The sequence below is a fragment of the Mobula birostris genome, chromosome 1, assembly GCF_030028105.1.
Source record: "Mobula birostris isolate sMobBir1 chromosome 1, sMobBir1.hap1, whole genome shotgun sequence".
Classification (NCBI taxonomy): Eukaryota; Metazoa; Chordata; class Chondrichthyes; order Myliobatiformes; family Myliobatidae; genus Mobula; species Mobula birostris.
The window spans coordinates 118,939,897-119,011,985 of NC_092370.1; positions in this window are offsets into that span (position 1 = coordinate 118,939,897).

Genomic DNA, 72,089 nt, shown 5'->3' on the forward strand with positions numbered 1-72,089 from the left:
GTTAAAGAACTTCGCACACGGTGAGGTTTATCTGCTCCTAGTGCATGGAAATGCCAGTGGCATTCTGAGATTATGCAGATCCCCTGTGCCATCTGAATGCTTCTTCTTCATTTTAAGAAAGATTTAAGAACATCCTTGGATCTTTTCCCCTCCCTGTCTGGTCACGTGATGGAGATTAGTCTCATGTTGGTTTAGGGATTTTGCCCAGAGAGCAAGTTAAGTTAAATTAAATTAAGTGTGAGGGATATTGATCTAAGAGAGGGATCTGATTTTAATTGGCTTATCCTACCAGTGAAATTGGAGAAATTTGCACAGATAGTGTTGGTGGCATCTCCCCATTCAGAAATAGCTTCTTCCGCTCCTCATTCAGATTTCAGAATGGTCCATGAAGCTATTAACCTTACCTCGTTATTCCTTTTTTGCAATATTTGTTCATAGTAACTTTATTACAAAACAACGAACTTCACATCACATACACTCTGTTGCCACTGCTTTAGGTATGCCAGTACATCTGCTTGTTAATGCAGATATCTAATCAGCCAGTCATGTGGCAGTAACTCAATGCATAAAAGCATGCAGACATGGCCAAGAGGTTCAGTTCTTGTTCAGACTAACATTAGAATGGAGAAGAAATGTGATCTAAGTGACTTTGATATGGAATGATTGGTGTTGAGTATCTCAGAAAATGCTGATCTCCTGGGATAAAGTGGTCACTAACTATAAATTGGTGATAAAAAATCTGATTCTGATTCCAATCCTTTGGAGAACTTACTTTAGGTTGTACGTGCGTCCAAAGTTGTTACCCTACAACCAACAGGCTACTGAACTGGCATGGATAACTTCACTCGCCATAACTCTGAACTAGTTTTACAACCTACAGACTCACTTTCAAGAATTTGCAAAATTTGTCTTCTTTAATTGTTTGTCACTCTTTGTTATGTATAGCTTTTCATAAATTTTATTGTGTTTCTTTATTTTCCTGTAAGTTCCTGTAAGAAAATGAATCTCAAGGTATAGTATAGTATATGGTGACATAAACGTCCTTTGATAATAAATTTTTCTTTGACTTTGACTTTAACTATTTCAGTTATTCTGATTTCATTCACCAAATGCAGCCTAAAGCCTGATTTATACTTGTGCGTCAACCCGACGCCGTAAGTATTGCATTGCCGCAAACCCTACGTAGAGCCGAAGCAGATCCCTACGCCAGAGCCTGACACGCACCTCTCCCAAAATGTAACTGCGCGTCGCAGCAACGCAGACCGTAAGAACTGTGATTGGTCCGCTTGGCAGCATCGCATTTCCTCCTATACTGCAATAGCTTCCCATTAGGTGACTGAAGGGCAGGGAAGGAACTCTGGCTGCAATGCTTTACAGACCTCCGAAATTATGGAGGACACATTTGGCTTTTACAAAAAAAGACGTTTGCTTTAAACTTGTTCACCCCAAGAAAGACTACCATGACTATGAAGCCTTGCTCGGGCAGGTGTGTGCGCATGCGCGACGTGCCCAAATTGTAGAGCGATGCAGACACACCAACTCACAAGTATAAATACCCACAACACGCATAGGCCACTTGCGTAGGTTATGGCGTCGAGTTGACACAGTATAAATCAGGCTTTATGCTAGCTCTTTGGTTTGAGGCTTTAGGGATGAAGTTACTCTATTGACTCAAATATTTGAAAAAAACAGTTGTTTACAGCGGTGAATCAGGGTGTTGGTGGCATCAACAATACATTGCATGAACTTCTTACGAAGGCACGCAGCATGCTTCCATTTATCAGACAGTGCACTGAGCACAAGAGTAAGGAAATTATGTTGCCTGGTTGGGCTGCATGGAATGCTGCATTCACTTCTGGTCAGTCCATTAGAGAAAAGGTGTGGAGGCTTTAGAAAGTTGTAGAAGACGCTGTGTGGAGAGGTTGGGCATACAAGGTTTGTTTTTCTGGAGCAACAAAAGCAGAGCAGTGACCTTATATCCATGTTTATAAAATTATGAGAGGCATAGACTGGAGAGGCAACTGGTATTTTACTTTGCACTGTCATCATGTCTAATACTAGGAGCATGCAATTAAGGTGAGGGAGAAACTTCAAAGGAGTTGTGCAGGGTAAGTCATTTTACACAGTGGGTGGCGGGTGCTTGGAATGAACCGCATGTGATAGGGAAACAGATATGAAAGGAGAGTTTAATAGGTTCTTAGCTAGGTGTGTGAATATGCAGAGAATGGGAGGGATATGCACCACGTGTAGGCAGAGGGATTAGTGTAATTAGATTTAATTTGTTTGGGACATCATTGTGGACCAAACTGCCTCTTCATGCGCTGTATTGTTCTATGCACTATGTTCTTGCCCCCTCCCCCCTACATAATCTCAGATTATTGACTGGCCCAAAAGGCAGCATAGTTACCCCCCACCCCCCTTCCCCGGTGCCACACAATGCATCCACCAGGCTTTGTGCTCAAATTCCAGGTGTGGTATTTGACTCTGGGATCTCCTGATTCTTTGAGAAAATGCCTCTTACATTGCCCTGCACTGGGGGAATCTTCCACATCTCGTCCTTTAAAGGGAGGCACTACAATTCATCAAAGGAGATATGAAATAAATGTTGTGCAAATCCTACCCCAAAATTCTGCCTGGCTCCTAACCTGACAACTCTCCATGCTGGTCTGACTATAATTTGAAACAGTGGCTTTTCAAGTGACTAAACTTGAACATTCCTCGTTAATCACCGTGATCAGTGTAATTACCTCCATTGTTCTGCATCTGTGGACCTGAAACTTTGAGAGGGCCCCTTGGCTAACAACCTGTTAGTTACAACTCCTTGGACTTAATTAGATATCCTGTAATTTAGACACTGCACATTTATGTCCTCAAGTGGTAATTACTGGAAACAAACTCAGTGAGATTGCTTGATGCAATGGTTCCTCCTGGCACCAATTGTTTACAGTGACACCTTATTGAGACCATAAGACCATAAGAGATATTGATGACAGTGACCTGACTCTGCCACCATTTCTACTCTTCCCTCTCCTGGATCTATCATCTGCCAACTTTTACTCCAACCCTTCCTCCTTAACCCGACTATCTCATCTCTACTCCTTCAGCCGGAGGGGCCTTGACCTGAAACATCAGCTGTCCATTTCCCTGCATAGATGTTGACCCGCTGAGTTCTTGCAGGATCATGTGCGTTGCTCCAGATTCCAGCATCTGCAGTCTCTTGTATTTCCATGAGTGGCAGTCCTGCTTTGGGCGAGGATTCACACAAAATGCTGGAGGAACTCCATGGGTCAGAGGTATGGGCAATCAAAAATTTTGGGTTGAGACCTTTCTTCAGGACTGGAAAGAATGAGGGGAGATAGCCAGTCTGAAAGTTGGGGAGGGGGTGTGGAACGAGAGCTGGTGGATCCAAGTGAGAGGGGAGAGATAGGTAAGTGGGGATGGGGGAGTGGGAATGATCTAAGAAAATGAGAGGTGATAGGTGGAGGTGACAAAGGGCTGAAGATGATAGAATCTGATCAGAGATGACACTGGACCGGTGGAGGTGAGCAGGGGAACTGGAGAGAGGAATGTGTTGGAGATAGGAGGAGAAAGAGAAGGCGTATAGGGCTGATGGGATCTGGGAGAGCAAAGGTGGGGAACAGAGGGGAGTGGTTATCAGAAGCTAACAACATTGATGTTCATACCATCAGGTTGGAGACTACCAGGGTGGAATATGAGGTGCTGCTTCTCTAATCTGTGCCAGGCCTCAACTTGACAGTGGAAGACACCATGGACAGACATGTCTATGTGGGAATGGGATGTGGAAGTAAAATGGCTGGCCACTGGGAGATCCAGCTGTTATAAAAGACAGGGCGAGGGTGCTTGACAAAGCAGTCCTCCAATCTGTGTCAAGTTGCCCTGATATAAAAGAGGGCACACTGGGAGTACTGGATACAAGAAAAAACACTGATGGATCCACAGGTGCAGTGTCACCTCACCTGGAAGGACTGAATGGAGATGAGGGAGAAGGTGTAGGAGCTGATATAACACTTGGCATCTTTGCAGGGTTAAGAACCTAAAGGCAGATAGTTGTGGAGAGGCCAGTGTACAAGGGAATTACAGAGACATCACTGCAGAAAGCAGAGAGGAGAGGGTTGGCAGGGAGGGGGGTGGTGAGATGTGGGATCGTGTTGGAGATGGGCAAAACTAGCAGAGAATGATATATTGGATGCAGAACACTGTGGAACGGCAGGTAAGGATAAGGGGAATCCTATCGCTTTATGACGGGGGGTATGAAATGGGGTGAGGGTGCACGCGGGGGAAATAGAAGAGATGCAAGTTAAGGTTGCATTGGTAGCAGTAGTGGGTGGGTAGCCCCAAATAGAGAGGACATCTTAAATGTCTTGAAATGTAAAGGGAAGGCAAAGAAGGGAATAACATTCTTGCAAGTGAAAGGGTGGGAAGAGATGTAGTCAAGGTAACTGTGGGAGTTAGTGGGTTTGAGAAGATGTCGGTGAATAATCTACCTCCTGAGATGGAGACAGGGACAAAGAAAGTGGATCTCTTTCTCTCACCATTTGGTCCATCAATTCTACTCCACCATTCAATCATGGCTGATTTTTTCTCACAACCACATTCTCCCACCTGCCCTTGTAACCCTTAACCCCATTTCTATCAGTCTCTGCCTTAAATATATCAATGACTTGGCAACAACCTCTACAGATTCATCAGTCTTTGGCTGAAGAAATTCCTCCTCATTTCAGTTCTAAACAGGCAGCTGTTTTTACTGAGGCAGTGCCCTCTCATTCTAGACTGTCCTACCAATGGAAACATCCTTTCCATAGACATTATCTCAGCCATTCAGTGTTCATTAGGTTTCACTGAGATTCCCTCACATCCTTCTGAACTCCAGTGGGTGCAGATCCAAAGCCATCAAACTCTTCTCATACATTAAGCATTTCATTCCCGTGAACCTCCTCTGGAACCTCTCCTGAGCCAGCACATCCTTCCTTAGAGGAAATATTGTCATAGATGGCCAAGGAGGTGGATTCTATTGGCATACTGAAGAAGAGAGTGAATGAGAGGTAGAGAGGTTTAGAAGGGGAATTCCTGGGCTTCAGACACAGGCAGAGGTGAAGTGATGGAAACAGGCCAGAACTGCAGAGTGTAATATTCTCCAAACTTCGGAGGTTTTAATGATCAAAAATGATCTCTTATGGTTATGTAGCAGAACTGAACTAATCATCAGCTTTTGCAATGTATAAACGTATTGATTTTCGTGTACAAATTAATTCCTATTTTTATCTGAATTCTTTTGGCATGAAAATTGCATGATGTGTCAGCTCATCATCAGAAATTTCACATCAGATGCTTGGAAGAATCAGCAACAATTTTTATTGTTAGATTAAATTTGCTAAAAACATTTATCCATGGTGATCCTACAAGGTCACTGCCAAGATAGTGTATATTGTATTATTGTTAATCTACGTTGTTTTATTTTCTTTATAGCACTGTGTGTATTTCCTCTTGAAGGATGTGTATAGTTCCGAGCATGGTCAGTGCATGGAGTCTGACTGGTTAGTCAGAGCCAAACTGTCAGGATAATTTTGAAGAGATGTTTTACGCTGTCTTAGAACAGGTTCATCATGGACTGTATTCCTGACATTGATACTTATGAAATGAAATTGTGTGGCGCTTGGGCAGGCTTTGGTTAACCTGTTTATTTGTGGTGCATGTCTTAACACTGTTCCATTCACCCCTTCACCTATTACTGTCCTCGACTCACCTATCACCTGCCAGCTCCTGTCATACCCCTGTCTCCTCATGTCCTCACACTGATTCAAGATTCAAATCGATTTATTTATTGCATTAACACCGAAGCATACAGTGAAATGAATGGCTGCATTAACAATCAACACACCCGAGGGTGTGCTGGGATAAGCCCACAAGTGTCACCACACATAGTATGCCCACAATGCTTGGCAGAACACTGTAAGTGACAAAACCACAGTAAAACAAGCACTGTTTCTCCCGCACAGTCCTCTAACCCCAGGGCAGACCATCTTCAGCCTCCAGCCTCGAGTGAACTTGAACTCGCAGACATTGTGCCTTTGACTCTCCAAGTGAGCTCACAGAGATTTGCAGACTCAGCGCTCTAGTCATCGGACCTCAATTTCTGGACTTCCAATCGACCCTTAAGTTCTCAAAGTTCAAAGTAAATTTATTATCAATGTGCATGTATTGTATATCACCATATACAACACCGAGAATCCTTGAAAGTGAGTCCAAAGTTTGTGGGAACATTTCAATAATGGGGCAAGTGAAGCAGAGTGAAGTTATCCCCTTTGTTTCAAGAGCCTGATGGTTGAGGGGTAAAAACTATTCCTGAACCTGCTGGTCTGAGTCGTGAGGCTCCTGTACTTTCTTCCTGATGGCAACCGAGAGAAAAGGGCATGACCTGGGTAGCGAGGATCACTGATGATGGATTCTGCTTTCCTATGACAACATTTTGTGTAGATGTGCTCAGTGGTGGAGAGGGCTTTGCTCTTGTTGGACTGGGCCATATCCATTACGTTTTGTTGGGTTTTCTGTTCAAGGGTATTAATATTTCCATACCAGGCTGTGTACAGCCAGTCAATATACTCTCCACCACACATCTATAAAAGTTTGTCTAAGTTTTAGATATCATGCCAAATCTCCACAAGTTCTTAAGGAAGTAGAGGCACTGCCATGCTTTCTTCAGAATTGCATTTACGTGCTGGACCCAGGGCAGGTCCTCCAAAATAATAACAATGAGGAATTTAGAGTTGCTGACCCTCTCCACCTTCGATCCTCCGATAAGGACTGGATCTTTGGTTTCCTCCTCCTGAGATCAATCATCAGCTCTTCGGATCTGGCTGACATTGAGCAAGAGGTTGTTGTTATGGCACCACTCAGCCAATTCTGAATCTCCCTCCTATATGCTGATTCGTCACCACCTTTGATTCGGCCTACGACAGTGGTGTCACAGCAAACTTGAAAATGGCATTGGAGCTGTGCTTAGCCTCACAGTATTGACCCCAGGACTTACTGGTCACAGGACACTAGGCCTCGGACTCTGGACTTGCAGAGGATGGGACCCTGAACTTTAGGTCTTGAACTCCGGTCTTGTTGATTCGTGTACGTAGTGGGTCACTGGCCCTCGTTCCTCCTGCCTACTCGGTGCTCCGATACCAGAACCTGCTGACAACTCATTGGCCCTGGGTGGCAGGGGCTGGGTCCTGGTTTCATTCCCTCTTATCTTTCAGTCCATGTTACAGGCCTTGACCCGAGAAGCTGACTGTCCATTTCCCTCCGCAAATGCTGCTTGACATGCTGAGTTCCTCCAGCGTTTCTGAGTTGAATTTATTGTCAAATGCACAAGTACATGCATGCAGACATGTGGTGAAAACCTTAATCATAGTAGCATCACAGGCACAATATACACCAGGAAAAAACTTAAACAGAAAATAATCTGTACCCAATCTTTGCAAGAACAAAAAAATTACAAAGTCCACTTTAGTGCAAGGCGATCAAGATGTCATAGTGCTGAACTGTAGTGATTAGGGTTTTGCTGCTCAGTTCAAGAACCAAATGGTTTAATGTAAGTTGCTGTTTTTGTGTAACACACACACAAAGTGCTGGAGGGATTCAGCAGCCCAGGCAGCGTCTATGGAAAAAATACAGTCGATGTTTTGGGCCAAAACCCTTCAGCAGGACACTGCTGTTGAGTTGTTTTTGAACCTGGTGGTGTGGGACTTCAGGGTTCTGTACCTCCCACCCAATGGAAATTGTGAAAAATGGCATGGTCTGGATGGTGGGGATCGTTGATGCTAGAGGGTGTTTTCGTGAGGCAGGACTTCCTGAAGATGCTACGAATGAGCCTGTGACGTAACACACAGAGTCCACTACTCTCTTGTGACTTCTTACATTCCTGTACCTTTAAGTTGTCATACTGCACAATGCAACCATTCGGGTTTCAACAGTACATCTATAGAAGTTTGCTATAGTATTCAGTGACAAGGTAAACCTCCTTAACCTCCTAAGAAAGGAAAAATGTTGTTATTCTTTCCTTATCATCCTATCTATGTGATGAGCCCAGGAATGATGGCTCCAGATTTCAGCACCTGCAGTCTTTTGCATCGACACAGGAGGCCATTCAGCCTGGAAATTCTGTACTGGTTTACAGCAGGGCAATTCAATTTCCCCTACCTTTATTTTCCTTCTTTTCTCTCACGTGTGCACATCAACTTCCCTTTGAACATTTTGCCACTTACACTTGGTGTAAGTTACAGTGGCCAATGAAGCTACAACATGATGGAAGAAGTCGTGGTCCAGTTCCTGTGACTCTGTAATCAGTGAACAAACAGATATCCTCTATCTGCTGTTTGTGTTGGGGAGGGAGGTGCGTGGGTGAGAGGCTGGCGCCATGATGGACATTCCTCTAGCAGTTTGTTTGTTGCTGCAGATTCCAGATTCTGCAGTCTCCTGCGTCTACACCCTGATAAGCTACTCCTCAGTTTCAAAATCCACATCCTTGTTTTCATTTCCATCACTGATGTCAGCACCTCCCTGTGTCTGTAACCTCCTCCAGCCTTGGGGAGGCCCACATATCTCCAGTTGTTGCCTCAAATTCTGATTGGCTCACCATACCTTTAGCTCCTCGGACCCAAACTATGAAAGCCCCTTCCTCAACTCTCTCTCCTCTCTTAAACAACACCTTTAACTAAACTTTAAGTCACCCCTTCAGCAAATCTTTAAATGGTTCAATGGTAAATTTTATACAGAATTTTAATGCTTTGAACAATTTTATAAGGTTTCACATAAATGCAGGTTACTGTTGTTGCTGGTGAAGACTGATTGAGGATCTTGGCCTGAAACGTCGACCGTTTACTCTCCTCTTCTATAGGTTTTGCCTGGCCTGCAGAGCTCCCCGAGCATTTTGTGTGCGTGTGTGTTTTTAACTGTTGTTGCTGTTCGTTAACACAGGGCCATCTCCAGATTCTGAACTGAATTATGCGCAGACATAATTGTAATTTAGGGAGAATTAACTCCATGCAGAGTTAATCAAACCTGAGATCTTTGTAGCAGAGATGACACATTATTTACTGGGTGTTACTCTGGCCAAACAACCCATCAAAGAGCCTTCAAACCTTGTAACAAACTGCACACTCTAAGGGGCAGGGTGCACAAAGAGGAGTTAATGGTAACTGTTTCAGCCAGTGGTCGCAGCTTTATAAAAAGAAACCTCTTGGGGTCATTGATCAAAAGATGTCATTTGCTGTCTTGATCTTCCAGGTCACAAATGAACAAAGCAAACATCACCCTGGACAGCAGAGGTCCTGGTCCATAGCACAGACATGAAGCAAAGACAGGGGGGAGGATTGAATATCCCTAGGCAAGATGCCCTGAGTTCAACTAAAATGCAAGGCTGAAAAATATTTTTGATCAGCTTCTAAAAATAAAAGGATTCCCAGCTCTGTTAGTAGAAGGTTAAAGGGTGCAGTTGGTTACAAGGCGTTTTAAGGCCAATGAGCAATTCCTTTATTTTTGGAGTTTCTTTGAGCACTGTTCAGCCTGTACAACAGCCCAGTCCACAGCCAAGCTTACACTGAGACTGCCTAACTATTGACGGGCCAGCCGCAGCCTGGAAATGACTCCAATGAAACCTCATGCATTTTAATGTCGTTTGCACTCTGGGCTGGAGGAAGCCCTGTCTGATCAGAAGGCTCTTTTGATGGGGGTTGGGTCAGGTTGGTGTGAGCTTTGCTTCAGACCATCGAGATTCATTGCTTGGTGACTGAAAACAAAATTGCCGACTATTTTCTGGCTACATTGTTTAGACTCTGAGCCTGCTGGATGATTCATAAACAAAGGAAAGGAGAAACACTTCAAATTGGGATTTTGCGTCCATTCCATGTAAACAGGGTTCTTGGCAGGTTTACATTTTCTTTTATTTTCCATGTTTCATAATGTAATTTAGGAGAAATCAATTATGATTACACCCATTCCTGTTTCTTAAAGGACCATCACTGTCTAATAAGCCTTTAAAGTATAACTATATACTTCTTCATTTAAAGCAGCAAGATCTATTCACCCAAGCAAGCAAGGGTGTACAAAACTAACAGTTTATGATACTGGCAGCCATGAATACCAATTACACAAGGGACCAGAAGTGTGTAGTTCTAAAATGCAACATTGACTTGGGAAACACTCAGCAGGTCATGCAGCTTCTGCAGAAAGCAAAACAGAATTAATGTTTCATCTCAGGACTAGGGGAGGGGAGGGGATGTTATGTTTTTTAACTCCAGAGACTAATTAAAAGAAAAACATGGGAGGCAGGATGTGTGTACATTTAAGTTTCTTTATTCTTTAGTGAGATGCTGACATATGACGTGGTAATGTAATGATGCATGCCATTCACGTACTTCTTACATACAACCCCTAATGAATTCTGTAAACAACAAAGAATGCTTAATCGAACAATATATTTACAATATTATTCAAATATTACTGAAATATTAAATACACTACTCTCCTCCCTGTTCAATTATAAACTCCAACTAAATATAGAATACATCTCAACTCAAATGTGTAACGTATTGCCCTCTAGTTATTTTATACTGTATATACACACACAGTATGCTATATAATACAACTATTGTATAGACATCCACAGCATAGTAAATTTTAAATTGTCTCATTCAGGCCTAAATATATAATCACTGTGGAGGATTTCTTACTCTTGTGGGATGACGTGTTTCCTGACAGAAAAGGGATCACTCTGCCTGGACAGTGGGACTTGTGGCTGTGAAACACTCTCAGGTTCTGCTGGTTGTAGGAGTCGAAGCTAGGACTACAAGAAGTGGTTCTGACAGCTCTGGACACTGTTCTTCTCCAACAATTCACTCTGCTCTCCTCAACTGATCAACGTGTCATCTCCAGATGACACCAGATGCAACCTCCACTCTGTAGGAGGGTGGTCCAGCTCCGTCCTAAATCCTTCCAAGTACCCACTTTTGATCATCACTGTAGTCGCTCGCCAGGACCGCTAGTCCAGGAGTAAATCATGGAATCTCCTTTATTTAAGGAGCCCTTAATTTGTCTCAGCTATTTGTTCTGCATACACCTTCTGAGATTAGGTTTGAGGAGATCCAAGCATGAGCACAAGGGACAACCCAGGAACGGCATAGCTGGTGAAGGGTTGCTTGTGGAGTGTGCTGCGTTGTGAGATGTAAGGAGGGAATCGGCAAGTTTCTGACTCACTGTAGTGCGTACTGCTGACATTGCTTGCAGTGTATTCTTTCAGCTCTGGACAAACCTTTCAGCCAAGCCATTTGTAGCTGGGTTGGACAGTGCAGCTGTAATATGTCTTATTCCATTCAATTTCAGGAATGACTGAAACTGTTCCACCACAAACAGTGGTCCATTGTCACTGACTAAGTGTTTCGGAACACCAGTCCCTGAGAAGAGGCTTCTCAACATGTCAGCAGTATGTGAAGCCGTAGTGGGGGCTTTTGGGAACACTTCTGGCCACTTTGTAGCTGCGTCCGCTACAACCAAGAAATTTGTGTCTATGAATCGTCTGGCAAAATCCACATGAATCTTCTGCCAGGGCAACGCAGGCCATTCCCAGGGATGGAGAGGCACTGCTCTTGGCATCCTTTGGACGTGTTGGCATCCCGAACAGTGCATGGCAAGCTGCACAACCTACCTATCCTAGGCCACCGGACAAAGCTTCGAGCCAACACTTTCATGTTCACCATGACTAGATGACCGGCATGTAGCTACTATATAACTTCAGCTCTCAGCTTGGATCCTACAACAACTCTTAATCCCCACATAAGGCAACCCCCATCAAGGGCAAGTTCATCCCAGCACTGGTTAAAAATAGGGGAACTGGACTTTCTGCAGCACATCCCAGCCACTTTGGGTGGCCATGTAGACCTGAGACAGTGTGGGGTCTTTTCTGCTTTCCTTTTCGATCATCTCTGCCATAATAGGGAGACTCTTGATTTGCATTTGATCTTGATATGCCAAGAGGACTGTCATCTTTTGTCAATTTTCCAGGTATTCCCTTTTTCAAGGGTAAGCAGGATAATCCATCAGCATTTCCATGATTAGTTATCCTCTTAAATTTGATCTTGTAATTGTGTCCTCCTAGAAACAGAGCCCATCTCTGCATTTGTGCTGCTGCTGGTAGTGGAACACCCTTCTGTGGGTTGAAAATGGACACCAGTGGTTGATGATCAGTAATGAGAGTAAACTCTCTCCCATAGAAGTACTGGCTAAAATGTTTTACACTCCACACCAGACCCTCTCCATCAATCGGTGCATAATTGTTCACAGAAATGGTAAGGGAACATGATGCAAAGGATATGGACATTTATTTCCATCACTCAAAACGTGACATTTCGGCACCTATACCATAAGGTAAGGCATCACAGTCAAGCTTCACTTGATGGTATGGATCATTATGTTTGAGTACAGTTTCTGACATCACCATTTCCTGTTTTTTATGGAAAGCCACTGCTTTGTCCATTTCTATTTCTTCCCAATCTTAGTAATGAATTCAAGGGGTGAAGCACAATAGCTAAGTTTGACAGGAACCTGTTATAGTAATTGACAAATCCTAAAGAGGATCACAATTGTAACACCTCCTTTGGCACTGCTTGAACTTTCTCAGCACACTTGTATAAACCTTGTGCGTCAGTGGTGTGACCACAGTAAGAGATACTTGGTTCAAAGAATTCACAGTCTTTGCATCATACCCTGAGCCCATAACCTTCTAATCTTTTTAACACTGTTTTGCAATTTTGAGATGTTCCTTGTCATCCTCACTGGAAACTATAATGTCATCCAGGTAACACTGAGTGCCTGGGCAGCCTTGCAGCACCTGGTCCATAGCTTTCTGCCAGAGTGCAGGTGCAGATGCTACTCCAAAAATAAGCTTAGAATAGCAATTTGTGTGTGTGTGTGCTTATGGTGAGAAACATTTTGGACTCTTCTTGCATCTTCATCTGTAGATAGACCTCAGCTATGTTCACTTTGCTGAAGTCTTTCCCTCCAGGAAGGTTTGCAAAGATATCCTCTATCTTGGGCAGAGGGTAAGTATTCGGTTGATGGTGACCTTAAGATCACCACAGATCCTGATAGCCCATTCCTCTTTGCTTTGGGAGCTCCACTCAACATTGGAAAGAATTCCTACAGTCTCCATGCAATCTAGCTCACTGGCTACTTTATCATGGATGATATAAGGAAACAGACGGGCTTGTAAAACTTGGGTGTGGTATTTTCATTTAATACTAATTTACTCTTGATATGGAGTTTGCCAGTGACTACTTTGAACACTGCTGTGGCATCATCCAGCACCTTTCTTAATTCACTTTCAGTTGACTCTACTACAAGGGATGTGACATGCAAACGGTGGATGGATTTCCAATCAAGTTGTCGTTGTCTCAGCCATTCAGGGCCCCACAATACTGGCCCTCCTGTTTTTACCACATACAAGCCCAATGTGACTTTTTGATTGTTGTATTTCACTGGTACGCATGTCATTCCCACAGGAGTTATCTTTTCTCCAGTCTAAGTTCCTAGTTGGATATCTGCAGGCTTCAGTTCAGTATCTTTGAAATGCTGTTCAAACTCATCTAGTGTAATGGCTAAAACAACTGAGCCAGTGTCCAATTCCATTTTCATTATTTTGCCATTTACTTCCGGTGTAAACCACATTTCTTGTCTCTTGTTTGTTTTCATATTTTAAATCTTAAGGCTACTGAGTCCTGTGTCAATCTCATCATTATCAGATTTTTCACCAACAGTGTACAGATTAGTACTCTTTTTGAAACTGCAACCTGACTTTTTATCTTTATCTTTTCCCTGTACAGTCTATTTATTTTTGTCCGCCTGGCATGCTCCCTGTATGTGTCCTCTGTTGTTGCATTTTCTGCAAGAATTGTCTTTAAACCTGCATTGGTCTGATGTATGTGAACCCCTGCCACAATGCTAACACAATTTGTTCAGCCAGGCAGGCTTCTATTTATTGCAGCTCTTTCATATTCACTTTCACTCGTGACTGCAACTCAATTGCATCTCTGTCTGCGATTTCAACTGCTCTTTTAAATGTGAGTTGTGCTTCAATTAGGAGCCATTTTTGAATGCTTTCTTGTAAGATTCCAGAAACTAAATGATCTTGCGGTGCACCATTAAGCTGATCACTGACTGACAATGCCCAGACAATTTCTTCAATTCAGCCATGTAGGCTAAAATGGACTCCACATATGAAACCTAAAATGTTCTGCAATCAGCAATGGTCTTGGTTCTAAATTTTCCTGTATTACATTCCCGATACCAGTAAAACTCCTTTTGGTTGCTTTGGTTGGAGTAGTTCAACTTCTCAGCAAGCTGCATGCATTTCTACCTATTGCACTCTGTGACACTGGAACTTGCTTTTCATTGGCTATTTCATTTGCTTCAAAATACTGAACAATTTGATCAGTATACCTCATCCAGTTATCTGTTGTGTAATCAAATACCTCTATCTTTTTGTTATTAGCCAGCCATCTCTATTTTTTTGTTAATTTATTATTATTATCACCTAGCATTCAATTTTTATGAACCTGTGAATTTCATTCACTTTCTGCCATTTTTTAAACTTGGAACATCTCTCGCCCCTTCCAAAGAAAAAAAATGTGCAGTGCTTTTTTTTAATTGAACATCTCTCTTCCCTTTCTGAAGAAAGAAACGCACTGTGCTTCAACGGGGTAATGGTCTTGGATTCATTTTAAAACTTCCTTGTTGCCGCTGTGATGTTTTGTAACTCCAGAAACTAATGAAAGGTAAAACACGGGAGCCAGGATGCATGGTACTTAGTTTCTTTTTCTTTAGAGAGGTGCTCACATATGACCTGTTGGCGTAATGATGTATGCCTTTCACATACTTTTTAATATAACCTTTTAGGAATTATGCAAACTCTCCTGGTCATCACTCCACTTCTAGTGCAGATAGATTTTGTTATATACTTTTACACAATGACATTAAGAAATCAGATTTTTAATTTATTAATCCGGGCTTGTGGAGGATTCTGACTGGATACACAAAGCCAATCCTCTCTCTTCAAAATATGAACTTCCCCTTGAACTGGAACCCTCCCAAGTGGCTCTCTTCGCTATTGGCATTGGGAGGCGATAGGGCTTTGGGGACACTGCCTTCATTTCCACTTTGATAAATTACTGTATGGGATTGAGGTAATTTACTTTTCCAATGAAAAGCATCCATGTGAAACAGAGTTGCCAAGAGTGTGTTTAAGAGCGCTGATGAACCAGGAGATGCAGGGCAGCTGGGAGCCCAGCAGTTCATCAGGAGCAAGCCAACTCTTATGAGCTGCAGTAAAAATGTAAGGAAGCTACAGCCACGTTTCTTACCAAAGGTGATCCATTGCAGAAAATCCAGAAGCCACTGTGAAGGGGATCAGGCATAGAACTTTGGAAGAGTTTATGTGCTGAACATGATAGAAAGGCTGCAATTACTATCAACGTGATCCACCATCACTCCATCTAGAATCTGTCTCCTGTTGCATCTTGTTCCAGATGGACCACGGGACCATTGCAGTAGTGGTGCCAAGAAGTCCTATATAGCTGCACAGATCTTTACAAAGAACATTTGGGTCCTGCCACTGTTTGCAAGTGCACCAGATGGAAAAAAAAAATTGCATTTCCATTGCACCTTTCAAACCCTCGGCACTTCACAGATAATGGAAGTGTTTTGGAAGGGTAGTCATAATTGTAATTTGGGAAGTTTTGCAGTCAGTTTGCAGCAGGCTCTCGCAGATGTAATGTCACAGAGACCTGATCACCTGCTCTGGTTGACGTGAGCACCAAGGCTCTTACCTGGAATGGCACTGTGCAGTTATTAACATCTTTATTTCTTGGAACGTACTCGCTATCACAGCCATATATCCTTTCTTGGAACGTGCCTCCAGTTGGCTTTAGGATTCGTTTCCAAGCCTCTCAATTTGGACCTTCTGAGGATCCCAGGTACTCACATTTTATTGACTCTGCCTCTCGCCGCTTCTCCCGTCAAGCTCTGAAGGCGACTCTCTCCGCCATGAGGAGGTACTTGGTGTCCCTATCCCAGACCCTTCCACACCTTCGGGACACTTCCTACGCTGTCTGTAATGGTCCTACCCGTTATTTCATCCTCCATCGGATTCACGCCTGCAAACGCCGTTTTTTTGACTTTGTCATGTTAGGCAAAGATCGCAAGATCCTACATCTACGGACTCCAGAGCCTGCTGGCCATGAAACTAGCAGGCATGAATTTCAGATTGCAGCTTCTGCCATTGATCTCACCGGCTCCAACACCTCAGGGCATATTCAAAACCCGGACTCCAGCAACGACCATGGACAATTCAAAGTGATTGCGCTACCACCAACTGCGACTCCAGCCTTGAACTCCAGGCCGGGTCTTTATATGCTGCTATTGTGACTCCCGTCTCCCCTTCCCTCACCACCACTGTGCAACCCCATCCCCCTCAGATTCCACCGTCAGCTCCTGGGTACTCAGAGGCTCCATCTTCCTCTCACCCCAACCATCCCCTCTCCACTGACACCCCCAGCCTCCCCCCTCCCCCCTCTGATCCCAGCTCTCAAGATTCCAGCCTTGAACTCCAGGCCGGGTCTTTATGTGCTGCTATTGTGACTCCTGTCTCCCCTTCCCCCACCAATACTCTGCGACCCCGTCTCCCTCAGATCCCACCGTCCGCTCCTGGGCCCTCAGAGGCTCCACCTTCCTCTCATCTCAACCCTCCCCTCTCCATTGACACCCCCAGCCTCCCCCCTCCCCCCTCTGATCCCAGCTCTCATCCATGCCGGGTCTTTACCATCCACTGCGACCTTCAACTGTCGAAGGCAGAACGCTCTGTCCTCAGTAAGGGCGTCACCTTTATCCCCCTTCGCCCACACCTCAGCGGGTTCCGTGTTCGCCATGATGCGGAACTTTTCTTCCGCCGTCTCCTTCTCCGAGCCTACTTCTTCGGCAAGGACTCTTCCACCCCCACCTATGGCTCCTTCTCCCGTCTTCAACCCTCCTCTTCTTCATGGACACCCCGCTCTGGTCTTCTGCCTGCTCTGGATCTCTTTATCGCTAACTGCAGATGGGACATCAACTGTCTCAACTTCACTGCACCTTGTCCCCATTCCAACCTCACTCCTTCGGAATGCTCTGCTCTCCACTCCCTCCGCACTAATCCTAACCTTATTATTAAACCTGCCGATAAGGGGGGTGCTGTTGTAGTCTGGCGTACTGACCTCTACCTTGCCGAGGCACAGCGACAACTCGCGGCTACCTCCGCTTATTTACCCCTCGATCGTGACCCCACTAAGGAGCACCAGGCCATTGTCTCCCACACCATCACCGACATTATCCGCTCGGGGATCTCCCATCCACTGCTACCAACCTTACAGTTCCCACACCTCGCACTTCCCGTTTCTACCTCTTACCCAAGATCCACAAACCTGCCTGTCCTGGCCAACCTATTGTCTCAGCTTGCTCCTGCCCCACCGAACTCGTTTCTGCATACCTCGAAACGATTTTATCCCCTCTTGTTCAATCCCTTCCGACCTATGTTCGTGACACTTCTCACGCTCTTAAACTTTTCAATGATTTTAAGTTCCCTGGCCCTCACCGCTTTATTTTCACCATGGATGTCCAGTCCCTATATACTTCCATCCCCCATCAGGAAGGTCTCAAAGCTCTACGCTTCTTTTTGGATTCCAGACCTAATCAGTTTCCCTCTACCACCACTCTGCTCTGCCTAGCGGAATTAGTCCTTACTCTTAATAATTTCTCCTTTGGCTCCTCCCACTTCCTCCAAACTAAAGGTGTAGCTATGGGCACCCGTATGCGTCCTAGCTATGCCTGCCTTTTTGTTGGCTTTGTGGAACAATCTATGTTCCATGCCTATTCTGGTATCTGTCCCCCACTTTTCCTTCGCTACATCGACGACTGCATTGGCGCTGCTTCCTGCACGCATGCAGAACTCGTTGACTTTATTAACTTTGCCTCCAACTTTCACCCTGCCCTCAAGTTTAGCTGGTCCATTTCCGACACCTCCCTCCCCTTTCTAGATCTTTCTGTCTCAGTCTCTGCTTATCCACTGATGTTTACTATAAGCCTACTGACTCTCACAGCTATCTGGACTATTCCTCTTTTCACCGTCTCTTGCAAAAACGTCATCCTCTTCTCGCAATTCCTCCGTCTCTGCCGCATCTGCTCTCAGGATGAGGCTTTTCATTCTAGGACAAGGGAGATGTCTTCATTTTTTAAAGAAAGGGGCTTCCCTTCCTCCACTATCAACTCTGCTCTTAAACGCATCTCCCTCATTTCACGTACATCTGCTCTCACTCCATCCTCCCGCCACCCCACTAGGAATAGGGTTCCCCTGGTCCTCACCTACCACCCCACCAGCCTCCGGGTCCAACATATTATTCTCCGTAACTTCCGCCACCTCCAACGGGATCCCACCTCTAAGCACATCTTTCCCTCCCCCCCCCTCTGCATTCCGCAGGGATCGCTCCCTACACAACTCCCTTGTCCATTCGTTCCCCCCATCCCTCCCTACTGATCTCCCTCCTGGCACTTATCCGAGTAAGCGGAACAAGTGCTACACATACCCTTACACTTCCTCCCTTACCACCATTCAGGGCCCCAAACAGTCCTTCCAGGTGAGGCAACACTTCACCTGTGAGTCGGCTGGGGTGATATACTGCGTCCGGTGCTCCCGATGTGGCCTTTTATATGTTGGCGAGACCCGACGCAGACTAGGAGACTGTTTTGCTGAACACCTACACTCTGTCCGCCAGAGAAAGCAGGGTCTCCCAGTGGCCATACATTTTAATTCCACATCCCATTCCTATTCTGACATGTCTATCCACGGCCTCCTCTACTGTAAAGATGAAGCCACACTCGGTTGGAGGAACAACACCTTATATTCCGTCTGGGTAGCCTCCAACCTGATGGCATGAACACCGACTTCTCTAACTTCTGCTAATGCCCCACCTCCCCCTCGTACTCCATCTGTTACTTATTTTTATACACACATTCTTTCTCTCACTCTCCTTTTTCTCCCTCTGTCCCTCTGAATATACCCCTTGCCCATCCTTTGGGTCCCCCCCCACCGTCTTTCTTCTCGGACCTCCTGTCCCATGATCCTCTCGTATCACTTTTGCCAATCACCTGTCCAGCTCTTGGCTCCATCCCTCCCCCTCCTGTCTTCTCCTATCATTTTGGATCTCCCCCTCCCCCTCCAACTTTCAAATCCCTTACTCACTCTTAGTTCAGTTAGTCCTGACAAAGGGTCTCGGCCTGAAACGTTGACTGCACCTCTTCCTACAGATGCTGCCTGGCCTGCTGCGTTCACCAGCAACTTTTATGTGTGTTGCTTGAATTTCCAGCATCTGCAGAATTCCTGTTGTTTGAGTTATTAACATCTACCCAGTGTGGGTGCGGGGCAGAGCCTCTGCTTAATGTCTCATTCAAAGGGCCGGGCACCTGACAGAACAATACACCCTCAGTGTCGCACTGGGACGTCATCCCAGATTACACGCAGAATATCTGAAGTGGGCTTTCAAATACTTACGCAGCCATGCTTCTTACATCAGACTCAATGCATGGATCACCAAGTCATTCCCCACTGCCATACGTATGTATATTTATAACATGTTTTTTTAAATTTCAAAATATACTTTATTCAAAAATAAAATTATACACAATAACTCAATCAATAACTTTCCATCCTTTACATACGTTTCCATTATGGTCTGTACATATCCATTCTCATGGCCACCCACGTGGTACTCCATTTGTTCACCTTACCACATTATTCTTGAGGGGTATCTTCCCCCGCCACCCGACCCCTCCCACTCCCGCGGGAGAAGAACCCTAAACCGTGGTCCTTCCCCACCGGGCCCTTGCGGTGGCTGCACCAAGTTTCAGTGTGTCCCTCAGCACATACTCCTGCAGCCGAGAGTGTGCCAGTCGGCAGCATTCTCCCACGGACATCTCCATGTGCTGGTAGACCGTCAAGTTTCGGGCTGACCAAAGAGCATCTTTCACCGAGTTGATGATCTGCCAGCAGCACCAGATGTTGGTCTCCGTGTGCATCCCCGGGAACAGCCCATAGATCAGAGAGTCCTCTGTTACGCAGCTGCTGGGGATGAAACGTGACATTAGCCTGTCCATCCTCATGTTGTCACGGCAAAATTTTTCTTTTCTGGGGTGCCCTCAGGGTTGGCCTGACGCTAAGGGGGTAAAGGGATGACAGTAACATGACTCCTTTTAACATATGGTGGCCAGTGGATTCCAGCCACTACACAGCAGGGCAGAGTGAATTCTTGATCTCATGGCATTTGCTGCTCATGGTAAACCAGCGCACTGGTGTCTGAATGCAAACAACTTCCCCAATGCACACTGCATTGATTTTCCTTAAACCGAACCAATCACAGACCAGTGCACAAAATTCTCCAGTGGTGGCAATAACATTATAACATCTCATAAATTGCTTCACAGGAATGTTCTCAGTCAATTTTTTTACTGGGCATCCTTTGATGCATTTCTGAGAGTGTTTTAAATGAGAAGCGAATGGAGAGGTGCAGGGAGACAATTTCTGAGCTTTGTAGTAGAAAAGCCATGAATGGGAAAGGGATTCATGTAGATTATTTGATAACAGGGTGATGGGCAAATGGAACTCGGTGAGAACTGCTATACAGGGAATTGTTGAGCATCGCGGGTCCCTGGTAGGTGTCCAAGGAGAGGTCGCAACTCTGGTGAAGGGCTTGTCATGCCCACGCTGGGATCTTCAGATACTCAGCTCTCACCTGTGGCTCCAAGTAGCTTTTTGCATGTGACAAAGGTACACTGCTTTGACAAGTGGGCTAAACCAGGTGAGGGCAGCCGACAGCCTCATAGCCTGGTGAGATAGGGACATGTCTGTCCAAGCCTATGAAGTTCTCTCCGGTGGACTGGGCAGATGAAATCTACTGTGAGCTCCAACAGCGAGGAAGGCAGTTCTACAATGCTTCGTGGAGAACAAAGGGAACGACAAGGCACAGAAGACATCATGGTCATCCACTGTGACCAGAGAAGATGCTAATTTGCAACGCTTGTTTGTACCACTCGACCTGGACTTCTGGGGTCGGGAGAGTGGAACTGTCCCAGTGCAATGGCTTTTCTACTTTAAAAACTCCCCCGCACAGGTTTCCCATCATCGTCAGGCATAATGGACAACCACCCCAGGTCCCTGGTGGTTCTTGATAATAATTAGCAAACCCTTGAGAGGAGGAAGCAGAAGAGAATAGCCACCTGAAGTGGAATCAATCGCAAAGTTATTGGGAAAGTGGCCATAAGTTAATTAGATAGCTCATTGAATAAAGTGGGGCAAAAGTCAGAGCTCCTTAGTTCTCCACAGGGAGGGCAGTGGGATCTCCCTCCCACAAGGACGTCAAGGCTGAAGGCTCTGCAGCTGAAGGTTGTGCATCCTTGTGGGGCAGCACAGAACCGAGGACAACAGCCGGATTAATATTAGTCTAGCCAAGATCTTGAAGTTTAATGGTTTCTTCTTGCGCAGTTTAATTCCCTGTCCAATTCTAAACATTCCTGTTTGCAATATCCCATTTGTAAGGGGATTCCCTGGTGCTGTTTCATGGAATGTCAGTGAAGTGTAGCAAACAGAAGCAGATCCAAGAGGCATGTTAGCATTCACTTTGAGAAGGACCAGAACATAAAAACAAACATGAATTGCTGAGGTTTGATCAGGTGTTGGTCAGGCCACATCTGGAATATTTTGAGCAATTTTGGTACCTAAGGAAAGATCCTGCTGGATCTAAGGAAGTTCTACAGGAGTTTCACAAGAATGTGCCCAGGAATGAAAGACTTAACATATAAGGAGCATTTTATGGCTCTGGCCCTGTATTTTATGGAGCTCAGAAGGACGTCTGGGATGTCATCGAAACCTACCAAATACTGAAAAGCCTGGGTAGAGTGGCTGTTCAGAGGATGTTTCCATTAGCAGAGACACTTTCCGTTCTGATGGCACAGCTTCCGAAAAAAAGAGGCGTTCCTTTAGAACTGAAGTAAAGAGGAATTTCTTCAGCCAGAGGGTGGTAAATTCATGGAATTCATTGCCACAGAGGACTGTGGAGGCCAAATCATTTGGCATATTTAAGGCAGAGATCGATAGGTTCTTGACTGGTACGGGGTTTAAGGATTATGGGGAGAACGCAGGAAAATGGAGCTGAGAAATGAAATCAGCCAGGATTGAATTATGAAGCAGACTTGATGGGCCGATGAGCCCAATTCTCTTCCTACAACGTATGGTTTTATGGTGGAACATCTTACAAGGCTGTACTCTGGAGAGGGATAAATTAGAGAACTGGACCAAAGTGCCAACACTAGGACAAAACGCTGTGTGTTCTTTTGTGGGTGTAGGACATTTTCCATCTCCCCTTTCTCCTTGCCTCCTGATCCACCACTGTTCATTCCAGAAATACTGCCCTGAGTTCCCTGTTCCAGCTGGCCTCCCATTCTTCACCCTCTGTAAGCACCAGCCCAACCAGCTTCTTCCCATCTTCTGAATGCCCTTCACATGTAGAGCAGAGTGACTCCTGAGAAAAGCAGCACAGTGATTTTGCTTCAAGTGGCAGCTGTTGGAGTTCTGCCCTGTGTAAGGCTGTGCTGATACTGGAGTGACACACAAAATGCTGGAGGAACTCAGCAGGTCAAACTGCATCTATGGAAGGAAATAGGCTGTCAACATTTCTGGTTGGAACCTTGCATCATTCCTGATGAAGAGTCTTGGCTAGAAATATCAACTTTCCATTTCCCTCCATGACTGTTGCCTGACCTGCTGCGCCCATCAAGCAATTTGTGTGTCCCTCCAGATTTCAAACATCTACAGTCTCTCCTGTCTCCCCTGTGCTGATACTGGTCTTGGCTGCTTTAAAAGAGAGCCTGTGCATGCCTTTCATTATCAGTATGAGCACATGCAAGAAGGTAAATACAACCTGGACATGAGGAAATGTCTTGTATTTTCACAGCAGACTGCAGGCTCTGTATACTTAGGGAATTAGCTTCCTCTTCCTGACTATCATTTATTGCAAAAAAAAAGGAAATGATAACCTTTAAAGCAATAGCTCATGCAAGTTGTCAGTCACCAGAAAGTTAATGCCAAAAGTCTTTGGAAATGCAATCAATATTCTCCATGTTTTCAGAAAGTTAGAAAGTTAACTTGCTTACCTTTCATCTCCATTTTCTGTGCAATAATATCGACCTGGTTGAACAATGTTAGTAAGTAATGGCTGCTCCTGGTTATGAGGTTATGCCCATGGTGTGCAGATGTACCAACCTCTGGGAGACTGACAGCAGTGGATCAAGCACATCTAACAGGGTACTGGAGACCCAGAACAGCTGGCAATGTAACCCCCTGTAAGCCAAAAGTACACACAAAACACGCCAAGAATGGAGCATGCATTCCCACTGGCAAGAGGTCAGTAATTAAAGGACACAGACCAAAGATAATTAGAAAAGGAGCCAAAAGTGAGAAGAGGAGGTTTCTTGCATTCGGGAAATGCTCCCTGAAAGAGTGACAGAAGCAAAGTCAGTCAGAACTTTGAATTTAAAAATTGATTGTGCTATTAAAGCAGAAAGTTGGGGACCGAGTAGAGAATTTGAATGAACTGGTAGATTTTCAAAAAACCAGCACAAGTTTGATGGGTCAACTGGCCTTATTTTACAGAAAAGGTGGTACATACATGGAACAAATAGCCAGAGGAGGAGGTTTGGGCAGGTACAATGACAACCTCTAAAGGGCAATTAGACAGATTCATGCAAGGAAAACTGTAACAACACACTCTCCCACAAGACACCTGGGTTCCTGTGACTGACTTCCCTCCCCGAATGCAGCCCTGAGTCAGGCTAGTTTTAGTTGGTAGGCCAACATTCTCTCCCAAATCACTTCACCTCTCATCTCTCCTTCAGGACTTTACAACAACCATCAGACCAAGCTTTTGCTCATCGCATGATGATATCTCCTTTTCTGATTCGTCTCAGTTTATACCCATAATAAACGCCATGGTGCATAAGAATGGGGGAGGCTACTTAGCCCCTCAAGCTTGTTCTGTTATTTAGTTGATCCATGAATTACTATTACATCTGCCCTTGCTCCAAATCTCTTAATGTCTTTGAGTAACAACATTCTATCAGTTTTAACATTAATGATTAACCCACTAACAGGAGGTCAGAATGTTCTAAATTATTAACTGCTCATAAGTATAAGAAGTATCTGTGAACATCATTCCTGAAACCTCTGATCATTTGAATCTGTTTTCCAAAACCAACAAAAAGAATTTAGAAGTACAGAGAGGAATAGCCCTTCGGCCAAGGAAGTCCACGCTGACCGGCAACCAGTCAGTTACACCAATCCTCTATTAACCCCATTTTTTATCTCTGCAGATTCTCATCAACTCTCCCGAGATATGGGGAGATCAATATGCCTGTTCCATTTTTGTTCATTTTTTTGGGCGGGGAGGAGGGATTTGGGGGCTGATGATCGCGCTGCCATTCTTTCCATTCTTGGTTTTGTGGCTATCAGGAGAAGAAGAATTTCAGAGTTGAATACTCTGATAATAAATGAACCTTTATTTACTTACTTTAGATTCTGCCAGCACTCACCTATTCACTAGGGGCAATGTAGAGTGACCAATTAACCCATCAATCCACATACCTCTGGGATATGCGATAAAACTTGAACACCTGGAGGAAACCCACATAGTCACTGGGAGAACGTGCAAACTCCACACTGAGATTAACAAAGGATGAATTGAACCCTGGTCACAGGAGCTGTGAGGCAATGGTTCTATTTGTTGCACCAATGTGCTGCCTGTCTCACCTCTCTCATGTCCTCTCTGTTTCCACACCTAGCAAGCTTCAATCAAGTCCTACACAATCCCCACATGAGTATAATCTTTAATTTAATTCTGGGAACTCTTCTGACTCATCTATACTGCACTCTCCATCACCAGTAAATGAAGTGTGGTGCCTGGAACCGCTCACTGAGTCCCAGGTGGGAGCCCAACACACCTCATGTTTACAGGAATGAGAAGTGATCCATTTGAAATTTGCAGAGTTCGTATGAGACTTAATTGCATAGGCAGGAGTTGATGTTTCCTCTTGTTGTCTTGTCTACAGCGAGGGATTTTAGAGCTTTAAAATAAGCTGTTGGTCTTCAGGTCAGAGATGAGAAGATATATCTTCACTCAGCAAGTGATGAATATTTGGAATTCCCTTTCCAAGAAGTCCCACAGAATCTTGGTTGTTGAGTGGATTTGAGACAGAGATCAAGAGATTGTTGAAAATCAAGGGAGTCTCAGAGTATTGTGTTAAGTGTAGGAACGTTTTTTTGAGGTAAAAGACCAACTATGATCTCATTGAATGGTGCAGCAGACAGGAAGCATTGAATGGGTTTCCCCTACTAATATTTAGCTTGCAGTCATGTTCTAGCCAGGATTTTGAGTGGTGTTGGAGTGCTATGGTCCAACTGATGGGAATTTCTGAATGCATTCTGTTGGAATGCATTCTTTGTGTCAAACTCCACTGTTCTTACCTCTTCTGGGACAGTCCGTCAAGATGACTTGTTTCCTCTCTGGCTCTGAAGAGTTGGAAATGCCTGTATGTGCATCTGTTTGATATGGAGTGATCTCTGCACAACCAGCTTGGACTGGACAGAATGGAATCAGTTATATTGTGACGTTAATTCCTTGGGATAAAGACAAACTTAAAACCTTTAGTGTTAACTTGGAGACTACTCACCCACAGGGAATGATGCAGTTTAGGGAGTGTCAAACACCTATGTTAACCCCTAGGTCCTGTTGAAGGAATTGATCGTAATACCAGGCTAGGCATTTAACAGCCTTAGGTTTAACTATTTCCCCAGGAAGATGGATAACAATGGACCTTGCCCTATACATCACGGCACTTCCTTTGCACCATCAGAAGTATCTATATGAGGTTATATCTCAAAAAAACAATTTCTATCATTAAAGATTCAATATGCAGGCTATGCCATCTTTTTGCAGCTACCATAGACACAAGAGGTTCTGCAAATGCTGGAAGTCTTGAGCAACACAGACAAAATGCTGGATGAATTCGGCAGGTCAGGCAGCACCTATGGAAGGGAATAAATAGTCGATGTTTTGGGCTGATAGTCGATGTATCAAAGGTGGAAAAGAAGGGGGAAGATGCCAGAATAGGGAGGTAGAGGGAGGGGAGGGACTATAAGCAGGTAGGATGATAGCTGAAATGAGGTGAGGGGGAGGGTGTGTGGGAGAGGGGTGCTGCTGTGAGAAGCTGGGAGGTAATAGGTAGAAGGGGTAAAGGACTGAAGAAGAAGGAAACTAATCAGAGAAAACAGTGGACCATGGGAGAAAAGAAAGGAGAATGGGAACAAAAGAGAAGTCATGAGGGTCTGGGAGGAGAAAAGAGGATTTAAGCTTCTTCAGGGGAGGCATAACTTGAAGAGACTTCGCAGTGTGGCAGCAAATCGTAGACATGAGATTCTGGAAATCTAGAGCAACATCCTTTTCCATTCAATACCAGTCCACACCACCCCTGCCTCCCACTGATCTTCCTCCTGGTACTTTTCCTTTTTCAGCCCCTTACCTCTTCCACCTATTCTGTCCCAGCTTCTTATATCAATCCCCCTCCTTCCCCCTCATCTGGTCTCACCTATCACCTGAAAGCTTGTACTCTTCCTCCTCTCCCCACCTACTTGTTCTCGCGTCTGCCCCATTCCTTTCCAGTCCTGTTGAAGAGTCTTAGCCTGAAACATCAACTTTTTATTCCTTCCATAGATGCTGTCTGAGTTGCTGAGTTCCTCCTGCATCTTGTGTGTTTTTCCTCAACTAACTTCTGGCAAGATGCTCAGAAGCCTGGAATCCCACACCATCAAGTTCAAGAATAGCTACTTCCCTTCAATCATTTGGTTCTTGACCTAACATGCATAATCCTAATCACTATCTCAGTACAGCAACACCATGATGCCTTTGTACTATAATTGCCTTTTTTTGTTCTAATTGTGTACATTTTTGTATAAGTTATGTTTAATTTATACTCTTCTAGTGAATGTCATGTCTAATGCTATAAACCAGTGATGCTGGTGCGGTTAAGTTTTTCTTTGCAACTGTGCATACATGTACTTGTACATATGACAATAAACTCAATTTTGACTTTGATGCTAAAATCAGAATGATCTTCACTGCCCTTAATCCCCTCTCATGCAATATCTAGACCACCCTGTTATTCTTCTTCGCTCTCCATTCTACTCAGACTTTTCCCAGCGTCCCGTTTGGAAATGGAAAAATTGGAATGTTATGCATGATGGCAGCCATGGAAACACAGGAGTCTGTAACACAGAGGGACACCAGGTGGTTCTTGTGTGTGTCAGCTGTCATATAGGGGAATCCATAACTAATTTGCACAGTGTAGTAAAGTGTTTCCCAGATTATCTTCAGAGTGTAATCAATGGTTTCTGCCAAAGCCACTCCAGGTTCCCAGCAAGCTCAGTGTGAAGGAATTTCCCCAAACTTCCAAAGCATTTTATTTTAAATTGAGAGCCATTTGAACTGAAGGCCAAAGTCCTTCAACAGTTCTCTGTCATCTTCTGACATGTCGAAGTCCTCACTCGTAACGTTATTCATAAAATCAGAGCAAATTAGCTATTTTAACTGGTCATGAATAGTGGGACAAAAGGAGGTCTGGTTGTAGAATTGGAAGAGCTGGGCATTGGAGGAGTAACACAGAGGGTTGTTGGGGATGGAGGGTGGCACAGGATGTATTTGAGTATGAGGATGGAAGTTTAAAATTAAAATGGGCACCAGTGTAGTTCAGTGGACATATTGGTTGGATGGAAGATGTAAGTTAGGATGTGGACAGAAGAGTCTGGTATGGCTTAGCTTGATGGAGAATGTCATGGATGAATGTACAGATGAGCTTGCAGTAGGATTATTTAGTCCCTTGAACATACTCTGCCATTCCGTGAGAGCACAGTGCATAAAATACAGCACAATACAGGCTCTTTGGCCTACAGTCTTATGCCAACCTTTTGATCTACTCTAAGATCAATCGAACCCTTTGCTCATACAGAGTGCTTCATTTTTTCTATCATCCATGTGCCTATCCAAGAGTCTCTTAAATGCTCCTAATGGATCTGCTTCTACCATCTTTCAGTGGGGCAGGAACAAGCAGAAAGAATGGGTCTACCTGAACAAGGCAGGTTTATGGGTAGGAGATAGAAACTGGAGGAGCAGGGTAGGGAACTATGAGGTTAGTGGCAGTAGATGGGAGATACCCAGTGTTGATAATGTCAGTGATGGTGAGGGAGACAATGGCCTTGTGCTCCTTAGTGGGGTCCTGTTCGAGGGGTAAGTAAAGCGAAGGGGTCTGGGGGTTGTCATCTGGTTGGTGCAGCTTCCTGCACCCATACTGAGCTTGTTGAATTCATCAACTTTGCTTCCAACTTCCACCCTGCCCTCAAACTTACTTGATCCATTTCTGAAACCCCCCTCCCCTTTCTTGACCTCTATGTCGCCATCTCTTGAGACAGTCTACATACTGATATCTTTTCTAACCCACTGACACTCACAGCTACCTAGACTATACCTCTGTCCACCCTGCTACTTGTAAAAATGCCATCCACTTCTCTCAGTTCCTTGTCTCCACCACATCTGTTCTCAGGATGAGACTTTTCATTCCAGAACTACTGAGATGTCCCCCTTCTTCAAAGAAAGGGGCTTTCCTTCCTCCACCATCAATGCTGCCCTCACCCGCACCTCTTCCATTTCACGCACACCTGTCCTCATTCCTTCCTCCCACTGACACACCAAGGATAGGGTTCCTCTTGTCCTCACCTAACACTCCTTTAGCCTCCACATCCAGCACATAATTCTCTGTAATTTCCCCCATCTTCAAGCACATCTTTCCTCCCCCCACGCGCTATCCACTTTATGCAGGGATTGCTGTACACGACTTCCTTGTCCACTCATCCCTCCCCACAGATCTCCCTCCTGGCACTTATCCTTGCAAGCTGAACAAGTGCCACACCTACCCCTACACATCCTCCCTCACTGCCATTCAGGGCCCCCAAAAGTCCTTCAAGGTGAAGTGACACTTCATCTGTGAGTCTGTTGGGCTCCTCTACTGTATCTGGTGCTCCTGGTGTGGCCTCCTGTTTATCGGGGAGACCTGATGTTGATTGAGAGACTGCTTCACCAAGCACCTACGTTCTGTTCGCCCAGAAAAAGCGGGATCTCCTAGTGGTCACCCATTTCAATTCTACTTCCCATTCCCTCTCCTTCACCATTCTCTATTCCTGTTTCCCTCTCTCACCTTATCTCCTTATCTGTCCAATACCTTTCTCAGATGTTCCTCCCCCTCTGTTCTTCAAGTCTTCTGTCCCCCATTATCAGATTCCCCCTTCTCCATCCCTTCATCTCTTTCATCAATCAACTTCCCAGCTCTTTCCTTCACCCCTCCCCCTCCCGGTTTCACCTATCACCTACCACCTTGTACTTCTTCCTCCCCTCCCCCCACCTTCTTACTCTAACTACTTCTCTCCCTTTCTAGTCCTGATGAAGGATCTTGGCCCAAAACATCAACTGTTTATTCTTTTCCATAGATGCTGACTGGCCTGCCAAGTTCCTCCAGCATATGGTGTGTGTTACCTTTAGTAAAAGGTTGTTATTGTGGGACCTCTCAGCCAGATTTTCAGTCTCCTTCCTACGTGCTGATTCGTCACCACTTTTCATCTGGTCTACAACAGCGGTGTTATCAGCAAATCTAATTATGTCATTGCAGCTGAGATTATCCACACAGTTATAAGTGTTAAGCGAGTAGAGCAGGGGGATAAACACACAGCCTTAACGAATATAATCCATAAATCTTCTAAATAATAAATGTGCCACAGCTTTTATGTTGAAAACTTGTTACATTGTCAGTGTTTCAAGTTACATCGAATGGAAGTCAATAGCTCATTGTTAATAAGCCGTCAGCCTGCTGAACGTTGATGCCCTAATACACATACTACAAAAAAAAATCATTTAAAGTGCCAAGCATTTTTCAGGGCAATTAAATTATGTCATTGGAGATGTGATCATCTAGGTAAAAATTTCTTGCTCATTTCTTGGTCTGTGCAGCTATATAAAAAACTTAGAGGGAACATTGCCTATCAACTTGAGCGGTAACTTTAAGGGAATTATGGACATGGACGCCAAATTCCACTTGTTCCTCACAAGGCTAAGAATCCTGCCATTAACCCTATATTCTGACTTCAAATTCCACCTTCCAAAGTGAAACACTTCTCACTTTTCTGGGTTGAACTCCACCTGCCAGTTCCCAGCCCAACTCTGCATCCTGTCAATGTGCTGTTGTAACCTAGGACAACCTTCCACACGGTCCATAACGCCTCCCAACTTTGTGTCACCTACAAACTTACTAAGCCATGTTTCCAGTTCTCATTTATAAAAATCACTAGGAGCAGGGGTCTGTGAACAGTTACCTGCTGTGAAACATACTGGTCACCAATCTATTTTCTGCACTTTTTTTTGAAGAGCTCAGTGGATCAGGCAAGATTGCAGAGAGAAATGGATTGTTGATATTTTGTATCGGCACCTAATCAGAACATATTATTATTATTATTATAATACAATAGTAAACAATATTAATTCTGATTTAATAATTACACAGCAATTAATATATGATATTTGCAGGGATAAGTGCCTGGAGGGTGATGAGTGGAGATGAATGAATGGAGGAATGGACAAGGGAATCATGGAGGAAACAATCCCTGTGAAAATCGGAGGGTGGGGGAAGTAAAGATATGTTTAGTGGGAGGATCCCTTTGGAGATGGCAGAAACTGCGGAGGATAACATGTTGGATGTGGAGGTTGAGGGGGTGGTAGGTAAGGACAAGAGGGACTCTCACTAGTGCGACAGTGGGAAGATGGGGTGAGCGTGGATGTACAGGAAATGGAGAAGATCCGGGTGAGGGCAGCATTTATAGTGAATGGAGGAAAGCCCCATTCTTTAAGAGAGGAGGACATGCCTGATGTCCTAGAATGGAAAGCCATATCCTGAGAACAGATGCAGTGGCAAAGAAACTGAGAAAAGGAAATAGCATTTTTACAGCAGATAGGGTAGTAAAAGGTATAATCAAGGTAACTATGGGAGCCAGTAGGTTTATAGAAGATGTCAGTTGACCGTTTACCTCCAGAGATGGAGACAGAGAGATAAAGAAAGGGGAGGGGGTTGTCAGAGATGGCCCAAGTGAATTTAAGGGCAGGGTGGAAGTTAGAGGCAAAATTGATGAAATTGACAAGCTCAGCACATGTGCCTGAAAAGTTGTTAATGCAGTTGTCAATGTAGCAAAGGAAGAACTGGGAAGTACAATCGGGGAAGGCTTTGAACATAGACTGTTCTCCATAGCCGACAAAAACGCAGGCATAGCTGCGGCCCATGTGAGTTCTCATGCCCACCCCGTGTTTGCAGAAAGTGGGGAGCAGCCAAGGGAAAAATCTTTCAGGGTGAGGACCAGTTCTGCCAGATGGAGGAGGGTGGTGGTGGAGGGGGATTGGTTGTTTCTTCTGTCAAGAAAGAAGAGGAGGGTTTTGAGGCTTTCCTGATGAGGGATAGAAGTGTATAGTAAATGAATGTCCATAGTGAAGATGAGGCGGTCAGGGCCAGGGAACTGAAAGTTACTGAGAAGATCGAGGGCATAAGAAGTATCACAGATGTCGGTGGGAAGGGACTGAACCAAGGGGGATGGAATGGAATTGAGATATGAGGACATAAATTCAGTAGTGCAGGAGCAGGCAGAGACAACAGGCCTACCCAAACAATCCAGTTTGTGGATCTTGTATAGGAGCTAGAAGTGAGCACTGTGGGGTAGAACCTAGAGCATAGGACAGTACAGCACAGGAACAGGCCATTCAGCCCACAGTGTTGTGCCCAACCAGCTAAAAAGCAAATGAAAACCACCCAAGCACCAGTCCTTTCTACCTACACAATGTCCATATCTCTCCATCTTCCTTACTTCCTTGTACCTATCCAAACGTCTATTAAAACCCTCTAATGTATTTGCCTGTAATACCATATCAGGCAGCACATTCCAGGCATCCTTAACTCTCTGACTAGAATAGTTACTCCTCATATCCCCCTTGAACCTACTCCCTCTCTCCTTCAATACATGCCCTCTGGTATGAGACATTTCAATGCTGGGAAACAGATACACTCTATGCCTCTCATAATCTTGTACGCCATTATCGGATCTCCCCTCAGCTTCCAACACTCCAGAGAAAACAACCCAAGTTTGTACAGCCTGTCGTGATGGCAGATGCCCTCTAAACTAGGCAATGTCCTGGTAAATCTCTTCTGCAGCCTCAACATCCTTCCTAGAACGGGGCGACCAGGACTGCATGTAATAGTCCAGATGTGGCCTAACCAGAGTTTTATAAAGTTTCAAAATAATCTCCTGTCTTTTGAATGTCTCAACTAATAAAAGCAAGCATTCCATAAGCTTTCTTAACCACCTTATCGACCCGTGTCTCCATTTTCAAGGAGCTATAAACTTGGATTGCAAGATCTCTCAGTTCAGCAACACATTTAAGGACCTTGCCCTGAACAGTGTACTGACCTTGCATTTGCCCGACCAAGATGCAATACCTGCATTTATCTGGGTTAAACTCCATTGGCTATTTCTCAGCCCATCTCTGCAACTGATCTACATTGTGCTATATTCTTTGCCAGTCTTCTACACTATCCACAACTCCACTAGTCTTGGTATCATCCACAAACTTATTAACCCACCCATCTACATTTTCATCCAGGTCATTTATTTACATCACAAACAGCAGCGGTCCCAGCACAGACCCCTGTGAAACACCACTAACTGCAGACCCCCAGCTCGATTAAGTCTCTTCCACCGCTACCCTTTGTCTTTATCAAGTTCACCGATGACACGACTGTGGCGGGTCTCATGAGCAAGAATGATGAGTCAGCATACAGAGAGGAGGTGCAGCGGCTAACGGACTGGTGCAGAGCCAACAACCTGTCTCTGAATGTAAACAAAACAAAAGAAATGGTTGTTGACTTCAGGAGGACACAGAACGACCACTCTCCGCTGAACATCGACGACTCCTCCATAGAGATCGTGAAGAGCACCAAATTTCTTGGTGTTCACCTGGCGGAGAATCTCACCTGGTCCCTCAACACCAGCTCCATAGCAAAGAAAGCCCAGCAGCGTCTCTAGTTTCTGCGAAGGCTGAGAAACGTCCATCTCCCACCCCCCATCCTCACCACATTCTACAGAGGTTGTATTGAGAGCATCCTGAGCAGCTGCATCACGGCCTGGTTCAGAAATTGTACCATCTCGGATCACAAGACCCTGCAGCGGATAGTGAGGTCAGCTGAGAAGATTATCACGGTCTCTCTTCCCGCCATTACAGACATTTACACCACATGCCGCATCCGCAAAGCAAACAGCATTATGAAGGACCCCATGCACCCCTCATACAAACTCTTCTCCCTCCTGCCATCTGGCAAAAGGCACTGAAGCATTCGGGCTCTCACGACCAGACTATGTAACAGTTCCTTCCCCCAAGCCATCAGACTCCTCAATACCTAGAGTCTGGACTGTCCTGGATAGGTCTGTAGTCTAGTGTAGTTTTTGTGTTTTTTTCTTCTGTAGTTCAATGTAGTTTTTGTATTGTTTCATGTAGCACTATGGTCCTGGAAAACTTTGTCTCATTTTTACTATGTGCTTGAAATGACAATAAAAAGTGACTTGACTTCTATGTGCAAGCCAGTAATGAATCCAAACAGCCAATTCGCTGCAGATCCCATGCATCTTAATCCTCTGGATTAGCCTGCCGTGAGGGACTATTCAAACGCCTTACTAAAATCCATGTGGACAACATCCATTGCCCTGCCCTCATCAATCTCTCTCATCACCTTGTCAAAAAAACTCAGTCAAGTTGGTAAGGGGCAACCTGCCACACACAAGGCCATGCTGGGTCTCCCTAATTATCCATGGGTTTCCAAAAGCCTATCCCTATGAATTTTCTCCAGCAATTTCCCTACAACTGACATGAGACTCACTGGTCTATAGTTCCCAGGATTTTCCCTTGTTCCCTTCTTAAATAGAAGTAAGGAAACTATAAGTTTGCTGGCTGTGGTTGGGAGCTCTCCAGAGGGGATGAGGTCAGCGATAGTGTCGGAAACAGTTTTCCGATGGTGTAGAGTGGGGTTCTTCTCGAGGGGTAGGTATGAGGAAGAACCTGCGAGTTTTCACCTGGCCTCAGCAAGGTAGAGGTCAGTGTGCCACACTACAATAGCACTCCCTTTGTCTGCGGGTTCGATGGTAAGGTTGGGAGTGGTGCGGAGAGGGTGAACAGTCCGTTCGGACGGGCTCAGGTTGGATGAGGAGAGAGGAATGTTGAAATCAAGGCAGTTGATGTTCAGTCAACAATTCAAAATGAAAATATCCAGATCAGGCAGAGAACCGGAGAGGAGTGTCCAAGAAGAGGAGAAGGGCTGAAGATGGGAGAGGGGTCAACAGCGCAGCATGTGGAATCAGCATCAAAAGAGTGGGCTCCGAGGTGGAAGATGATGGAAGAAGAGCTCAATGTTGCGGCAGATGCAAACTCACTTTGGTGCGGGTGGGGGGGGAGGTCAAAGGTGAGGACCTTACTGAGGACAGAACACTCTGCCTCAGAAAGGGAAGGTCAGAGGAATAGTGAAGACCTGGGATGGATGGGAGCTAGGATCAGAGGGGGGAAAACAGTTGTTTATTATCATTGGTTATCGAAAGAAATGCACCCTCCAAGCCACCTCTGCATCAGTCATTGGAAGCCCCACCTCCAAGCTACTTATTAGTTGTGGCGAACTAGTAAATATAAAATGAAAGGACATTTTATTGTGTATTGTTTTAGGAAGCAGTCACAGGAAACGGTGAAGTGGCTGAACTGAGCTTTGCCCTGATGAAGGGTCTTAGCTCGAAACATTGACTGTACCTTTTTCCATAGACGCTGCCTGACCTGCTGAGTTCCTCCAACATTTTGTGAGTGTTGCTCGGATTTCCAGCATCTGCAGATTTTCTCTTGTTTGCCTCCCTCTCTGTGGTTTTCTTCTGTGAGCTCTCCAGAGAGCTGAAGTTCTCTGATCCTTGCTGTGTCTGATATTTTGATAAGTTGTCTCCGTAACCAGTGACTGCCAAATACTCTTCCACCCACATAGTTACAAATATCATCCAGTTGTTTCCTTCTTATCACTGCTTGGACTCAGTGGGCGGCACTCTGACCTCAAAGCCAGAAGGGTTCAAATCCCATTCCAGAGACCGGAGCCCAACAAGCCAACCAATTGAACACACACAAAATACTGGAGAGACTTAGCATGTCAGGCAGCATCCGTGGAGGGGAATGAACAGTAGATGTTTCAGGCTGAGATCCCTCAGTGGGTCAATCGGTTCTCTGGATGCTGTGCCAAGTGAACACTGCAGTATCCGAGATGACGTCTGTTAACGTCGGGCTCGTGGGTGAATGGAAGTGATCCTATTGTGCTACATGGAACCCATCTGGGGATTTCCTCCCCTGATATCCTGGGCCAACATTTATCTCTCAACTGTTGCCATCAGTGGAAGCTGGCTGTGCAGAAAATTGCTGCTACATGTCCATCTCAGTTGTCTATTAATCACCCAGGGAGCTTCAGAGGTGAAAGCTCTATATAAAATAAATTCTTGATTTATGTTTTAACAATGCTACAAGCTCAGCAGTGTGAATTGTTAGATGTGTATCAGCATTACTCTTGCAACTGAGTGCATTTTTCCTCACGGCCTCATCTGCAGAATGTTAAAACAAGCTGAAGCAAAGATTTGATCACATATTACAAGTTCAAAAGTGTGATGTTCTGCTTCTGAAATTTTGTTCCATTGACATTAACAAAGCTGAAATTCAGAAGTGAGTTGCAATGTTTAGCAAGCGCATCTGGAAATGACTTCCCTCAAGAAACATTTGGTAGCTTGAGGAGAATATGTGAGTATGCAGACATTCCCATAAATGCACCGTCACAGAAAGGGAGACACTTGCTTTTTCATAGCTCCTTTCATAACCCAGTTCTCAAAGGAGTATTCCTGAAATGTGGAATCTGTGTAATAGAAGAAGTGTGCACACAGCAAAATCCCAATCAGAAAAACTGATGATGATCTGAGTTAGAGAGCAGTTAACTGCTGTTGTCTGCTTGTCGGGGAGTGGTTGGGCTTCTTATGGCCAGGGTCTGTCTATTGTCAAAAAGATTCCTCCTCACACACCACCTCCCAATCACATACTCCCGTGCACATCAATGGCCTGAGGTGAAGATGGTTGTGAACTTCAAGTTTCTAGATGTAAACATCACCAGTAGCTTATCATTGCTCAAATATACAGATGCTTTGGCCAACAAAAAACAACACACACACACACACACACACACACACACACACACACACACACATACACACACACACACATACACACACACACACACATACACACACACACATACACACACATACACACACACACACACACACACACACACACACACACCAGTGCCTCTACCTGCTGAGGAGACTAAAGAAATTCAGCATGTTCCTGTTGATTACCAGCAGTTTTACAGATGCACTGGAGGAAGCATCCTATCTAGATACAACAAGCTTGGTAATGGTGGCTGACCAAGACCACAAGAAGCTCAGTCCATCAGAAAAAACAACCTCTCCTCCAAGAACTCTATCTACTTTTCTCTCTCCCTTTGTAAAGCAGCCAAAACAATTAATGACCCCTTCCAGCCTGGTCATCCTCACTTCTCCCCCTTCCCACTGGGCAGAAGATAAAAAGGTCAGGCTCAAGGACTGCTATCCTATTCAGTAAGGCTGTTGAACGGGCCTCTTGTATGATAAGATGGACTCTTGAACTCACAATCTACCTTAAAACCCCTTCTCTCTAAGCTGGGCTATTGTGCCTCTCCACTCTCAGTCCTGATCCAGGGTTTTGACACAAAACGTTTTTCCTCCCACAGATGCTGCTGAACCCTCTGACTTCCTCCAGCAGATTGCTGCTCGACATTCCAGCACCTTTTGTGATTCTACCTCATCAAAACTTTGCACTTACTTTACATTCCACATTCTGTTACTTCAACTCTGCTTCCCACTCCCATTCAGATATGTCCATACATGGCCTCTTCTACTGCCATGATGAGGCTAAACTCAGGTTGGAGGAGCAACACCTCATATACCGTCTAGGTAGTCTCCAGCCCCTTGGTATGAACATAGAATTCTCCAACTTCCGGTAATTCCCTCCCCCTCCCTTCCCCTATCCCTATTTCACTCTGCCCCCTCCCCCAGCTGCCTACCACCTCCCTCATGGTTCCGCCTCCTTCTACTACCCATTGTGTTTTCCCCTATTCTTTCTTCACCTTTCCTGCCTATCTCCTCCCTGCTTTCCCGCCCCCATCCCTTTATCTTTCCCCTTACTGGTTTTTCACCTGGAACCTACCAGCCTTCTCCTTCCCACCCTCCCCCCACCTTCTTTACAGGGCCTCTGCCCCTTCCCTCTACAGTCTTGACGAAGGGTTCCAGCCCGAAACATCGACCGTACTTTTTCACGGATGCTGCCCGACCTGCTGAGCTCCTCCAGCGTGTTGTGAGTGTTGCTTTGACCCCAGCATCTGCAGAATATTTTGTGTTTACATTCTGTTATTGCCTTTCCCTTGAACTACCTGGGTGTGCTGATGTGATGAAATGATCTGCATGGATGTCTTCGAAAACAGTTGCTTGGTACATGGGATAATAATAAGGCAGTTACTGTACCTATTATTATTACTTCAGTTTAGAGATCTCTGAGGTCTTTGAAATGAAGCCTAGGTTACTTTGCAGTCCTAAGATTGTCTCCCTCCTTCTTAGGCATGTGTTCTTCATCAAGAATGAATTACTTTCACTCTGGTGTTGTGGATTCCGAAGGAGCTGATGAGGCTTATTTGGGACCATCCACAGGTGGGACAGAAGTTTGCTGAGGGGCGGGCAGGGATAATGTGTGAGGTAATACACAAGTTCTACCACCTGCAGAGGGCTTCTGTGTGCTCCCAGTCCATGACCTCTAGTATCTCTGTGTGATCCTTAACACTCCTTCTCCATTTCGAGCAGCCCTGGGCCAAGGATTCCCAGGAGAGAGTGGAGATGTGGCATTCCTTTAAGGAAGCTTTGGTCTTTTCCCTTACCTGTGGGGCTAGGCTCATGCTGCTGCCATGTGAAACTTTGATTGGGCCACCTGTATGCGATTCTCATTGTCCTATAATAAGAAAGAGATGGAGATTTTTGAAAGTGTGCAGAAGGGGTTCATTGCGTGGATTAGAGGGAATGGGCTAAGGTTGGACAAACTTGGGTTGCTTTCCTTGGACGAGTGGAGACTGAAGGGTTACTGAGTAGATGTTTTTGTAACATTATGAGTCATAGATGGATTAGGCAGCCAGAGCCTTTGTCTAAAGGTAGACATGCCAAATACTAGGGGACATAGTTGAAGGTTAAAGGGGGAAGAATTCCAAAGAGACGTGCAGGGCACGTTGTTTACGCAGAGAATGGAGGGTGTCTGGAATGCGCTGCCAGTGCAGTGATGAAAATAGGTGTGATAATGGAGTACAAGAGGCATTTATGCAATCTTATGAAAGAGAGGGAACAGAGGCACATGGATCATGTGCAGGTAGATAGGTTAGCTTAATTTGGCATCATGGGGGTACAGATATCATGGTCAGAAGAGCCTGTTCCTGTTCTGTGCTGTGTGGCTCCCACTGCCTTGAAAACCAGGCACGTTCCAAGACAATCTGCTCTCCACATCCTTACTGATTTCACAACCACAGCATCTTAATCACATGGGGTCCAGTAAGCAATCTGTAAATCAAATTGCTTTAGCAAAATTAATTATTATTACAAATGATGTATTTTTCTCTGGGGATGAGGAGAGAAGTAATTTTTACACAGCAGAAAGCACTTCACATTAAGGCATTTGTGTCCATTGCATGATGGAAAAAGCTTAGATCTACGCCAGTTCACAGGAATACACATTGGGTCAGGCATCAAATGCTGCTGGAAGATTATCAACTCAGTGAAAGTCGCACTGTGGTCTGCCTGAACATTGTGGCCTTCCAGCACAGAGTCAGATGTTCGTAAGGGAATGGTGCTGACTGGCACATTCCTGGCTGCAGGAGTACATGCTGAGGGTCTCACTGAAACATGGTGCTGCCAATGCAAACGCTTTGTGGAGAAGGACCACAGTTTAGGCTCCTGCTGCCACTGGACATTGGCAGAAGTCCCTCAAACCACGGAGGTTTGTATCATTCAAGAAGGCCACATGGGTAGCAATGGTCCTCTGTATGGAATGTGCTCCCACTACTAAAGTAGAGATCTGTTAACACTGTGAATGTGGAGACTGAATGGAACTCTAGATGTAAAAAGAAACATGAATTTCTTTTGTATTTCTTGTACATACTTTTATGAATAAAACTCATTTTTGAAAGAAAAAATCTACAGTACAGACTGAAAGTGCCTGAAGGGTTTGGGACTGGAATCAGAGTACATCGACACTGAGCTGTTCACGAACAGATTACATCTCACTTGTTCTTTAATTGCAACAATGTGCTTTGGCAAACCAAGTTCGTTAAGAGCAGAATTATAAAAGACATCTTGGTAGGTAATCACACGTTGCCAGAGGTTAGGATATAAATTCCCTTGCTCCAAACATCCACCATCGCCCCCCCCCCACTCCCCCACTTCACAAGCAGAAGTGAATGATTCAGAAAGTGTTCAGGAGGAGGAAGGATCTCACTGGATGAATGAGAAGTTGTTCCAGGTGCAAGGACACAGAGACTGCAGATGCCGGAAGTCTGGAGCAACACACACAAAATGATGGGGGAACTTAGCAGCTCAGGAGGCGTCGACAGAAGGGGAAAAAAAGTCCGTGTTTCAGACTGAGACCCTTCATTAAGACGAGAAAGAAAGAGGAGAGGTGGCCAGTATAAAAAGAGGTGGAGGGGAAGGATGGAACAAGAGCTGGTGGGTGATAGATGGATGGTGGTGAGGGGGCAGGGGTATTGGGAGATGAGGGAGGGGAAGAGTAGGAATGATGTCAGATGCAGGCAGGTGATAGGTGGAAATAGCAAAGGGCTGAATCAAAGTACATTTATTATTTCAAAGAATCTATAAATTACACAACCTTGAGATTTTTTTTGCTTACAGGCAGCCACAAAGCAAGTAACCCAAAGAACCCAATTAAAAAAAAGAAAAGCCATAACCACTGTGCAGAGAAAGAACACAAACACACACACACACACACACACACATCATGCAAACAATAGATGCAACTGACAGCATTCCAAACCAGACTGAGCCCTTAGGTCCACTCCCCAGAGTAGCTGGAGTAGTAGGCCCAAGCCTCGATGTCAAGTTCATCATATTAGCGGGGCAAAAACGCTGCAAAGCTCACAGAGACAACATCCACCGGAGAGAGGAATGAACATTGTGGGAGAGTGAGCGAAATCGGCCCGACCCTCACCTCCACACTCGGGCTTTCCTGTCTATCTCGGCCAGCATTTAAATCGTCCAGACACTGGGTAGCGCCACGCTCTAGGACCTGGGCCCTGTGTAACGGCACAACCTGAAGCTGTTCTGAATCTCGTCTCAGTGCCTGGAGCGATCCAACCTCGCACCCAAGTTAGGAGGAGGGGCATTGACATTCTTCTGCATCAGCTCCTCTCCAAGTCGTTCGCTCTAACAGCGCCAGTGATAACAACTCCATCTGTGACCCCACCTTGAACACGTTGAATTTCAGCTTTGCGATGCACCAGTACGGCTCATCCTTCGAATCAGCTTCACCTCCGTTTACTTCTTCATTGTTTGTGGTGATAGTTGACCACAAGTTACTTCAGAAAATGTGTTATTAGTAATGTTTTTAGGTCGTATTTCATACCTTATGACCTACCAGTAAGCTGTCACACAACTACAGCAGCACCATCTTAAACAGGAAGCAGATGAAATCTGATAGGAGAGGACAGTAGACCTTAGAATAAAAGGAAGGAGGTGAGAAAGACACTGTCCATTCCCTTCCCCAGATACTGTTTGACCCACTGAGTTCTTCCAGCATCTTGTGTGTTGCTCCAGGTGGCAGCAGGGAAGCTGGCTGACCAGAGGAAAGGGAGAGGGCTGAGATGTGCCTCCACACTCTGAGCTCTAGTGAGGCAGATTCAGCCACAACTTTCTGACAGGAGCTTAGGACAAAATCCAGAGCAACAGACAATCTGCTGGAGGACTCTGCAGGTCCCGTGGGGTGAGAGATACTGAAGTAGAACACAGAGCACAGAAGAATACAACACTGGACAGGCCATTCAGTCCACAATGTTGTGTCCATCTTGATGCCAATTTGTACTAACCGTCCTCTTCCTGTGTTTCATCCATATCCTTCCATTCCTTTCACATTCATGTGATGGTCGAAAAACCTCTTACTGAACGGCCTGCTTCCATAACTACCCCTGTTAGGGTAATCCATTCCACGTGCATGCTGCTCCTTGCATTTAAACTCCCCTCCTCTAATCTTAAAAGCTGTTTGACATTTCTACATTAGGGAAAAGATTCCAACTGTTGACCTTCCATAATTTTAATAACGACAATCAGGTCTTCCCTCAGCCATTGACACCCTAGGGAGAACAAACTCAGTTTGTCCAACCTTTATTTATAGTTCCACCTTCTGATCCAGACAAACGTCTTCTGCACCATCTCCACTGTCACCACGTACTTCCTGTAATGGGGTGACCAGAGATGAGCCACAATCTCCAAGTGCCGCCTGATTAAAGACCACACTCACTGATGAATTGTCAATGTTCTGGGCTGAAATCATGCATCAGTACTGAGGGTGGAGATGGGAGATGGTCAATATAAAGAGGAGAGGGGAAAAGGTGAGCAGGAGTCCAAGGTGATTGGAAGATTGACAGGGTGAAAGAGAGAGGGCAGAAGGCTATGGAGCCGAGTTGAGGAAGGGGGAAAAAAAGGATCAGCCATGATTAAATGGCACAGCTGACTCGATGGGCCAAATGGCCTAATTCTACTCCTAAGCCTTATGGTCTTATGGTCTTATGAAGGCAAGTTGTGTCAGGTAGAGGAGAAGGGGTGTGGGTTACTATTGAGAGGCAGTGGCAGGTGGATCTAGATGAGAGAGACATGTTTAAGACATACAGTACATACACACATAGAAATACCATGAAAACTAGCTTTTTGCAGCGGCAGCACAGTCCATTACAGATATGACCACGTGGGTTAACATAAACTTAAGTTATGCAGAGCTTACTTGACAAAATGCAGAAAATGACATGAATGCAAAATGAAAGCAAGCAGAAGAAATATAGTCTGAGGTGGAGTTAGGATTTTTCAGGTCAGTTTAAGAACCCTGTGGCAGTGGGGAAGAGGCTGTTGTTGAACCCTGAGGTGTGGGTCTTCAGGTTCCCGTACCTCATGATGACGGGTGTCACCTTCTTGAGTCATCACCTCTTGTAGACGTCCTTGATGCAGTGAAGAGCTGTACCCATGAGGAAAAAAGAGGGGAAGAAATTAAGAGGCAAAGTGAGTGAGCTGGTAGCAGGGAGTGGGGTGGGGAGAGGAACAGTTAAAGGTTGGAGACAGTAATGAAGGTAGTTAAGCAGGAACACAGAGGACTAACAGTCCTGGAGCTAGGGAAACGCAGAATATCGGCAATACAGATTGGGAGTGGAACTCAAGAGGGAAAGAACTCTAGACACTGGCAATCCAAAACTAAAAACCAAAAACTGGAAATAATCAACAAGTCTGGTGGGAACTGTGTGGAGAGAGACGGAGCCACCATTTCATGTTTCGTCAGAGAAGAATGGGCCAACAAGATTGTTCTTCTAACGTGCTCTCATGGGCAAAAGGACCCTCCTTCTGTGCTGTTAGTTGATATGAGGCTCAGAAATTTAAGACAAATTGTTGGAAAACGGAATTAGATGGCACACAGCCAGGGTGCAGACTGCCTCTTTGTAAAGTGGCAGAAGATATCTCTGACATCCAGAGTATACACTGGATTACAAAGAATATACTGGCCGTGGAGCTCAACATCTCATCTGAAAGCCAGAATCTTTGATTGTGTAGCACTCACTCAATTCTTTACTGGGGCAGCTCAGCCAAGATTTTTAAGCCTGCATTTCCAGATGTCTCAAAGCCACAAGTTTCCATGAGTGGGCTGGTGTTATTAGCATGGCCTAATCCCTTATGGGTAATTTGTGTTCACTGGTCAAATGCTGTGGTTCACAAGAATTTGTGGCACTTTTCAAAGTTGCTAAATGTCCCAGATAGCTTTGGAGAAGCATCACAGACTTCAACTGTGGCCCTTCATCACCTTACTAATTAAAGTACCGAATTCTACTTTAAAAAAAACACCCAATGACTTGGCCTCCATAACGCTCTATTGCAACAGATTCCACAGACTCACACCCTCTGGCTGAAGGAAATTGGATAATCAAAGATGTCCTAAATTTGGTCAGGAAGGAAAAAGAAGTGTTCTTAGGGTTTAGGAGTTAAAAATCTGACGGGGCCTTTGTGGAATATAACGATAGCAGCAAAGTGCTAAAGCAGGTGATTAGGAAGACCACACAGGGCCTCAAAAAGTTGGCATCTGTCATTAAGGACCATCATCACCCAGGACATGTCCTCTTCTCATTGCTACCATCAAGGAGATATTTTTTCCTTATTCTTTGGAGCGTAGAAGTTTGAGGGGGGACTTAATAGAGGTATTTAAAATTATGAGGGGGATAGATAGAGTTGACGTGGATAGGCTTTTTCCATTGAGAGTGAGGGAGCTTCAAACAAGAGGACATGAGTCGAGAGTTAGGGGGCAAAAGTTGAGGGGGAACATGAGGGGGAACTTCTTTACTCAGAGAGTGGTAGCTGTGTGGAACGAGCTTCCGGCAGAAGTGGTAGAGGCAGGATCGATATTGTCATTTAAAGTAAAATTGGATAGCTATATGGACAGGAAAGGAATGGAGGGTTATGGGCTGAGTGCAGGTCACTGGGACTAGGTGAGAGTAAGAGTTCAGCACGGACTAGAAGGGCTGAGATGGCCTGTTTCTGTGCTGTAATTGTTATATGGTTATATGGTTATAATAAGGAGGAGGTACAGGATCCTGAGGACACATATTCAAGGCTTTAGGAACAGTTTCTTCCCCTCCACCGTCAGATTTCTGAATGGCCAATGAACCCATGTACAGTACCTCACTATTTTTTCCTGTTTTTTGGGGGTTTTTTTGCACTACGGATTTAATTTAATTTTCAGTACCACTCATGCATTAATGTTACAGAATCAAAATCAGTTTTCACTGGCATATGCTGTGAAACCTGTTGTTTTGCTGCAGCAATCAATTGCAATGTATAATAATAGAGAAACTATAAGATTAGATTAGATTCAACTTTATTGTCAGATAATGCTTTTCACCCTGCCCAGGCAGTGTTTATGGTAGATGTTCTCAATAGTGGTCAATTGGGTGCCGATAATCTGCTGGATTATAAATAAACAGTATATTTATTTGTTTTAAAAAATTAAATTAAATAAGTAATGCAAAAAGAGAGGGGAAGACAGTGAGGTAATGTTCATGGATTTGTTTTCCATTCAGAAATCTAATGGAGGAGGGGAAGGTGGTTTCATTGCTGAAACATCGAGTGTTTGTCTTCAGGATTCTGTACCTCCTCCTTGGTTGTAGCAAAAGGAAGAGGGCATGCCCTGAGTGACAGGAGTCCTTAATGATGGATGCTGCCTTTTGGATGCATCACCTTTTGAAGGTGTCCTTGATGCTGGGGAGGCAGAATTCGCAACTGTTTGCAGCTTTTTCCCATCCTGTGCAGAGGCCCATAACAGAAGGTTATGCAACCAGCTGGAATGCTCTCCATGGTATGTCTGTAGAAATTTCCTAGAATCTAATGTGACGTACCAAGCCGCCTCAAACTCCTAATGAAACATAGCTGCTGTCATGCTTTATTTGTAATTACATCAATATCTTGGGCTCAGGATAGATCTTCAGAGATGTTGACAACCAGGAATTGGAAACTGCTCACCCTGTCCACTGCTGATCCTGCGATGAGGACTGATGTGTGTTCCCTTAAATTCCCTTCCTGAAGTCCACAATCAATTTCTTGGTCTTACCGACATCAAGTGGAGACAGTGAAAATAGAGCGGAGCATGATAGTGTGCTGGGACACTTTGAGATTGAGATGGTGGTGCTGGATCTTCTGAAAAGCATTAGTCCACAGGGCAGGATGGCAAATATCCTAGAATATATTGCTGGGGCTTTGAGGATATCGATGATATTGCTGGGGCTTTGACAAGATCTTTGCATGCTCACTAGCAACAGGTGAGTTCTTGGAGGACAGGAGAATAGCAAATGTGCTTTGTTTAAGAAGGGAAAGAGGAACATGTCCTCTTCTCATTGTTCCCATCAGGAAGAAGGCACAGAAACCTGAAGGACCACACTCAGTCATTCAGGAACAGCTTCTTCCCCTCTGCCATCTGATACCTAAATGGATGTGGAATCCATGAACATTACCTCATTAATTTTTATTTCTGTTTTTGCACAAATTATTTAATCTAGCTATTTAATATACATATATACACTCACTGCAATTTAGTTTTTTTCTATCATGTATTACATTGTACTAGTTCAGTAAAGTTAACAAATTTCATAACATATGCTGGTGATATTGAACCAGATTCTGATTCTGAATAATCTAGGTAATTATATGTCGGGGAGCCTCATGTCAATGGTAGGAAAGAGAACATTGTAGGATACAACTTATGTATATTTGGCAAGTCATGGCTTGCTTAGCGACAGTCAGCATGACTTTATGCGAGACAGGCCATGCCTTAGAAAGTTAATTTTTCAGAGGAGGTGACAAAGGTGCTCATTGAGAGTAAGGCGATGGATGTAATCTACATAAGTAAAGTTTTGATAATCATGGTAGAATGAGTCAAAAGATAAAGATGCATAGGATCCATGGTGAATTGCAAGTTTGGAATTGGAACCGGCTTGCCCATAGAAGACTGTGGGAAAAAAGGCTGTTTGTCTGCCTTGAGGTCCATGGCCTGTGATGTTCTACAAAGCATCAGAATTGGGACCTCTGTTATATGTGATAATGTAGATGGGAGGATTAACAAGTTTGCAGATGACAGCAAGACTGGCAGAGCTGTGGACAATGTAAAGGACTATCAAAGAACACAGTGAAACATAGAACCTCTACAGATATGGACAGAGTAGTGGAAGATGGTGGCTAATCCCGGCAGATGTGAAGTGTTTCACTTTTGAGGGTCATATGTAAGGGAGAAGTACTCAGTTAGTTGTTTTTATTTTATTTATTGAGATACAGCATGGAATAGGTCCTTCTGGCTCTCAAAGCCACCCAGCAATGCCCCTATTTAACCCTAGTCTGATCACAGGGAAATTTTAAAATTACCAATTAACCTACCAACCAGTATATCTTTGGACTGTGAGGCGAAACCAGAGCCCCCGGAGGAAACCCAGGCGGTCACAGGGAGGGCGTACAAACTCCTTACAGGCAGCGGTGGGAATTGAACCCAGGTCACCTGCACTGCAAAACATTGTGCTAACCACTACGCTACCATGCCGCCCCAGTTAATGGTTGCCCCCTTAACTATATGGAGGTAGCAAGGGATCTTTGGGTCCAGGTCCATGGTTCAGTGAAGGTGGGAATGCAGGTGGATAAGATGGTGAAGAAAGCCTGTGGAATACTTGCCTTCATTGAAGAGTAAAGAGGTCATGCCTCAGCTATATAACACTTCAGTCCGGACCACACTTGGAGTAATGTGTGAAATTCTGTTCACCCCATGATAGGAGGGCTGTGGAGACTGTGGAAAGAGTGCAGGCCAGGTTTACCAGGATGCTGCCTGTATTGGAAAGGCTGGACAAACTTGGGTAGTTCACCCTGGAATATCAGTGACTGAGGGAGAACATGATAGAGGTTCTTATTTATACACTGTCAGAATCATTCTCCACAGTAGATATGTCAAACACCAGAGGGCATGCTTCGAAGGTTAGCATGGGGAAGTATAAAAGGAAAGTGAGAGGCAATTTTTTAATGCAAAGTACAAGTGCTTGTATTGAGTTACCAGGTCTAGTATTGGAAGCAGGCAGTTTGGTGGAGGTTAAGAAGCTTTTTAAATAGGCACATGGATATGAAGGGCAAGCAGTGATACATACTCTGTGATATACTGAAGGAGGACATTTAGTATAAACTGGCATCAAGATCAGAATCAGGTTTGTTGTCACTGACAATAGTCATAAAATGTGTGGCTTTGTGGCAGCGGCACAGAGTAAGCATAACAAATTATCAGAGGTTACAGTAAAACTAAATAAATAAATAGTGCAAAAAAAAAGGAAAATCAGTAAACATAATGGGTCCAATGGATTGTCTGGCACTGTACTGATCTATGTTCTTGACTGCTAACACTGAATTTACCTTCTTTACCATCGACTCAACCTGCAAGTTAACCACAAGGAGATTCCGGGCGAGGACTCCAAAGTCCATTTGCATCTCCAATTTCTGAATTTTATCCATATTTACAAATGGGGTTCATTCCTCTACTATTTGTGTTTGTGATGGAAGTGACGTTAAACTCATTTCAGTAAGAAACCCTAGTGTTGTGAGATGCTTTTATCCATTGAGTTTATTTACTTAGAGATAGAGTACAGAACGGGCCCTTCCGGCCCACCAAGGTTGGCGTTGTGGACAGTGTAAGGAACTGTCGAAGAATACAGTGAGACATAGGTCAATTATAGATATGTGCAGAGCAGTGCAAGATGTCGTTTAATCTTGGCAAGTGTGAAGTGTTACATTTTTGGAGGTCAAATATAAGGGGAAAATATACAGAACATGGTAGCAGTATGGAGGTACCAAGGGATCTTGGGATCCCTGTCCATAGTTCACAGAAAGTGACTATGCAAGTTGATAAACTGATTGAGAAGGTGTATGAAATGCTTGCCTTCATTAGAGAAGGTGCTGAGCATAAGTGTAAGAAAGTCACACCCCAGCTATATAAAACTTCAGTCAGACCGCACGGAGAACTGTGTGAAATTCTGGTCACCCCAGTACGGGAAGTACAAGCTTCTTAAAGATGGCATTGGAAGTGAGCTCCAAACACTGCTGCCCCAAGCATCACACTATTTCTATGCTATCCGGGTGCTCCCAATATGAAACGTTCTCTGAGATTAACAGGGGGGAGGATTCTACAGTGCGTGAGCATGACTTAGGGTGAGGCAGGAGCGAATCAGGGAAGTTTTGAGTTGGTTGAATGGTGTCATAATAAAAACCTCATGTATATGTTCTGTACAAGTATAGAGACAGGCATACACGTTCATAAGCATACTTAAAGATTTACACACACTTGTGGTACACATACCCCGGTAGGTCATGAAAGTCTATGAACTAGAGGTTGCAGTCCCTAAGAAGGGGATAGATCAACACAAACATGAGGAAATCTGCACATGCTGGAAATTCAAGCAACACAGGTAGAAGTTGCTGGTGAATGCAGCAGGCCAGGCAGCATCTCTAGGAAGAGGTACCATCGACGTTTCAGGTTGAGACCCTTGACGAAGGGTCTCGGCCTGAAAAGTCGGCTGTACCGCTTCCTTGAGATGCTGCCTAGCCTGCTGTGTTCACCAGCAACTTTTATGTGTATTGCTTAAGGAGATAGATCACTTTTGGTCAGAAAAGACATCTAGTGGTGGGGAGCAGGAATATAGTGCTGGGACAGAACAGAATAATCTTGATGAATGGGATAGTAGGTTTGAGGGCCAGGTGGCCAAATCCTGTGCCAGTCTTCAATAACTCTGTTTATAGTGGTTTGTCTACCAGCTTGTACTTTTGCACATCATTAAAGATTCCCTCCAGTGGATTAATGAGCAGTCAGGAACATCCAGTGGTTGCTGATGTCCTGATAACAATCCCATAATGCTGGGGCTTGTGCCTTTGCACATTCCTGTGCTCCGAGACATTCGCTCTTTACCAACCAGTTTGCTTCTCTTTTTCCTATTCCTTTCTCTGCTTTTGTTGGAGCTGATTTGACTCACCCTCCGCCGCAACACCACAAATGTTGGAGGAACTCAGCAGGTCAGGCAGGATCTATGAAAATGAATAAATAATCGATGTTTTGGGCCTCCTCCTCTCCCTACACCCCAGTTTTTGTTCTCTAGTTTTAACTCCCCTTGGTTATGGAGGTAGACTTGTCCTTACCATTCTTCAAGGTCCCAAAAACTTTGTGTTGTTTTCCATCTCACTCAAAACACAACTACTGAGGCCTCCCGTTGCACAACTTGATGCAAGAGTTCCTATATGTGGCTTGGTCTCAAATTTAGTCTGGCACTTGCTACTGAAAAGTGCTTTGGGATGTTTGTAATGTTGAAAGTACCATGTAAATGCCAACTCTTGGAACAGGATTTTGGCTTTATCATTCGCAGTCAGAACACTGTGTCTGTCAGCACTCCCACCACATCAGCTTCCAAAAGACAAACATCAACAATGCAGTGTAACAGGCAAAACCCTTCTCCACTAAATGGAATATTCAGGAGTGGAATATCAAAGTGCAGGAGGAATATAGTGGGTCAAGCAGCATCTGGAAAAGCAAAGCATCTCCAACACCATTACACTGAGCACGGGGACCCCCCAGGGCTGTGTGCTCAGTCCACTGTTGTTCATTCTGCTGACCCATGACTGTGCTGCAACACACAGCTCAAAACACATCATCAAGTTCGCCGATGACACGACCATAGTGGGTCTCATCAGCAAGAACGATGAGTCAGCATACAGAGAGGAGGTGCAGCAGCTAATGGACTGGTGCAGAGCCAACAATCCATCTCTGAATGTGAACAAAACAAAAGAGATGGTTGTTGACTTCAGGAGGACATGGAATGACCACTCTCCGCTGAACATCAATGACTCCTCCGCAGAGATCGTTAAGAGCACCAAATTTCTTGGTGTTCACCTGGCAGAGAATCTCACCTGGTCCCTCAACACCAGCTCCATAGCAAAGAAAGCCCAGCAGCGTCTCTACTTTCTGTGAAGGCTGAGAAAAGTCCATCTCCCACCCCCCATCCTCAGCAGATTCTACAGAGGTTGTATTGAGAGCATCCTGAGCAGCTGCATCACTGCCTGGTTCAGAAATTGCACCATCTCGGAACGCAAGACCCTGCAGCGGATAGTGAGGTCAACTGAGAAGATCATCGGGGTCTCTCTTCCCGCCATTACAGACAACTACAGCACACGCTGCATCCGCAAAGCAAACAGCATTATGAAGGACCCCAAGCATCCCTCATACAATCTCTTCTCCCTCCTGCCATCTGGCAAAAGGCACCAAAGTATTCGGGCTCTCACGACCAGACTATGTAATAGTTTCTTCCCCCGAGCCATCAGACTACTCAATACCCAGAGCCTGGACTATCACCAACCTACTGCCCTCTACTGTGCCTATTGTCCTGTTTATTATTTATTGTAAAGTCTGCACTGTTTTGTGCACCTTATGCAGTCCTGGGTAGGTCTGTAGTCTAGTGTAGTTTTTGTGTTGTTTTACGTAGTTCAGTGCAGTTTTTGTATTGTTCATGTAGCACCATGGTCCTGAAAAACGTTGTCTCATTTTTACTGTGTACTGTACCGGCAGTTATAGTCGAAATGACAATAAAACGTGACTTGATTTGACTTGACTTGAATATTTTGGGCTGGTCCTCAACCTGAAACATCTTCTATGATGCTTTTGCATTGAATATCAAGTTTTTCCATTGAATATTCAAAGTAAATATATTGACAAAGTACGTATATATCACCCTATACAACCCTGAACTTCATTTTTATGTGGGCACTCTGAAGAAGTCTATAGGCTAATAACCATAACAGAATCAATGAAAGACCGCGCAACCAGGGCGTTCAACCAGTGTGCAGAAGACGGCAAAACTGTGCAAATACGAAATGAAGCAACATTAATATTAAATGAATAAGCAATAAATATTGAGAACATGAGATAAAGCGTCCTTGACAGTGGGTCCACTGGTTGTGGGAACATTTCAATGATAGGGCAAGTGAAGCTGAGCGAAGATATCCCCTTTGATTCAAGAGTCTGATGGTTGAGGGGTAATAAATGGTCCTGAACCTGGCGATCTGAGTCTTGAGACTCTTGTACCTCCTTCCTGATGGCAGCAGTGAGCAGAGATCATGTCGTGGCTGGTGGGTTGGCGGGGGGGGGGGGGTGTTGCTGATGATGGATACTGCTTTCATGTAACAGCACCATGTAGGTGTGCTCAAAGGTTGGGAGGGTTTTACCCGTGACCGGCTGGTTGGGAGGGCTTTACCCGTGACCGCCTGGTTGGGAGGGCTTTACCCGTGACCGGCTGGTTGGGAGGGTTTTACCTGTGACCGGCTGGTTGGGAGGGCTTTACCCGTGACCGCCTGGTTGGGAGGGCTTTACCCGTGACCGGCTGGTTGGGAGGGCTTTACCCGTGACGGACTGGTTGGGAGGGCTTTACCCGTGACCGCCTGGTTGGGAGGGCTTTACCCCGATGGACTGGTTGGGAGGGCTTTACCCGTGACGGTCTGGTTGGGAGGGTTTTACCCATGACGGTCTGGTTGGGAGGGTTTTACCCCGATGGACTGGTTGGGAGGGTTTTACCCCGATGGACTGGTTGGGAGGGCTTTACCCCGACGGACTGGTTGGGAGGGTTTTACCCCGATGGACTGGTTGGGAGGGCTTTACCCGTGACGGTCTGGTTGGGAGGGTTTTACCCCGATGGACTGGTTGGGAGGGTTTTACCCGTGATGGACTGGTTGGGAGGGTTTTACCCCGATGGACTGGTTGGGAGGGCTTTACCCGTGACGGTCTGGTTGAGAGGGCTTTACCCGTGACGGACTGGTTGGGAGGGTTTTACACCGATGGACTGGTTGGGAGGGTTTTACCCCGATGGACTGGTTGGGAGGGTTTTATCCCGATGGACTGGTTGGGAGGGTTTTACCCCGATGGACTGGTTGGGAGGGTTTTACCCCGATGGACTGGTTGGGAGGGTTTTACCCGTGATGGACTGGTTGGGAGGGCTTTACCCGTGACGGTCTGGTTGGGAGGGTTTTACCCCGATGGACTGGTTGGGAGGGCTTTACCCGTGACGGACTGGTTGGGAGGGTTTTACCCCGATGGACTGGTTGGGAGGGTTTTACCCCGATGGACTGGTTGGGAGGGTTTTACCCGTGACGGTCTGGTTGGGAGGGTTTTACCCGTGACGGTCTGGTTGGGAGGGTTTTACCCGTGATGGACTGGTTGGGAGGGTTTTACCCCGATGGACTGGTTGGGAGGGTTTTACCCGTGACGGACTGGTTGGGAGGGTTTTACCCGTGATGGACTGGTTGGGAGGGTTTTACCCGTGACGGTCTGGTTGGGAGGGTTTTACCCCGATGGACTGGTTGGGAGGGTTTTACCCCGATGGACTGGTTGGGAGGGCTTTACCCGTGACGGACTGGTTGGGAGGGTTTTACCCCGATGGACTGGTTGGGAGGGTTTTACCCCGATGGACTGGTTGGGAGGGTTTTACCCCGATGGACTGGTTGGGAGGGCTTTACCCGTGACGGACTGGTTGGGAGGGTTTTACCCCGATGGACTGGTTGGGAGGGTTTTACCCGTGACGGACTGGTTGGGAGGGTTTTACCCCGATGGACTGGTTGGGAGGGTTTTACCCCGATGGACTGGTTGGGAGGGTTTTACCCCGATGGACTGGTTGGGAGGGCTTTACCCCGATGGACTGGTTGGGAGGGTTTTACCCCGATGGACTGGTTGGGAGGGTTTTATCCCGATGGACTGGTTGGGAGGGTTTTACCCCGATGGACTGGTTGGGAGGGTTTTACCCCGATGGACTGGTTGGGAGGGTTTTACCCCGATGGACTGGTTGGGAGGGCTTTACCCGTGACGGACTGGTTGGGAGGGTTTTACCCCGATGGACTGGTTGGGAGGGTTTTACCGGTGACGGACTGGTTGGGAGGGTTTTACCCCGATGGACTGGTTGGGAGGGTTTTACCCCGATGGACTGGTTGGGAGGGCTTTACCCCGATGGACTGGTTGGGAGGGTTTTACCCCGATGGACTGGTTGGGAGGGTTTTATCCCGATGGACTGGTTGGGAGGGTTTTACCCCGATGGACTGGTTGGGAGGGTTTTACCCCGATGGACTGGTTGGGAGGGTTTTACCCCGATAGACTGGTTGGGAGGGTTTTACCCCGATGGACTGGTTGGGAGGGTTTTACCCCGATGGACTGGTTGGGAGGGTTTTACCCGTGACGGACTGGTTGGGAGGGTTTTACCCCGATGGACTGGTTGGGAGGGTTTTACCCGTGACGGACTGGTTGGGAGGGCTTTACCCCGATGGACTGGTTGGGAGGGCTTTACCCGTGACGGACTGGTTGGGAGGGTTTTACCCGTGACGGACTGGTTGGGAGGGTTTTACCCGTGACGGACTGGTTGGGAGGGTTTTACCCGTGACGGTCTGGTTGGGAGGGCTTTACCCCGATGGACTGGTTGGGAGGGCTTTACCCGTGACGGTCTGGTTGGGAGGGTTTTACCCCGATGGACTGGTTGGGAGGGTTTTACCCCGATGGACTGGTTGGGAGGGTTTTACCCCGATGGACTGGTTGGGATGGTTTTACCCCGATGGACTGGTTGGGAGGGTTTTATCCCGATGGACTGGTTGGGAGGGTTTTACCCCGATGGACTGGTTGGGAGGGTTTTACCCGTGACGGTCTGGTTGGGAGGGTTTTACCCCGATGGACTGGTTGGGAGGGTTTTACCTGTGACGGTCTGGTTGGGAGGGTTTTACCCCGATGGACTGGTTGGGAGGGCTTTACCCGTGACGGACTGGTTGGGAGGGTTTTACCCCGATGGACTGGTTGGGAGGGTTTTACCGGTGACGGACTGGTTGGGAGGGTTTTACCCCGATGGACTGGTTGGGAGGGTTTTACCCGTGACGGACTGGTTGGGAGGGTTTTACCCGTGACGGTCTGGTTGGGAGGGTTTTACCCGTGACGGTCTGGTTGGGAGGGTTTTACCCCGATGGACTGGTTGGGAGGGTTTTACCCCGATGGACTGGTTGGGAGGGCTTTACCCCGATGGACTGGTTGGGAGGGTTTTACCCCGATGGACTGGTTGGGAGGGTTTTATCCCGATGGACTGGTTGGGAGGGTTTTACCCCGATGGACTGGTTGGGAGGGTTTTACCCCGATGGACTGGTTGGGAGGGTTTTACCCCGATGGACTGGTTGGGAGGGTTTTACCCGTGACGGACTGGTTGGGAGGGTTTTACCCCGATGGACTGGTTGGGAGGGTTTTACCCGTGACGGACTGGTTGGGAGGGTTTTACCCGTGACGGTCTGGTTGGGAGGGCTTTACCCCGATGGACTGGTTGGGAGGGTTTTACCCCGATGGACTGGTTGGGAGGGTTTTACCCGTGACGGTCTGGTTGGGAGGGTTTTACCCCGATGGACTGGTTGGGAGGGTTTTACCTGTGACGGTCTGGTTGGGAGGGTTTTACCCCGATGGACTGGTTGGGAGGGCTTTACCCGTGACGGTCTGGTTGGGAGGGTTTTACCCCGATGGACTGGTTGGGAGGGCTTTACCCGTGACGGACTGGTTGGGAGGGTTTTACCCCGATGGACTGGTTGGGAGGGTTTTATCCCGATGGACTGGTTGGGAGGGTTTTACCCCGATGGACTGGTTGGGAGGGTTTTACCCCGATGGACTGGTTGGGAGGGTTTTACCCGTGACGGTCTGGTTGGGAGGGTTTTACCCCGATGGACTGGTTGGGAGGGTTTTACCTGTGACGGTCTGGTTGGGAGGGTTTTACCCCGATGGACTGGTTGGGAGGGCTTTACCCGTGACGGTCTGGTTGGGAGGGTTTTACCCCGATGGACTGGTTGGGAGGGCTTTACCCGTGACGGACTGGTTGGGAGGGTTTTACCCCGATGGACTGGTTGGGAGGGTTTTACCCCGATGGACTGGTTGGGAGGGTTTTACCCGTGACGGACTGGTTGGGAGGGTTTTACCTGTGACGGTCTGGTTGGGAGGGTTTTACCCCGATGGACTGGTTGGGAGGGTTTTACCCGTGACGGTCTGGTTGGGAGGGTTTTACCCCGATGGACTGGTTGGGAGGGTTTTACCCGTGACGGACTGGTTGGGAGGGTTTTACCCCGATGGACTGGTTGGGAGGGTTTTACCCCGATGGACTGGTTGGGAGGGCTTTACCCGTGACGGTCTGGTTGGGAGGGTTTTACCCCGATGGACTGGTTGGGAGGGTTTTACCCCGATGGACTGGTTGGGAGGGTTTTACCCGTGACGGTCTGGTTGGGAGGGTTTTACCCGTGACGGTCTGGTTGAGAGGGCTTTACCCGTGACGGACTGGTTGGGAGGGTTTTACCCCGATGGACTGGTTGGGAGGGTTTTATCCCGATGGACTGGTTGGGAGGGTTTTACCCCGATGGACTGGTTGGGAGGGCTTTACCCGTGACGGACTGGTTGGGAGGGTTTTACCCCGACGGACTGGTTGGGAGGGTTTTACCCCGATGGACTGGTTGGGAGGGTTTTACCCCGATGGACTGGTTGGGAGGGTTTTACCCGTGACGGACTGGTTGGGAGGGTTTTACCCCGATGGACTGGTTGGGAGGGTTTTACCCCGATGGACTGGTTGGGAGGGTTTTACCCGTGACGGTCTGGTTGGGAGGGTTTTACCCGTGACGGTCTGGTTGGGAGGGTTTTACCCCGATGGACTGGTTGGGAGGGTTTTACCCCGATGGACTGGTTGGGAGGGTTTTACCCGTGACGGTCTGGTTGGGAGGGTTTTACCCCGATGGACTGGTTGGGAGGGTTTTACCCGTGACGGTCTGGTTGGGAGGGCTTTACCGGTGACGGACTGGTTGGGAGGGTTTTACCCGTGACGGTCTGGTTGGGAGGGTTTTACCCCGATGGACTGGTTGGGAGGGTTTTACCCCGATGGACTGGTTGGGAGGGTTTTACCCCGATGGACTGGTTGGGAGGGTTTTACCCGTGACGGTCTGGTTGGGAGGGTTTTACCCGTGACGGACTGGTTGGGAGGGTTTTACCCCGATGGACTGGTTGGGAGGGTTTTACCCCGATGGACTGGTTGGGAGGGTTTTACCCGTGACGGTCTGGTTGGGAGGGTTTTACCCGTGACGGTCTGGTTGGGAGGGCTTTAACCCGATGGACTGGTTGGGAGGGTTTTACCCCGATGGACTGGTTGGGAGGGCTTTAACCCGATGGACTGGTTGGGAGGGTTTTACCCCGATGGACTGGTTGGGAGGGTTTTACCCCGATGGACTGGTTGGGAGGGTTTTACCCGTGACGGTCTGGTTGGGAGGGCTTTACCCGTGACGGTCTGGTTGAGAGGGCTTTACCCGTGACGGACTGGTTGGGAGGGTTTTACCCCGATGGACTGGTTGGGAGGGTTTTACCCGTGACGGACTGGTTGGGAGGGTTTTACCCCGATGGACTGGTTGGGAGGGTTTTACCCGTGACGGACTGGTTGGGAGGGTTTTACCCCGATGGACTGGTTGGGAGGGTTTTACCCGTGACGGACTGGTTGGGAGGGTTTTACCCCGATGGACTGGTTGGGAGGGCTTTACCCGTGACGGTCTGGTTGGGAGGGCTTTACCCGTGACGGTCTGGTTGAGAGGGCTTTACCCGTGACGGACTGGTTGGGAGGGTTTTACCCCGATGGACTGGTTGGGAGGGTTTTACCCCGATGGACTGGTTGGGAGGGTTTTACCCCGATGGACTGGTTGGGAGGGTTTTACCCGTGACGGTCTGGTTGGGAGGGCTTTACCCGTGACGGTCTGGTTGGGAGGGTTTTACCCGTGACGGTCTGGTTGGGAGGGTTTTACCCCGATGGACTGGTTGGGAGGGTTTTACCCGTGACGGACTGGTTGGGAGGGTTTTACCCCGATGGACTGGTTGGGAGGGCTTTACCCCGACGGACTGGTTGGGAGGGTTTTACCCGTGACGGTCTGGTTGGGAGGGTTTTACCCCGATGGACTGGTTGGGAGGGTTTTACCCCGATGGACTGGTTGGGAGGGCTTTACCCCGATGGACTGGTTGGGAGGGTTTTACCCCGATGGACTGGTTGGGAGGGTTTTACCCGTGACGGTCTGGTTGGGAGGGTTTTACCCCGATGGACTGGTTGGGAGGGTTTTACCCCGATAGACTGGTTGGGAGGGTTTTACCCCGATGGACTGGTTGGGAGGGTTTTACCCCGATGGACTGGTTGGGAGGGTTTTACCCGTGACGGTCTGGTTGGGAGGGTTTTACCCCGATGGACTGGTTGGGAGGGTTTTACCCGTGACGGTCTGGTTGGGAGGGTTTTACCCCGATGGACTGGTTGGGAGGGCTTTACCCGTGACGGTCTGGTTGGGAGGGTTTTACCCCGATGGACTGGTTGGGAGGGTTTTACCCCGATGGACTGGTTGGGAGGGCTTTACCCGTGACGGTCTGGTTGGGAGGGTTTTACCCGTGATGGACTGGTTGGGAGGGTTTTACCCCGATGGACTGGTTGGGAGGGTTTTACCCCGATGGACTGGTTGGGAGGGTTTTACCCGTGACGGACTGGTTGGGAGGGCTTTACCCGTGACGGTCTGGTTGGGAGGGTTTTACCCCGATGGACTGGTTGGGAGGGTTTTACCCCGATGGACTGGTTGGGAGGGTTTTACCCGTGATGGACTGGTTGGGAGGGTTTTACCCGTGACGGTCTGGTTGGGAGGGTTTTACCCCGATGGACTGGTTGGGAGGGTTTTACCCCGATGGACTGGTTGGGAGGGTTTTACCCGTGATGGACTGGTTGGGAGGGTTTTACCCCGATGGACTGGTTGGGAGGGTTTTACCCGTGACGGACTGGTTGGGAGGGTTTTACCCCGATGGACTGGTTGGGAGGGTTTTACCCCGATGGACTGGTTGGGAGGGTATTACCCGTGACGGTCTGGTTGGGAGGGCTTTACCCGTGACAGTCTGGTTGGGAGGGTTTTACCCCGATGGACTGGTTGGGAGGGTTTTACCCCGATGGACTGGTTGGGAGGGTTTTACCCCGATGGACTGGTTGGGAGGGTTTTACCCCGATGGACTGGTTGGGAGGGTTTTACCCCGATGGACTGGTTGGGAGGGTTTTACCCCGATGGACTGGTTGGGAGGGTTTTACCCCGACGGACTGGTTGGGAGGGCTTTACCCGTGACGGACTGGTTGGGAGGGTTTTACCCCGATGGACTGGTTGGGAGGGTTTTACCCCGATGGACTGGTTGGGAGGGTTTTATCCCGATGGACTGGTTGGGAGGGTTTTACCCCGATGGACTGGTTGGGAGGGTTTTACCCCGATGGACTGGTTGGGAGGGTTTTACCCGTGATGGACTGGTTGGGAGGGCTTTACCCGTGACGGTCTGGTTGGGAGGGTTTTACCCCGATGGACTGGTTGGGAGGGCTTTACCCGTGACGGACTGGTTGGGAGGGTTTTACCCCGATGGACTGGTTGGGAGGGTTTTACCCCGATGGACTGGTTGGGAGGGTTTTACCCGTGACGGTCTGGTTGGGAGGGTTTTACCCGTGACGGTCTGGTTGGGAGGGTTTTACCCGTGATGGACTGGTTGGGAGGGTTTTACCCCGATGGACTGGTTGGGAGGGTTTTACCCGTGACGGACTGGTTGGGAGGGTTTTACCCGTGATGGACTGGTTGGGAGGGTTTTACCCGTGACGGTCTGGTTGGGAGGGTTTTACCCCGATGGACTGGTTGGGAGGGTTTTACCCCGATGGACTGGTTGGGAGGGCTTTACCCGTGACGGACTGGTTGGGAGGGTTTTACCCGTGACGGACTGGTTGGGAGGGTTTTACCCCGATGGACTGGTTGGGAGGGTTTTACCCCGATGGACTGGTTGGGAGGGCTTTACCCCGATGGACTGGTTGGGAGGGCTTTACCCCGATGGACTGGTTGGGAGGGTTTTACCCCGATGGACTGGTTGGGAGGGTTTTATCCCGATGGACTGGTTGGGAGGGTTTTACCCCGATGGACTGGTTGGGAGGGTTTTACCCCGATGGACTGGTTGGGAGGGTTTTACCCCGATGGACTGGTTGGGAGGGCTTTACCCGTGACGGACTGGTTGGGAGGGTTTTACCCCGATGGACTGGTTGGGAGGGTTTTACCGGTGACGGACTGGTTGGGAGGGTTTTACCCCGATGGACTGGTTGGGAGGGTTTTACCCCGATGGACTGGTTGGGAGGGCTTTACCCCGATGGACTGGTTGGGAGGGTTTTACCCCGATGGACTGGTTGGGAGGGTTTTATCCCGATGGACTGGTTGGGAGGGTTTTACCCCGATGGACTGGTTGGGAGGGTTTTACCCCGATAGACTGGTTGGGAGGGTTTTACCCCGATGGACTGGTTGGGAGGGTTTTACCCCGATGGACTGGTTGGGAGGGTTTTACCCGTGACGGACTGGTTGGGAGGGTTTTACCCCGATGGACTGGTTGGGAGGGTTTTACCCGTGACGGACTGGTTGGGAGGGTTTTACCCGTGACGGTCTGGTTGGGAGGGCTTTACCCCGATGGACTGGTTGGGAGGGCTTTACCCGTGACGGTCTGGTTGGGAGGGTTTTACCCCGATGGACTGGTTGGGAGGGTTTTACCCCGATGGACTGGTTGGGAGGGTTTTACCCCGATGGACTGGTTGGGATGGTTTTACCCCGATGGACTGGTTGGGAGGGTTTTATCCCGATGGACTGGTTGGGAGGGTTTTACCCCGATGGACTGGTTGGGAGGGTTTTACCCGTGACGGTCTGGTTGGGAGGGTTTTACCCCGATGGACTGGTTGGGAGGGTTTTACCTGTGACGGTCTGGTTGGGAGGGTTTTACCCCGATGGACTGGTTGGGAGGGCTTTACCCGTGACGGACTGGTTGGGAGGGTTTTACCCCGATGGACTGGTTGGGAGGGTTTTACCGGTGACGGACTGGTTGGGAGGGTTTTACCCCGATGGACTGGTTGGGAGGGTTTTACCCCGATGGACTGGTTGGGAGGGCTTTACCCCGATGGACTGGTTGGGAGGGTTTTACCCCGATGGACTGGTTGGGAGGGTTTTATCCCGATGGACTGGTTGGGAGGGTTTTACCCCGATGGACTGGTTGGGAGGGTTTTACCCCGATGGACTGGTTGGGAGGGTTTTACCCGTGACGGACTGGTTGGGAGGGTTTTACCCCGATGGACTGGTTGGGAGGGTTTTACCCGTGACGGACTGGTTGGGAGGGTTTTACCCCGATGGACTGGTTGGGAGGGTTTTACCCGTGACGGTCTGGTTGGGAGGGCTTTACCCCGATGGACTGGTTGGGAGGGTTTTACCCCGATGGACTGGTTGGGAGGGTTTTACCCGTGACGGTCTGGTTGGGAGGGTTTTACCCCGATGGACTGGTTGGGAGGGTTTTACCTGTGACGGTCTGGTTGGGAGGGTTTTACCCCGATGGACTGGTTGGGAGGGCTTTACCCGTGACGGTCTGGTTGGGAGGGTTTTACCCCGATGGACTGGTTGGGAGGGCTTTACCCGTGACGGACTGGTTGGGAGGGTTTTACCCCGATGGACTGGTTGGGAGGGTTTTATCCCGATGGACTGGTTGGGAGGGTTTTACCCCGATGGACTGGTTGGGAGGGTTTTACCCCGATGGACTGGTTGGGAGGGTTTTACCCGTGACGGTCTGGTTGGGAGGGTTTTACCCCGATGGACTGGTTGGGAGGGTTTTACCTGTGACGGTCTGGTTGGGAGGGTTTTACCCCGATGGACTGGTTGGGAGGGCTTTACCCGTGACGGTCTGGTTGGGAGGGTTTTACCCCGATGGACTGGTTGGGAGGGTTTTACCCGTGACGGACTGGTTGGGAGGGTTTTACCCCGATGGACTGGTTGGGAGGGTTTTACCCCGATGGACTGGTTGGGAGGGTTTTACCCGTGACGGACTGGTTGGGAGGGTTTTACCTGTGACGGTCTGGTTGGGAGGGTTTTACCCCGATGGACTGGTTGGGAGGGTTTTACCCCGATGGACTGGTTGGGAGGGTTTTACCCCGATGGACTGGTTGGGAGGGTTTTACCCCGATGGACTGGTTGGGAGGGTTTTACCCCGATGGACTGGTTGGGAGGGTTTTACCCGTGACGGTCTGGTTGGGAGGGTTTTACCCCGATGGACTGGTTGGGAGGGTTTTACCCCGATGGACTGGTTGGGAGGGTTTTACCCCGATGGACTGGTTGGGAGGGTTTTACCCCGATGGACTGGTTGGGAGGGTTTTACCCGTGACGGTCTGGTTGGGAGGGTTTTACCCGTGACGGTCTGGTTGAGAGGGCTTTACCCGTGACGGACTGGTTGGGAGGGTTTTACCCCGATGGACTGGTTGGGAGGGTTTTATCCCGATGGACTGGTTGGGAGGGTTTTACCCCGATGGACTGGTTGGGAGGGCTTTACCCGTGACGGACTGGTTGGGAGGGTTTTACCCCGACGGACTGGTTGGGAGGGTTTTACCCCGATGGACTGGTTGGGAGGGTTTTACCCCGATGGACTGGTTGGGAGGGTTTTACCCGTGACGGACTGGTTGGGAGGGTTTTACCCCGATGGACTGGTTGGGAGGGTTTTACCCCGATGGACTGGTTGGGAGGGTTTTACCCGTGACGGTCTGGTTGGGAGGGTTTTACCCGTGACGGTCTGGTTGGGAGGGTTTTACCCCGATGGACTGGTTGGGAGGGTTTTACCCCGATGGACTGGTTGGGAGGGTTTTACCCGTGACGGTCTGGTTGGGAGGGTTTTACCCCGATGGACTGGTTGGGAGGGTTTTACCCGTGACGGTCTGGTTGGGAGGGCTTTACCGGTGACGGACTGGTTGGGAGGGTTTTACCCGTGACGGTCTGGTTGGGAGGGTTTTACCCCGATGGACTGGTTGGGAGGGTTTTACCCGTGACGGTCTGGTTGGGAGGGCTTTACCGGTGACGGACTGGTTGGGAGGGTTTTACCCGTGACGGACTGGTTGGGAGGGTTTTATCCCGATGGACTGGTTGGGAGGGTTTTACCCCGATGGACTGGTTGGGAGGGTTTTACCCGTGACGGACTGGTTGGGAGGGTTTTACCCCGATGGACTGGTTGGGAGGGTTTTACCCCGATGGACTGGTTGGGAGGGTTTTACCCGTGACGGTCTGGTTGGGAGGGTTTTACCCCGATGGACTGGTTGGGAGGGTTTTACCCCGATGGACTGGTTGGGAGGGTTTTACCCGTGACGGACTGGTTGGGAGGGTTTTATCCCGATGGACTGGTTGGGAGGGTTTTACCCCGATGGACTGGTTGGGAGGGTTTTACCCCGATGGACTGGTTGGGAGGGTTTTACCCGTGACGGTCTGGTTGGGAGGGTTTTACCCCGATGGACTGGTTGGGAGGGTTTTACCCCGATGGACTGGTTGGGAGGGTTTTACCCGTGACGGTCTGGTTGGGAGGGTTTTACCCCGATGGACTGGTTGGGAGGGTTTTACCCGTGACGGTCTGGTTGGGAGGGTTTTACCCGTGACGGTCTGGTTGGGAGGGCTTTAACCCGATGGACTGGTTGGGAGGGTTTTACCCCGATGGACTGGTTGGGAGGGCTTTAACCCGATGGACTGGTTGGGAGGGTTTTACCCCGATGGACTGGTTGGGAGGGTTTTACCCCGATGGACTGGTTGGGAGGGTTTTACCCGTGACGGTCTGGTTGGGAGGGCTTTACCCGTGACGGTCTGGTTGAGAGGGCTTTACCCGTGACGGACTGGTTGGGAGGGTTTTACCCCGATGGACTGGTTGGGAGGGTTTTACCCGTGACGGACTGGTTGGGAGGGTTTTACCCCGATGGACTGGTTGGGAGGGTTTTACCCGTGACGGACTGGTTGGGAGGGTTTTACCCCGATGGACTGGTTGGGAGGGTTTTACCCGTGACGGACTGGTTGGGAGGGTTTTACCCCGATGGACTGGTTGGGAGGGCTTTACCCGTGACGGTCTGGTTGGGAGGGCTTTACCCGTGACGGACTGGTTGGGAGGGTTTTACCCCGATGGACTGGTTGGGAGGGTTTTACCCCGATGGACTGGTTGGGAGGGTTTTACCCGTGACGGACTGGTTGGGAGGGTTTTACCCCGATGGACTGGTTGGGAGGGTTTTACCCGTGACGGACTGGTTGGGAGGGTTTTACCCCGATGGACTGGTTGGGAGGGCTTTACCCGTGACGGACTGGTTGGGAGGGTTTTACCCGTGACGGTCTGGTTGGGAGGGTTTTACCCCGATGGACTGGTTGGGAGGGTTTTACCCCGATGGACTGGTTGGGAGGGCTTTACCCCGATGGACTGGTTGGGAGGGTTTTACCCCGATGGACTGGTTGGGAGGGTTTTACCCCGATGGACTGGTTGGGAGGGTTTTACCCGTGACGGACTGGTTGGGAGGGTTTTACCCCGATGGACTGGTTGGGAGGGTTTTACCCCGATAGACTGGTTGGGAGGGTTTTACCCCGATGGACTGGTTGGGAGGGTTTTACCCCGATGGACTGGTTGGGAGGGTTTTACCCGTGACGGTCTGGTTGGGAGGGTTTTACCCCGATGGACTGGTTGGGAGGGTTTTACCCGTGACGGTCTGGTTGGGAGGGTTTTACCCGTGACGGTCTGGTTGGGAGGGTTTTACCCCGATGGACTGGTTGGGAGGGCTTTACCCGTGACGGTCTGGTTGGGAGGGTTTTACCCGTGATGGACTGGTTGGGAGGGTTTTACCCCGATGGACTGGTTGGGAGGGTTTTACCCCGATGGACTGGTTGGGAGGGTTTTACCCGTGACGGACTGGTTGGGAGGGCTTTACCCGTGACGGTCTGGTTGGGAGGGTTTTACCCCGATGGACTGGTTGGGAGGGTTTTACCCCGATGGACTGGTTGGGAGGGTTTTACCCGTGATGGACTGGTTGGGAGGGTTTTACCCGTGACGGTCTGGTTGGGAGGGTTTTACCCCGATGGACTGGTTGGGAGGGTTTTACCCCGATGGACTGGTTGGGAGGGTTTTACCCGTGATGGACTGGTTGGGAGGGTTTTACCCCGATGGACTGGTTGGGAGGGTTTTACCCGTGACGGACTGGTTGGGAGGGTTTTACCCCGATGGACTGGTTGGGAGGGTTTTACCCCGATGGACTGGTTGGGAGGGTTTTACCCGTGACGGTCTGGTTGGGAGGGCTTTACCCGTGACGGTCTGGTTGGGAGGGTTTTACCCCGATGGACTGGTTGGGAGGGTTTTACCCCGATGGACTGGTTGGGAGGGTTTTACCCCGATGGACTGGTTGGGAGGGTTTTACCCCGATGGACTGGTTGGGAGGGCTTTACCCCGATGGACTGGTTGGGAGGGTTTTACCCCGATGGACTGGTTGGGAGGGTTTTACCCCGATGGACTGGTTGGGAGGGTTTTACCCCGACGGACTGGTTGGGAGGGCTTTACCCGTGACGGACTGGTTGGGAGGGTTTTACCCCGATGGACTGGTTGGGAGGGTTTTACCCCGATGGACTTGTTGGGAGGGTTTTACCCCGATGGACTGGTTGGGAGGGCTTTACCCGTGACGGACTGGTTGGGAGGGCTTGACCCCAATGGACTGGTTGGGAGGGTTTTACCCGTGATGGACTGGTTGGGAGGGTTTTACCCCGATGGACTGGTTGGGAGGGTTTTACCCGTGATGGTCTGGTTGGGAGGGTTTTACCCCGATGGACTGGTAGGGAGGGCTTTACCCCGATGGACTGGTTGGGAGGGTTTTACCCGTGACGGACTGGTTGGGAGGGTTTTACCCCGATGGACTGGTTGGGAGGGTTTTACCCCGATGGACTGGTTGGGAGGGCTTTACCCCGATGGACTGGTTGGGAGGGTTTTACCCGTGACGGACTGGTTGGGAGGGTTTTACCCCGATGGACTGGTTGGGAGGGTTTTACCCCGATGGACTGGTTGGGAGGGTTTTACCCCGATGGACTGGTTGGGAGGGCTTTACCCCGATGGACTGGTTGGGAGGGTTTTACCCGTGACGGTCTGGTTGGGAGGGTTTTACCCCGATGGACTGGTTGGGAGGGTTTTACCCCGATGGACTGGTTGGGAGGGTTTTACCCCGATGGACTGGTTGGGAGGGTTTTACCCGTGATGGACTGGTTGGGAGGGCTTTACCCGTGACGGTCTGGTTGGGAGGGTTTTACCCGTGACGGTCTGGTTGGGAGGGTTTTACCCGTGACGGACTGGTTGGGAGGGTTTTACCCCGATGGACTGGTTGGGAGGGTTTTACCCCGATGGACTGGTTGGGAGGGTTTTACCCGTGACGGTCTGGTTGGGAGGGTTTTACCCGTGACGGTCTGGTTGGGAGGGTTTTACCCCGATGGACTGGTTGGGAGGGCTTTACCCGTGACGGTCTGGTTGGGAGGGTTTTACCCCGATGGACTGGTTGGGAGGGTTTTACCCGTGACGGACTGGTTGGGAGGGTTTTACCCGTGACGGTCTGGTTGGGAGGGTTTTACCCCGATGGACTGGTTGGGAGGGTTTTACCCCGACGGACTGGTTGGGAGGGTTTTACCCCGATGGACTGGTTGGGAGGGCTTTACCCGTGACGGACTGGTTGGGAGGGTTTTACCCCGATGGACTGGTTGGGAGGGTTTTACCCCGATGGACTGGTTGGGAGGGTTTTACCCCGATGGACTGGTTGGGAGGGTTTTACCCCGATGGACTGGTTGGGAGGGTTTTACCCCGATGGACTGGTTGGGAGGGTTTTACCCGTGACGGACTGGTTGGGAGGGTTTTACCCGTGACGGACTGGTTGGGAGGGTTTTACCCCGATGGACTGGTTGGGAGGGTTTTACCCCGATGGACTGGTTGGGAGGGTTTTACCCCGATGGACTGGTTGGGATGGTTTTATCCCGATGGACTGGTTGGGAGGGTTTTACCCGTGACGGACTGGTTGGGAGGGCTTTAACCCGATGGACTGGTTGGGAGGGTTTTACCCCGATGGACTGGTTGGGAGGGCTTTAACCCGATGGACTGGTTGGGAGGGTTTTACCCCGATGGACTGGTTGGGATGGTTTTATCCCGATGGACTGGTTGGGAGGGTTTTACCCGTGACTGGCTGGTTGGGAGGGTTTTACCCCGATGGACTGGTTGGGAGGGTTTTACCCGTGACGGTCTGGTTGGGAGGGTTTTACCCCGATGGACTGGTTGGGAGGGTTTTACCCGTGACGGACTGGTTGGGAGGGCTTTACCCGTGACGGTCTGGTTGGGAGGGTTTTACCCGTGACGGACTGGTTGGGAGGGTTTTACCCCGATGGACTGGTTGGGAGGGTTTTACCCGTGACGGACTGGTTGGGAGGGTTTTACCCGTGACGGTCTGGTTGGGAGGGTTTTACCCGTGACGGACTGGTTGGGAGGGTTTTACCCCGACGGACTGGTTGGGAGGGCTTTACCCGTGACGGTCTGGTTGGGAGGGTTTTACCCGTGACGGACTGGTTGGGAGGGTTTTACCCCGATGGACTGGTTGGGAGGGTTTTACCCGTGATGGACTGGTTGGGAGGGTTTTACCCGTGACGGTCTGGTTGGGAGGGTTTTACCCCGATGGACTGGTTGGGAGGGTTTTACCCCGATGGACTGGTTGGGAGGGTTTTACCCCGACGGACTGGTTGGGAGGGTTTTACCCCGATGGACTGGTTGGGAGGGTTTTACCCCGATGGACTGGTTGGGAGGGCTTTACCCGTGACGGACTGGTTGGGAGGGTTTTACCCCGATGGACTGGTTGGGAGGGTTTTACCCGTGACGGACTGGTTGGGAGGGTTTTACCCCGATGGACTGGTTGGGAGGGTTTTACCCGTGATGGACTGGTTGGGAGGGTTTTACCCGTGACGGTCTGGTTGGGAGGGTTTTACCCCGATGGACTGGTTGGGAGGGTTTTACCCGTGACGGACTGGTTGGGAGGGTTTTACCCGTGACGGACTGGTTGGGAGGGTTTTACCCCGATGGACTGGTTGGGAGGGTTTTACCCCGATGGACTGGTTGGGAGGGTTTTACCCCGATGGACTGGTTGGGAGGGCTTTACCCGTGACGGACTGGTTGGGAGGGTTTTACCCCGATGGACTGGTTGGGAGGGTTTTACCCGTGACGGACTGGTTGGGAGGGTTTTACCCCGATGGACTGGTTGGGAGGGTTTTACCCGTGATGGACTGGTTGGGAGGGTTTTACCCGTGACGGTCTGGTTGGGAGGGTTTTACCCCGATGGACTGGTTGGGAGGGTTTTACCCGTGACGGACTGGTTGGGAGGGTTTTACCCGTGACGGACTGGTTGGGAGGGTTTTACCCCGATGGACTGGTTGGGAGGGTTTTACCCCGATGGACTGGTTGGGAGGGTTTTACCCGTGACGGTCTGGTTGGGAGGGTTTTACCCCGATGGACTGGTTGGGAGGGTTTTACCCGTGACGGTCTGGTTGGGAGGGTTTTACCCCGATGGACTGGTTGGGAGGGTTTTACCCCGATGGACTGGTTGGGAGGGTTTTACCCCGATGGACTGGTTGGGAGGGTTTTACCCGTGACGGTCTGGTTGGGAGGGTTTTACCCCGATGGACTGGTTGGGAGGGTTTTACCCGTGACGGACTGGTTGGGAGGGTTTTACCCCGATGGACTGGTTGGGAGGGTTTTACCCGTGACGGTCTGGTTGGGAGGGTTTTACCCCGATGGTCTGGTTGGGAGGGCTTTACCCGTGACGGACTAGTTGGGAGGGTTTTACCCCGATGGACTGGTTGGGAGGGTTTTACCCGTGACGGACTGGTTGGGAGGGTTTTACCTGTGACGGTCTGGTTGGGAGGGTTTTACCCCGATGGACTGGTTGGGAGGGTTTTACCCCGATGGACTGGTTGGGAGGGTTTTACCCCGATGGACTGGTTGGGATGGTTTTATCCCGATGGACTGGTTGGGAGGGTTTTACCCGTGACGGACTGGTTGGGAGGGTTTTACCCGTGATGGACTGGTTGGGAGGGTTTTACCCGTGACGGTCTGGTTGGGAGGGCTTTACCCGTGACGGTCTGGTTGGGAGGGTTTTACCCGTGACGGTCTGGTTGGGAGGGTTTTACCCCGATGGACTGGTTGGGAGGGTTTTACCCGTGACGGTCTGGTTGGGAGGGTTTTACCCCGATGGACTGGTTGGGAGGGTTTTACCCCGATGGACTGGTTGGGAGGGTTTTACCCGTGACGGTCTGGTTGGGAGGGTTTTACCCGTGACGGTCTGGTTGGGAGGGTTTTACCCCGATGGACTGGTTGGGAGGGTTTTACCCCGATGGACTGGTTGGGAGGGTTTTACCCCGACGGACTGGTTGGGAGGGCTTTACCCGTGACGGACTGGTTGGGAGGGTTTTACCCCGATGGACTGGTTGGGAGGGTTTTACCCGTGACGGACTGGTTGGGAGGGTTTTACCCCGATGGACTGGTTGGGAGGGTTTTACCCCGATGGACTGGTTGGGAGGGTTTTACCCCGATGGACTGGTTGGGAGGGTTTTACCCCGATGGACTGGTTGGGATGGTTTTATCCCGATGGACTGGTTGGGAGGGTTTTACCCGTGACGGACTGGTTGGGAGGGCTTTAACCCGATGGACTGGTTGGGAGGGTTTTACCCCGATGGACTGGTTGGGAGGGCTTTAACCCGATGGACTGGTTGGGAGGGTTTTACCCCGATGGACTGGTTGGGATGGTTTTATCCCGATGGACTGGTTGGGAGGGTTTTACCCGTGACTGGCTGGTTGGGAGGGTTTTACCCCGATGGACTGGTTGGGAGGGTTTTACCCGTGACTGGCTGGTTGGGAGGGTTTTACCCCGATGGACTGGTTGGGAGGGTTTTACCCCGATGGACTGGTTGGGAGGGTTTTACCCGTGACGGTCTGGTTGGGAGGGTTTTACCCGTGACGGACTGGTTGGGAGGGTTTTACCCGTGACGGACTGGTTGGGAGGGCTTTACCCGTGACGGACTGGTTGGGAGGGTTTTACCCCGATGGACTGGTTGGGAGGGTTTTACCCGTGACGGTCTGTTTGGGAGGGTTTTACCCCGATGGACTGGTTGGGAGGGCTTTACGATGATGAACGTTTTGTAGGACTTTCCATTCAAAGACATTGGCGTTTCCGTAGCAGGCTGTGATGCAGCCAGTATAGAGGTTGGAACATTATGTCGTGGTGTAAGAGTCGCTGGCAAGACTGCACTTGGAGTATTGTGTAGAGCTTTGGTCACCCTGTTAGAGAAAAAATACACTTAAACTGGAAAGAGTGTAGAAAGGAGTCACACAGATATTGCCAGGATGGGTCTTAATTCCTTGAACTGTAAAAAAAATGAGTGGCAACCTTACAGACGTATTTGTTATTACATCTTTATGTATCTGCGTATTTCCCTCCAGCAACTGTCACCTATCCTGACTCTCTCCAGACACACTGCCCCTATCACCTTGCTCAATCTGTTGTTTACCCTTTTGTGTCCTCTATCTATTGTTCACCTGCCCTACCTTGCATTATCGGTCCACCATCTTTCACCCCTCCTCAGAATCCCCTCTCGTCAACCTCTTTCTCCTCTTTGTTCTGCCATCTCCCCTTTCCACTCTCACTCATTTCCTCCTGCAGGTGCTACTCTGCTTGACTCAACTGAGTTCCTCCAGCAGGTTCTGTGTGCTCCACATTCCAGCATCTGCAGTCTCCTGTATACTAAGGAGACTCTCCTCCTGCTCTTGAGGATGTGTGACATGGCTAGCTTTCTTTTTTTCATTCTAGGGTTGAAAGCGCTCATACACTCTACTTAATGCAGACTGATACAGTTACACAGGCAGACTCCAGTTACAACAGGCTGACACTGTTACACAGGCAGACTCCAGTTACAACAGGCTGACACTATTACACAGGCAGACCCTAGTTACAACAGGTTAACACTATTATACAAGTTGACCCCAGTTGCAACATAGCTGATGCTGTTACACACGCAGGCCCCAGTTACAACAGGCTAACACTGTTATACAGGCAGACTCCAGTTAAAACATGCTGACACTGTTATACAGGCAGACCCCAGTTACAACAGGCTGACACTGTTAAACAGACAGACCCCCAGTTACAACAGGCTAACACTGTTATACAGGCAGACTCCAGTTAAAACATGCTGACACTGTTATACAGGCAGACCCCAGTTAAAAGAGGCTCCTGTTCCAGAATCTTTCACTAGTCAGAAATGAGCAGAAGCAGTGTGTGTGAGACACAGCCGTGACGGGAGAGTGTGCAGGCACAGGAAGAGCAGGAACCAAGAATCCTTACTGACACAGTGAGAGAGTGAGTCTACTCAGCCTGCCAGCTCCACTCGGCCCCCCAATTCTTGAGACTCAGGGGTGGGCAGGTGATGGGGAGGGAGGAATTGCGGTCTTTGTCTCCATTTTCATTCCTCCCCACTGACACCTGGTTCCATCTCCCTCTTTATTTATGATTGTTGCTTCCACCCATCACCATCCTGCCTCAGTCTCCCAACTCCACCCTCTTCTCCTTCCTCACCTGGTTCCATCTATTGGCCCTAGTCGAAACCTTGCCGCTCTCCTCTTCATTCCGATTCACATTCATTTATTTCTTACAGGTACACCAAAACATTTGTGAAAGGCAACACTCGCGTGAAGAAGCAACACAACTCCAGAATGTGCTGGGGGTGCAGCCCACAAGTGTCACCACACATTCCAGCAGACACATCGTGTTCACAGAACAACACAAGCAACAGCAGCAAAACAAGCCCCGTTCCCCTTCCCAACACACACACGCACACTCACACACGCACACTCACACACTCACACACACACACTCACACACACACACTCACTCATTCTCACACTCACACACTCACACTCACACACACACACTCACTCTCACACACACACACACTCACTCTCACACACACACACTCACTCTCACACACACACACACTCACTCTCACACACACATACTCACTCTCACACACTCTCACACTCACACACACACACTCACTCTCACACACACACACACTCACTCTCACACACACATGCACACACACTCACTCTCACACACACATGCACACACTCACTCTCACACACACATTCACACACACTATTTTTCCTTTCCACTCTCTATCGAGATGTAGGGTCTTGACCCATAACATCAACAACTCCTTCCTCTCACAGATGTTGCTCAAACTGCAGTTTGCTTTTTGCATCAAATTTACAATTCCTGGTTTAGACCCAGACATAAGAGGCTTCAGAGAGTAGTGAACTCAGCCCTATATATCAGTGGTCCCCAACCACCGGGCTGCGAGGAAACTATATGAGTCAGCTGCACCTTTCCTCATTCCCTGTCACGCACTGTTGAACTTGAAATAACCTACCAAATCATACCAAATAACACATAAAACCTAAAATAACACTAACATATAGTAAAAGCAGGAATGATATGATAAATACACAGCCTATATAAAGTAGAAATAATGTATGCACAGTGTAGTTTCACTTAATAGAATCGGGAAGATTAAGCCAAAACCAATTTGTAGAAAAAAAAATCAGCACGTACACACTTGCGTACGTCATGCATGCGCGCACAGGTGCCTGTGCAAGGCTTCATGGTCTTGGTAATCTTTCTCGGGGTAAACACAAGTGTCCCATATTTGACTTGCAAACACGAGGAATTCTGCAGATGCTGGAAATTCAAGCAACACACATCAAAGTTGCTGGTGAACGCAGCAGGCCAGGCAGCATCTCTAGGCAGAGGTACAGTCGACGTTTCAGGCCGAGACCCTTCGTCAGGACTAACTGAAGGAAGAGTGAGTAAGGGATTTGAAAGTTGAAGGGGGA